The sequence below is a fragment of the Gracilinanus agilis genome, chromosome 1 (genome assembly GCF_016433145.1).
Source record: "Gracilinanus agilis isolate LMUSP501 chromosome 1, AgileGrace, whole genome shotgun sequence".
In the NCBI taxonomy this organism is placed as follows: domain Eukaryota; kingdom Metazoa; phylum Chordata; class Mammalia; order Didelphimorphia; family Didelphidae; genus Gracilinanus; species Gracilinanus agilis.
Window position 1 is genome coordinate 605,645,065 of NC_058130.1, and position 72,089 is coordinate 605,717,153.

Below are 72,089 nucleotides of genomic sequence, written 5' to 3' on the forward strand. Positions count from 1 at the left end.
GAGGACATTGAACTATTCAGGGTAAGAAATTCAGCAATGATGAAGGTGTCAGAGCTCAGATGTGCTAACTTTGGCAGGAGACTAACAGAGACAAACTGGCGACCCAATGGTTGGGATCAATTTACTCCTCTTTTATCCTACCTAGTGCTATTTCCCTATTGTTCTCCAGCAGCACTGACACTATCTGTCTTTCTTTAGTTATTGCCTATGCTCACAAGAACTTTTATAAGACTTGAATGCTCATTCATCACTATAATTCCTTGGCATGTGTTGGATATATTTCAAGCTTTCAAGTCAATAACATTTTGCTCAGCACTAAATCTGAAGTGGTATTATAAGCTTAATTGGAGCTTTTCTATCAATTGTGAATCCATATCAATTATGATCATGGATAATTTCACAGGTGAAAAAATAGTTATAGGATTCACCCCCCTCTTCCCTCCTCACCCCCTGTAGCCATTCTTCTGCTCTGACAAAGGCATCAGGTAAGAGAAGAGTGTGGCCAGTCTTTGGAAGCCAGTGAGACACATGAAATGACATAACCACAGCATTGTTCAAGGACACAGAGAGGGGAACATAAGATAATGGTCTTGTAATGCTTGTGCGTATTTCTCTTTGGCCACTGAACAGAACTACAGACCTATACTGATCCTTTTCCATGAAGCCTGCATCCTTACACTTTCTGGTTTAGAGGAAATTATGAGCTAAAGAAGTGGTAGCTCTAGGAACTAAGAAGGTCCAGAGTACATGGATAGCCAAAACCCAGTTTGAGGAGGAATGAATGTCTAAATTATTGATAAGGAGGATGATGCAGTTGAGTCACCCCAAATCCCAAATTCCTTCAATTACCTGAACATTGAGCCTCCTGAAAGCCATTAGTGGAATAGCATTGGGGAATAGTTGTTCATTTCCATTGGGGATGACTGAATGGGAGATCAAGTGTAAGCACCAACACTATATTTGGAAACTCTTGGTTTTGAGGCATTCCTATAGACCCATTATGTATGGTCTAAGAAAAGCTGCAGATAACTTTACTGTATGGTAATTGTGCTGACATATTCTTTTTTCTTATCTTTTTTGGTTATGAACAATAACAAAAAACCTATATATAGTCATCAAGCCTATGTATTTATCTGCACTATGGGGTACCATAAATGAAATCAAAGTAAGGAATTTCAGAGGGCAGATTCTCCCCAGGGATGGGAGTTCAAGATAAGTTCTGATTGGATAAACCCATACTAACTACATCTTCCTCTTCAAATAAAGTGAGAAGCTATCACAAAATAAAGGGGAAGACTGAGCAGTGGTAACTCAAAGAATCAGGAAAAAAAATATGTCATTCTTCCCAAAGGCCCTGGTGTTAGGTGGGAAACCCAATCATCAATCAAACACTAAGTATTTCTGGTCTGCTGTGTGCTAGGTATTGTACTAGATGCTGGTGTTCTGGAAAAACAAAACAGTCCTTATCCTCTAAGAGCATATAATCTAACCAAGGAAGAGAATATGCACTTATATAGATATAACCTGGGATGTTTTACATGCTGCTTCTCAAGAATTATTGATGGGGATAGCTAGGTGACTCAGTGGACTGAGAGAGCCAGGCCCAGAGATGAGAAGCCCTTGGGCAAGTCACTTAACCTCCATTGCTTAGCCCTTACTGCTTTTCTACCCTGAAACCAATACATAGTATTGCTTCAAAGACAGAAGATAAGGGCTAAAAAAAAAAAAAAAAGAATGATTACAAATTGGTGGAGACAGTGATTACTCTGCCCTACCTGAGGCATGGAGTTGGCATGAGAGTTTGGGAGAGGAAAAACATTCATCTTCGTTCTTTCTTCAAGAGAGACTCACATAATTCTAGATTCTCTTTTTTTATTTTATTTTATTTTTCCAGATGCTTTTTTTTTATAACCCTTACCTTCCATTTTAGAATTAATACTGTGTATTTGTTCCAAGACGGAAGAGTGATAAAGGCTAGGCTATGGGGGTCAAGTGACTTGCCCCAAAATCACACAGCTAGAAAGCATCTGAGGTCAGATTTGAACCCAGGACTTCCTGTTTCTAAGCCTGGCTCTCAATCCACTGAGTTATCCAGCTACCCCCTCCAGATACTCTTTTGAGAAAGACCTATGAAGAAAGAAAAAAAAAAAAAAAAGATTTGGAGAACTGGCAGACATGTAGAGAAGCCAAAACTTCAAGGTGTCTCTGATCAGCTTTGCAGATAGCCTTCCTCCAGACCTTGAGTAATTTCCCCTCAGGTGAGATCAGGGCCATTCTGTTAGTTGAGCTGAGATAACTTCCAGTGAAAGAAATAATTCATTCTATGCATCTTCTGACATATTCTATTTTGTATAACTTCTCTGATTTCTATTTTCTATCTGCTTAGATAAATTTACTACTATTTGTGGTGGTCTTTTGTGTAACTAGTATTTGGTGCGGAGTCAAAACTACAAGTTTAAGTTTAGTTATCCCTTCTCCTTTAGAGGATAATGACCAGGAAAGCAGCTTAAATCTAAAACAAAAAATCATGGCCTTATGCCAGCAATATTTAGGGGGGCAGAAAGATATAATTCTAGACCAATATCATTCTCTCTCAGACACAACTGGAGTCACATGTCTCATAATGTCTTCCTCTGCTTCCCTTCAGGCAGTACTAAGTCTCCCTTTGAAGAGCTATTAGCAGGATTCCACCAGCCACATTTAGACAATCCATGTAATCATGCACATAACCTATGTGGACAGTACACACATCTTACATTGATGGATACACAACTACCAAAGTCAGAATGATATCGTCAGCACCTGGGCCCTCATTCCTAAAAGGACCAGGTCACTAGGCAGAGCACCACCTCATGCACTAAATAAACAAACAAAATGCTAACAACTAGGAATTGACTGCATATATGAGATATCAACTTTCTAGTAAACTTCAAAAACTCTGCAAACCCCTCCCTCATCTTCTAAATGGGGATAACAATATCTACCTTGCAGAATTTTTGTAAGGATCAAATTGATAACTAATGTGACAATGCTTTCGGAAGGATAATTATCAAATATATAAACTCTGTCTGAAAAAGGATTCCTTGAACTCCCGACACAGTACCCTGTGAGGATGAACCTAAAGAAGGGGGAAAAGAGAAGCATAATTTATGAAATGTGTACTTGACTTCCTCTCAGTTCTCTTAACTTGTGTGAACTGATTCTGTTGAATCCTTGGGCATAGGATGGGCTAAATCTGGAAGATGAAACTATGTGACTTTGCTTCTGTATTACAAAATCATAGGATCATAGATTCGGTATTGGCAGGAATGTTAAAGGTAAGTTACATTCAGGCCAACCTCCTCATTTTACAGAGACTCAGAGAAGTTCCCAAGAAAACAAAACAAAACAAACAAACAAACAAAAACCACCCTCTACTCTCTCATGATCTCAGTGTGATTTGGTAATTAGATTCTTCAGGGGAAAAAAAAAATCCCATTTTCTTTCTGCCAGTCAGTCAATAGAAATCCACTTATCCAGGGCTATAGAATGTCTGCCCCCTCTCCACACTCTCTTCCCCAAACAGCCAGATCCATCATTGAAATGTTTTGAATTTGGCTTACTGAAAGCAGTCATTCTGGACTCTGGATAACATTAATGGTTAATTGTGTTATAAAGAAAAATAGATGAAGCTTCAATAAAGGGAGATTTTTCTATTTGTCCCTACCAAATACTTCCATCTAAGAAATACTGGATCTTCTTCATTCTGACCCAGACTGACAGTGCCCCAGAGTGAAACAGTTGTCTTCTGTATCCCAGTCCCAGCTCGGTCTCTAGCTAGCTGTACAGCCTTGGGAAAGTCACTTCTCTGGCTGGGTCTCAGTTCCTTCATTTGTAATGTAAGGGAATTGGAGTAGATCACCCCTAATGTCTCTCCAGACTCTGATTCTCTGATTCGACGGGTCTATGGTTTGACCAATACCTTCCTTATCTCATCTCAGCAGTGTAGGAGGGAGGCTTGGGCTTCCAAATGAATGACTCTTTGGGTATTTTACGTGTGACTTCCTATTGTTCCCAAGAAAGAACTCTTGTGGGAACTCTAGTTAAGCACAACAGCCTAGGCTTGTGTTTCATTTAAGCCATAAAGAGGGTTAAAGACAACTGCCAACTGTTTTTTTTTTCTTTCTTCCTACAATGTAGGCCAATCCCTGGAGAAACGGAGGGCCTTTAATTACTGGGGGTCCTCATCCACCTGACAAAGGTCACCAAATCCCCTAGTAGTTAGCAGTGGTCCCTCTGGGGCTGCTCCATTTGGAACACTAAGATCAAAGCTCTTCTTGATGGAAACTAGCTGGAAAAAAAAAGTCTGTGCTGAAAACAGCTTCCAGAAACTGTGGCAGGATGGACCAGCATACTCAGTATTCATCCAGCACCCTGGCATAGGCTACAAACCAGGGCTTAAATAGTGCTGAGTCCAACCTGCTTGTGGTATTTTTTCCACCACCATGCCCAGCCCCTCATCTCAAGGTTCAATAAGATCATTCTATTATTTCTTATACTACTTGAAAAGCAGTTTGGTGAGGTAGAAAGATTTCTGACATTTATTCAGAATGCCAGACATTGTTCCTGCCCTGGCTGACTGGGCAACTTCAATGTCTCTGAACTTTTCAAATCCGTGTCTGTAAAATGGGAACACTGACTACCCTACTTACTCATTGGGCAATGTAAAAATAAAATGGGAATGTGGATTTAAGTGCTTTGGAAACTAAAGAGTCTTATAAAAGCAAAAGTGATTACCTTCGATGTGCTATTGATTTCTGTTGACCACATAGAGGAAGCATGAGGAGGACTGAAGCTCAAGGACCAGCAGATAAAATAAATTCTCATCATCCTCATTCCAATACTCTATTAAGTCTCTCTGATTGTCAGTCAACAGATATTTATTAATTGCCTACTGTGTGCCAGATACTGTTCTATGTGCCAGGGATAAAAATACAGTCTCCCCTCATTTTGTTATACTTTGAAAATATTGCATTTCTTACAAATTGAATGCTTGTGACAACCCTTCACTAAACAAGTCTATTGGCACCATTTTTCCAACCACATGTGCTCACATCATGTCTACATCATATTTTGATAATTCTCACACTATTTCAAAATTTTTCATTATTCTTATATTTGTGATGCTGATCTATGATCAGCAATCTTTAATGTTACTGTTGTAATTGTTTTGGGACATCATGAACCACACCCATTTAAAATAGCAAACCCAATCAATAAATATTGTATGTTTTCTGACTGTCTCTCAGATGGACTGCTCCCTCAACTCTCTCTGTCTCCTTCAACCTCCCTATTCCCCAAGATACAACTATATTGAAAAATATTACATAAACTTAGTTGATAAAGCATGTAAGAAGCAAGGGTTTGAGAGGATTGACTCCAATTTTGAAAGAAGTTCAACTGTGGGTAAAATAATGTCAAACAGCCTGACATGCTATAGAGAAATCTTTCATGAAAGGAAGCATCAGTTAATATGTCAAACTTCACCATTGTCTTATTTTAAGAAATTGTCACAGCAACCCCAGCCTTCAGAGACCACCACCCTGATCGGTCAGCAGGCAGTAACACGGAGGCAAGACCCTCTACCAGCAAAAAGAGTATATCTTGCTGAAGGCTCAAATAATGATGGAGAGCATTTTTAGCAATAAAGTATCATTTTATAGGTACTGGGAAACCAAGAAATTCATGTGACTTCCTGTATGGCTGTACAAAATAGAGATAGTCCCTACCCTCAAGGATCTTACATTCTTCTAGTAAAAATACAAAAAAAAGTCCCAGATAAATAAATACAGTGTATTTACTAAAATACAAAGTGGTTTAGTAGGTGGACACTTACAACTGGAAGAATCAAGAAAGGTTACTTAAAGGACATAATGTGTACAATGCTTATGTGATACATTGACACTAGTATGCTGTGAATGGCGGGTACCCTCCAAAGATCTACACAACATCTTATGCTTCTCCTTTTACCCATTTCATGGCTTGTCTGTCCTTAAGTCAGTAGAGCACACTCTACTCTTCATTATGCTCTTCTGGGAGGTTGTAATATTCCTCCCTGCTGGCCAACAAGGCTAAAGTATTCCACCACCACCACCCCCCATCCAAACTCTTCCTTCAAGTCCCCCTTCAAAACATCTGGCCTGGATAGCACAGAAACTAGTTCCAGTATCTCAACATCCTAACTCATTATCTCTAATGGAACTTGACTCTCACTCACAGTAAAGCCTAAAAAACAAACAAAGAAACAAACAAAAACCTCTGAGCTCTGTCTCCAATAAAAGAGCTCTTATCTCAAATCTCAAGGTCATGTTTATGCTTTCTATTCTTGGTATATACCAGGGAAAACTCTGCCCTTTTCTATAGACATTACCTGGAGCCTCTGATCTGCTCTCCTGAGTTGCAATCCTATTCTTTCTGATACCTTTGGCTGTCCACCCCACTCCAGAAATGGCCTAATAGCTGAGGGAAGGGTCAAAGTGTAAACCAAAAGAGTGGCATTTGAACTCAGCCTTGTAGGATGTCAGATGTCCCAAGAGGTAGGAGAGAGGTAGGAAGATATCCTGATACCGTGGTAAGAAATGGGATGTTGTATATAGAGAATTTCAACTATGCAGGTTTGACCAAAGTCCTGAGGGTATGAAAAGGAGAAAAGAGTAATCGGTTTGGGGAATGGACTTGGGCCAGATTGTGGAGGCCTTTAAATGATGAAGAATTTTTATTTTATCCTAAAATCAATAGGGAGCCACTGAAGTTTCTTGATCAAGGAAAAAAAAGATTTGTACTTTAGGAATACACATTTGGTGCTTGTGTGGAGGAGGGATCTGACAAGGGAGAGATTGGAAACAGGGAGACCAAATGGCAGTAATTGGACTATTGCAATAGTCTGGAAAAGAATTGATGAAGAGGGGCAGCTAGGTATCTCAGTGGATAGGGAACCAGACCTGGAGTTGGGAGATCCTAATTTCAAAGTTGGTCTCAGACACTTCCTAGCTATGTAATTGTGGGCTTAACTTCAGTTGCCTAGTCCTTGCCACTCTTCTGTCTTAGAACTGATGTAAGCTCAAAGGTAAGGTTTTGGTTTTGGTTTTTTAAAAAAAGGTGATATGTCCCTGAATTAGGATGGTGGTGGTGTAAGTAGAGAAAATGAGCAGATCTAAGAGACCTTGAGAAGGTGGAATCAATAAATCTTGATAATTGATTGAATATGAGGAAGGAATTAAAGGGAAGAGTAAAGGATAATTCCTAGGTTGAGAATCTAAGTGCCTGGAAGAATAGTGTTACCTCAGTAGAAATACAGAAGGTAGAAAGAAGGATGGGACTTGGAGGAAAGAAAATTAATTCTGTTTTGAAGATAAAACAATGGTTCCTGTGCTTCTGACATCTAGGACCCACTAAACTCCCTTGGACTCTGTTTCTGGGATGCAGGGCCATTATGGGAGAGCTTTTATCTTGCTGGGATCCAGATTTCTCCATATAACTAGTTGCCATTCCATATCCCCTTCCCAGGTCCTATTTAATAGCTGTCTTCCCCTCTCCTCATTAAAATGTAAGCTCCTCAAGGGCTCTCTTGTTTTCTTTTATTTATATCCTTAGTACTTAGGCCAGTGTCTGATGTATTTTGTTGTTGTTGAGCATTTCAGTTCTGGCCAACTACTAAGTACTTCATGCCATCATTTGGGATTTTCTTAGAAAAGATACTAGAGTGGTTTTTCATTTCCTTCTTGAACTCATTTTATAAATGAGGAAACCGAGACAAAGGAGCATTAGCAGAGTCACATAGCTAGTAAGTGTCTGAAGCCAGATTTGAATTTAGGAAGATGAGTCTTCCTGATTGCAGGTGTAGTACTCTATATCCACTGCTTCCATCTGGTTATGATAAATATTTAATAAATGTTCTATCCTTCGGTCTATCCACCTATATAGCATCATCATCAACATCTATCTCTGTTTCAATTTGAGATGACTATGGCATCCAGATATAGATGTTCAGCATTCAGTTGAAAGTGTGGGATTGGAGCTCAGAAGAAACATAATATAGAGATCTAAGAGTCACCCCTGTATAAATGAATCCAAATCTAGAATGAATCCATGAGAACTGATGAAATCACCAAGAAGAAGAAGAGTATAGAGAGAGAAAAAAAAAGAGGACTCACCGAAGACCCCTGTGGTATACTCATGCATAGGGTGTATATCGTGGATAATGAACTTAAAAGGAGATAGAGGACAATTGGTCCTAAAGGTAGAAACAACAGAATAGTAGCTCAAGAACCAAGGAAGATCAAGAGAAGAACTACTCAACAGTGCCAAATGCAAGAAGGACAAAGATTGACAAAAGGCCATTATATCAATAAAAAGAACACTGTTGACCTTGAGCATAGCATTTTCAGACTTCTAGGGATCAGAAGCCAGAATGAGATGAATTCAGAAGTGAGTGCAAGATGCAAATATGGAGGCAATAATTTTAAGGACAGAGTGTTAACCCTCAAAAGCAATAAGGTTCCTTTTAGAAAGATGTTCCATGTATAAAGTAGATTATGTATATGTGTATTTATTTCTTCTACCACAAAGCCATGCTTAAAGCACAAAAAACACATAAGCTCACATTGACAAACATTTAAAATACCAAACAATAAGTCAGAACTTCCATTATACTCTGCCAAGATGCAAAGATTCCCTGGAGACTTGTGGGACTGCTGAACAGGCATTCACTCTCATCTTAAATGTCTACCACATACAATCGAACATAACGGACTTCTCTACTAGGAGCAATGTAAGGATCCAGAGCAAGGCTGAGGGACTTATAAGAAAGAAAACCAGCCACATTCAGAGGAAGAACTGTGGGAGTAGAAACATAGAAGAAAAATAACTGCTTGAACACATGGGCTAATGGGGATATTATTGGGGATATAGACACTAAATGATAACTATAGTCCAACTATCAATAATAAGGAATTAGGCCTTGATCAATGATACATGTAAAACCCAGTGGAATTGTGAGTCAGCTAAGGGGAGTTAGGGGGGCTTGGGGGAGAGGGAAAGAACATGAAATATGTAACTAGGGGAAAATATTCAAAATAAAAATTTAAATAATAATTAAAAAATAAAAACAAATAAATGTCTACCACAATTCATTCAAGGCTAAGGTTTTGAATTAGCTTTTGTTTTATCTGTGATATTCACCCAGTGGTGGTCTTCTCCAAGAGGTTACTTGAAAGAAGCCTTATTGCTGGGAAACTAATCTCCAAAGAGTGGGATCTCTCAAACTCATGAAGTTGCCCCCAAGCTAACAAAGCAACAGAGACACCTAGGTCCCTAAAATTCGGTCTCAGGTTCACTTAAACAAGGACATGTTCTTGCTGCCATATGACAGAAACCACCATAGTTACCAAGGGGGAAAAAAGGGATTCCTCTCCATCATCACAAGCTCATCCCATCCTATTCCAGTAAGAGTCCAAAATCCTTGGTAGACAGGAAAAAAGAGAGAGAAAGGGTGACTCAATGGTCAATCCTCTTTAAAATAGCACTTTCCACTCTAGTCATAGTGGCCAAAGGGCAGATCAGGAGTTTTTTTTCTGGTCAAGTATATTAGGGCATGCACAGAGCTTCCCTTTCTGATTCCAGTTGAACTTGCATGCTATCATAGCATTTGAGTACTGTTGGAATCATGAACTCCCTGACCAATCATGGGTACTCAGTGATACAAGACTCAGAGTCTTTCCCTTATTGGCCACACAGAGAGAAGAGTTGAAGTCTTAGTATGCTTTTAAAAGGGAAATGTCCTAGCCAAGAGACAAATGTGTGAGTTTGAGGGATCCAGAGAATCCAGATGAGAAATGGCTATACTTGAAAAGAATTACTGGCAACAAATCCATCACTCTTTGTAAAGATAACAACCATTGGGAAGGTGAACCCAGTTCCTGGCCACGCTCTTTGCCAGAAGACATCTGTCTTGAGGAGGTCAGTGCAGAGCTGAGGTGAAATATAAAATGTTTATTCACTAGTCCCTGACAAATGTTTGTTTTTACAGTTTTAAGTATCAATCTCTTTTGTTGTTGTTCCTTCTTGTTGGGCCCTTCAAGACCCCATGAACAATATCACACCAACACTATCCATGGAGATACTACAGTGGTTTTCCACTTCCTTCTCCAGTGGATTAAGGCAAACAGAGGTTAAATGACTTGGCCAGAGTCACACATCCAATAAGTGTCTGAGGTCAGATCTTAATTCAGGTCTTCCTAACTCCAGGCCCAGAGTTCTCTCCGCTGAGACACCTAGTTGCCTCTAAGCAGAAAATAGATTTTCTGTCAATGTTTGCTTGTGAAAGGCTTTGGGGTCAAACATCTATTTTGTGTGTAGGAAATTAATTCCTGTCCCATAAGTGCTTTACGTTGTACATTGAATACAATTATACTCCCTTCTTCAGGGACACTCTAAATATCAGTCAAAACCCAAGTTTTAAGTAATTTTCTTTGGGACAAGAGAGTAAAAGTGAAATGAGCCAGAGTCGTAGGGAAAAAAAAGAGCCTGACCCTTCTTTTAAGTGGTCATACTCCTCCAGGACTAAATCCAATCTGGATCATGTGCATGGGTCTAGTGATGGAAGAGGTCCTTTAATGGAGAAGGAGAGAATGCCCTGGGATTCTGGGCCTAGCAGCAGTTTTAAACATTAGATATGTATGACTTTCAACAAAATGCCAGAGCATGTTTGGCATCATCCAGAAGTGGTCAGGGTACATGGCTCAGCTACATGGGAAATATCCCAACCAAAACATAGGTGTCATCATAAATTAAAAGGGATCCACTCATGTTCTATATTGCATGGAACAATCCATCCCTAAACTACACCTTTAATGATTTTATCTTGCCACAGAATTTGTTATACATTGGGTACAACATGTTTGTAATAACAATAAGCAATTCCACATGTGTTGAGTTGTGCTTTCTTGACACATTTCCCAGAACAGCAAACTAAGCCTAAAGAAATGAAATTTGAAGGAAAGTGAAAATGGTGATCTTATCAGCCCCTAAATTTCAACTATCATCTCTGCAGATGTCTCCCAAAACTGCATATATAGCCCTAATCCTCCTCCTGAGTTTCGGTCCCAAATTTCCAACTTCCCAATCAATATCTATTTCTGGGTGTTGTATAAGAATTTCAAACACAATACATCTAAAAAAGAATTCATTTTCTCTCTCTTTAAAATTGTCTTCCTTCCTAATTTTCACTATTTCTTTCAAGGGCACCAGCACTCTTCCAACCACCTAGGTTCCCGTCCTTATCTCTTCATTCTCATTTACCCTCTTGCTCAAAGAGCATGTTAGTCTAGGCCATCATCACTTCTCACTCACCTGGGTTATTGCAATAGTCTTCTTTTAATAAATCTTCCTCTCTCAAACCTTTCTCCTTTCTAATCTGTCTTCCATAGAGCTGCTAATTTAATAGTCCTAAAGCATGTGTGACAATGACACTCCACACCCTTTAATTCAAAAGTTTCCCTTTGCCTTTTAGGAAATTTCTCTTTTTGGCATCTAAATCCCTTCACAATTTGGCTCTAGTCTATCTTTCTAAGATGATTATATTCCCTCCACATTCCAGTTCCATTCTCCACTTCCCTTCCTTTGCATAGACTGACCTGTAATGCTCTCCCCCCTTGGGAACCTCTAGCTCCCTTCAAAATTCAGCTCTAGTGCCACCTTCTTCAAGAGCCCATTCCTCCACCAATTTCCCTCTCTCTCTCTCCCTCTGTCTCTCTGTCTCTGTCTCTGTCTCTCTCTCTCTCCATATTCAATTAGCTGTGAAGATACTATCCTCAACCCTGCCCTCATCATCCAGTAAAATTCAAATTTCTTGAGGCCAGGGAATAACATACTTTTACATTTGTATCCTCAGCATCCAGGCTCTACCTGCTTGTTAATTGATTGATTCTTGGCATTTGAAGATGCTCCCTTTGATAATGGTGCTGAACTTTGATCAGTAACTATCTATTTTTTTTTAACTTCTACCTTCTGTCTTAGAATTGAAACTAAGTATTGGCACTAAGGCAGAAAAGTTAAGGGCTAGCAATTTAGGTCATGTGACTTGCCCAGGGTAATACAGCTAGGAAGATTCTGGGGTCACATTTGATCCCAGGACCTCCCTTCTCCAGGCCTGGCTCTCTATCCTTTGAGCCACCTAGCCTCCAGGAACAGTAACTACTTTCACCAACTGCCTTGAACTGGCAATCACCATGAACAATTATGTGTTGAGCAAAGACTATACATATGGTACCACAGTAAGCCAAAGTTAAAAATGAGTGGTGGAAATGCTTTAAGCTGAGCCACAATTCAGTTCTCTCAACACCATTCATCTGGGAAGGTGAAGACTGAAAGCTGCTGAAGCTAATGCCAATTCTATATGATTTCTTCACAATCTTCCTTCACTACAAAGACCAAGATTTTTATAGAAAAGCCTGAAAGAATTTAAGATATTAATCCAATTTTTATTTCCTTAGAAAAGTTACAGGACCAAGTCACCCAAGGAACAAAAGGTTCTTTAATTTATGTCCTCTTCCTGCCTTTTACAAGTTTTACTTGTTTATGAGAATTACAAAACAATAACATCAGACCAGTCGAGTAGGGAAAAATATTTATTTCTAAGGTCAGTTACCTTGACAGGCAAAAAGCATTTCTCAATTTCAATTTCATTCAGAAATACATAAACCATGCATAGACCAATATGGCCTGCCCCAACATATATTTAACATGGTAAATATAAGGAATAAATTGTCTGAATATAAATATCTATAAAAAAATAAGTACATCACAAAATTTAATTCAACCTCCATTAGCCAGTTCCAATAAAGTAAATGATTTTACTGCTCTAAAGTATACCCAATTTTCACCTTTTAACATTTTTCATGAACTCTTTATCAGCAGTTTTACAATAAAGAGGAAACCAAGAGTAGAAGCTAGTTCGATGACTTTTTCTTGTATGCATTAAACGTAGTGGATCATCACCAAAATGTGATTTCTACTATTGATCAAACTGGACTTCCATGAGGCCCAAGTATGGGCTTTATTTGGGAGCGGGTAGAAGGGGGAAGCAGAGAACAATAAGTAAAGGCAACACAAGGTGGTGAAATACTTCTGCAGGAGTGCAATACAGGTGAGGTAGAGTCGTATTCATGAAACACATCCTGTTATACAGTAGTACAATTTCTTTCAGTTTTGCATTTTTATGAATTGAAAAACAGTATCTTTGATTTCTAACTTGGGTGTCTCTCCATGGCATGTGTTTCCAATTTGTGCATTCCTTGCAAAATCTTCTCATGGAGCTTTGGAGTTTCTCCCTGAAATCTGCCAGACTTTTGAGTCAGACACACACTCCCCTTCGGACCCTCTCTTCAGAAGCTCCATCCAAATGTGTTGTCTCCTCTCCTCCTCCTGACAGATGTATCACTAATTAATGTATTACTTAGCCTTTGTTTTCTCCCAGATTGGCCCCTAGTCAGCCATCCATTTACATTCCTGGATGAGGAGGAGCAAAACTTTTCATTGCTAACGGAAGCAAATGAAGATAGATTTTAGGAACTCCTCTACCTTTCTTGGAATGTTTGGAACAAGGATCCCTAGTCCTTTGCCAGTCTGGAACAAAGAATGGTCAAAGCAGGGAAGATGCTGCCATGCTTTGCCAGCCAGAGTACATGAGGATTAACCACGGAGTTCTCTTAACTAAGATGTTGTCTTCAGACTGTCCCAAATGCTTTGCTTTTGATGTGCTCGGTTATGGGTTATTCTCTTTTCTTTGTGGAGCTCAGCTCTCTGCTTTGCAATGTGAAAGGATGTCTTGATGCTATTACTGATAGCTTCCAACCTATTAAGATAAGACAAGAAGAAATTTTGTCAACAAAACACATTGACAGTAAGATCAAGGAAATACATCAAATCATCAAGTAGAGAAAATCAATTGCAATCTTATTCCTGAGCTCTTTTCACCACAAAACTCGAGCTGGATCCTATTCTCCCTCCAAGCCCCCCCCCCCCAAAACCCTCTGAAGGTATCTATAGAAGGCTGTGAAAGTAGGATCCTGATTATGATCAGACCAGAAAAAGAAATCACATCAAATCTCATGGAAATTATGTATTGGGCTTAAAGGAAACTCAGCAGTCTCTTTATTTCTTTTATTCATTTTTCACATGACCCTTTTCATTGGGAAACTTGTGTTTATCTTCTGAAAGGAACTAGTCTTCTCTGGAAAGAAAGCAATAGAAAGCAATAGAATGAAGGAGAATGGATTTGTCTAGGTGAGACTAAAACAGGTTTTGCCAGGCAAAGAAAAGTTTCTGTAGGCCTGATATTTGGGGGACCAGGATTGGATTTTTGCCAAAGGCCTTTTCAGCATCTATTGAGGGGGACCAGGATTGGAAAGGAGAGCTGTTTATAAAATAGTGTAATTTAATGGATAGTGCAGGGCTTGGAAAAAGACCTGTACTCATCATAACTCACATTATATACTCACTAGCTACATTATCCTGGGTGATCTCTCACAAGCACAGTTTTCTCATCTGTGAAATGGGGATAATAACGCTTGCAGTCCTAACCTGTACAAAGGACTTTGCAAAGTTTTAAGCACTATATACATTATTTATTTTTACAAGGCTAGTTTACTGCAGATTAACGCCTTGAAGATTAACAGCTGATGTGATTTAGAGTTGGAATCACAGGGAACATGAGGTCATCCAGTCCAAATCCCTCATTCTACAGATAAGAAAACTGAGAACCGGGAAGGTTAAGATTTTGAGGCACTTTACAAACTGTGTTTCAGTAATCCACTTCACTCAGTGCACAGTCTGATTAGTTTTATTGAAAGGGATAGCTAGATGACTCTGTAAATAAACAGGACTAGGGAGATGAGTTCCTGAGTTCAAATCTAGTCTCAGACACTTCCTTAGCTGTGTAACCCTGGGCAAGTCACTTAACCCCCATTGCCTAGCCCTTACCACTCTTCTGCCTTTGAACCTTAGTATTAATTCTAAGACAGAAGGTAAGGTTTTTTGTTGTTGTTGTTGTTGTTTTTAAACAGAATAGATTAAAGTAAGAGGGGTTAAGTGACTGGTAAAGGCAGCACAAGTTAGTAGTAAACAGCTCAGAAGTCTGACTTCAGACCCAGGCTCAGTACATTCTGACCACAGAACTTCTTGCCACTAAATTTCCAGGAAAAAATCTTTTTGACCTTAATAGGGAAATGTAGAACATGTGACAGATCTAAGGGCAGGTTTCTTCCCCTGGGCACATGAAACCCAAATGTTAGGGGTTTAGAGGTTTCATCATGCTAACAGGGCTCTAATATGATTTTAATGGTGCTGGCTGGTTTAAATCTTCCCTCCACTCCATGCCATGACTAAAAGAGTCAGGGCTAGGGGTGAGGGGAGTGAAGAGCAAACAGATATAGTTTGGACTGACACTGGTTTTCTGCCAGAGTCCCTTATTTAAAAACAAAAACAACTCCCTCCTCCCCAATAACTCAACTCTCCTCACCCTCCTCACACACAAAACGGTATGTTCCAAATCTCACCAACCCTGCCTAATGACCTTATTTTCCTCATGGATGGCCATATGAATAACTACTTCCCTTTCGAAAACTTGGATCCATGAGGCACATGTATGAAATTGGGCTCTCCTTGAAAATGGAATGACTTTCCCTCCCCCCCCCCCCACAAACCAGGGAAAGTGGCAAGATTCCTCACAGGGAACTTGGAAGTAAATTGGGATAGAATCCCAGGGGATAAAAGTATTCTCTACAACCACAAAGGTGTGTGAGGTGGGCAGCAGCCTGCATTTATATTCATCATCCCAAAGTTAAATGTCAAGAATGGCTCTTCTGCCCTATGTTGAGGGGAGTCCCCGCCTTCTAAGGATCTCTTTGTAATATTAGGTTTGCTTAAATGGTACTTTGGCCTTTGAGGAAAGAAGTTTTTGTGCTGCACTGAAAATATTCTCACCTTCTCATTTTCTTCCTGTTCACAAGCTGCTGTTGCATACACTTTAGTCCATGACCAATACACTCTTTTATTTTCTTAGGTTCATTCCAGGCTTTCTTCAAAGTATTTTGGGCCCTGAGAGAGAGAAGGAAAAATGTTAAAGCAATTGCATTATGAACCCTTCCCCTCTGGGGCTATGTTTCAACATAATAAATATATTTTTCCAAGGCCAGAATTGTAATATTAGACTGTGGAAAGGTTTGGGAGTCTAATAAAACTGACTAAAAGTGAAAGGTGTCTTAACCCACCAGAGTTCCTTTCCTGCTTGGCAAAAGACCCAGCATTTCTTGTCTTTTCGGCTGGCACATTGACATCTCTTCCTGGAGTCTGCTGGCTTGGTAAGAGGTGAATCTTCTAAGGACCGCTTGGATCGAGAAGGGCTTCCAAGTCCATATGGAACTGTGTGCCTAGGTTTAAAAGAAGAAAACAAGTTGATGTTAGCATAATTGATTGCCATCAAAATGACATGGTCTTCTGGGGTATATTTATCCCCTTAAATAATACAAAGAGCTCATCTGACCCAATGTTTTGGCAGCATAAAGTTATCATTGCAAAAGGTAGGGCTGTCAGGGGTATGCCAACTGCTGGCTCAGAATGTGTATAATGGGAACAATGCTATTATGCCACTATTCTCAATGTAACTCCATTTTTAACAAGGTTCAAATTCCTCTTGACATAAATGGTATTTTTTTCTGTCCAAAATTATTAGAAGTCAGCACATAAGTGGTTCAGGTGACTGTTTCACATTCTCTCCCTCTGCTAACGCTCTATACAGATCTCTTCCCTCAACACATGGGATTATCAACTTCAGGCTTCAGATTGGGCAGAGCAAACTCCTACTAGAAATGAGCCTGAGTCCCATTTCCTTCCAGTAGAGGAGACTCTCTAACAGTGCCTGGTTTACATCCCTATGTGAGAAGTTCTTGCGGGCCATATTGGTATCAAAGGTCTCCATGAGATGATAGCTACCAGCAGAATGTCTAAGAGCTTCCTATATATGCATTTTGATTCTCTCCTTAGAGATGAAACCATGCCCTTAGGAAATAACTCAGGTAATGCTTATTGGGTTTTTCTAGTCATCTCTAAGCTAAACTGGGGCACTGGGGATATTGTGTGCATTTTTGTTTATAATTGGGAAAAAAAAGAGAATGTGGAGGAAGGGTTCATATTCTTCTAAAATAATTCTTTCCAAATGGAAAGAGTTCAGAGCTGAGAGTCAGGAAACCTGGGTTCTAATCCTTATTCAAAACTTTACTAACTCATTGTGTGACCAATTATTTTTGAATATCTTGGCCTCAGTCATACAATGGAAAGAATTCTGATTTTAGAGGCAAAGGACTTGGGTTCAAATCCCACTTCTCAGGCTTACTACCAATATGATCTCCCTGGGTCTTAGTTTTCTCCGCTTTAATGAGGGAATTTGGCTAAAAAGCTTCTAAGGCCCTTTCAAACTCTGTATCAATGATCTTATAACTAGATGGTTGTCCCAGCTCTCTGTACCAGTAAAATGCTATGATTTTATAATTCTTAATGATCAGTAGTATTTTTACTAAGAATTGATCTTGCCCATAAGGAAAACCAATTGAATCCACCAAGTCCAAATCCTGAGAACTCTTTTCCTAAACCTCTGCTGATATAACACCTTGAAGACTCTCTGTTTGAGACACCAGCATCAAGTTGTTTGTCCTTAAATTGGGGCACGATGTCCCACGCGTATCCAACTCTGCCTATGTATCCTATAACAGATAGTTGAAACAAGTGGTTTATAGAATCCTTTCCATTCTGTTACCAGACTGCCCTGTGGTTGACTTTTTCCCCCTTTTAATGGAAGAATAATGTCACAGAAAGGGATTTAAATCTCCTCAGATGTGTTAACCTCTAGAAACCTCATAAGGAGCTCCCCAGGAACTAGGGCTAGAATAAATGACTAGAGTTACGATGCCCTCTAGAGACTCACTCGGGAGTGTTGATCCAAATGATGTCCAGGTGGCAGAAGTACACGCACTCTTTATCCAGCAAGGACGAGCAGGAGCAGCGTTTAGACCGTCGAGGCCGCCAGGGTGCACTGGGAGGTTGATTGTCCCCACCAGCTTGGGCTTCTGTGCTGAGTTCAGCACCAAAGGCTAAGAGAGAGAGATGAAGAGGAAAGTAGGGTGAGCCTCTGAGCTTGGTCTTAAGAGTCACAGAAACACATGGAATCTTAGCATTCATCCCATACCTGGTTGCTTTGGGTGAAACGCACTGAATAGTCTTTTTTTGGGGGGGAGGGGGGGTTGAAGGGATGAGGGAACTCTTTTTTTCTTCCCTCATCCTAAATGCTTTGCTTAGCCTTTACCCCTTCTGGAATTATCAACCCCTAGAAGGACCTTCAGAAATGTGGAAAAACAAACACCTAAAGGAGCCACTTAATGAAGCCCCTTAGTGCTTGAAAGAAATTCCTGCTGTTAGAAATTTAGGTTTGAGTTTGGCTAATGACCTTTAAATTGCTCCTGATTTTTAAGAAAAGGAATCCTGAATTCCATGTCACTAGTTTCCCTTCATATCTTAGTTCTTATATACAATAAGTAATAAGTAATTCAAATTACTTTATTTTTATAGTTTTTAATGACTAGCCAACACCAACTTTTGTAGAGTAATCGCTGTTATCTCCCCCCTCCCCCCCTCTCCAATCTACTTTCTCCTCTAGTATAGCTGGAGCCTTGGAGGTGAAGGGAGAAGCATTTGGGGAGAGAGAAGATAAGAGCTCCCCAGCATAGATTTCAGAAAGTGTCTAAAAAGCCTTATGAGGTTTCTGACTTTAGCCTAAAATCAAGAGACGTTTTGGGAACTTGACGGAGGCATCAGGGTTCCCAAATTGTTTGGGGAATTATTATGATCTGGTCCTGAGATTGTCCTGAAATGTGCAGCTTGTGAGGGGCACATTCAGAGGCTTTCTGCAGCATTCTCTCTCCCTACTAGCTCTTTTGGCTACAGAAACTGATTTGCCCAGCAGATTTCCAATGATCAGACCATGGCAAGGTTTGAATTCCTTGTCATTCACTCCCTCTGCTCTGGATCACCTAGAGATAGCAAACCAAACACATGCACAAGTATACACTCCCAGTCTTAAAACTTCGTGTAACCTCCATTTATCCTATCTCTCTCCCAAGACAAGTGACTAAAACTGTGAATACATCTCGTGTTGTTCGGAGTGCCAAAAACCTGCCAGAAGGAAACCTAAAGTCAATAATGACAAGATTTGAAGAGAGCATCTGCTCTCACCCTGAAACCACCTGAGGGGGTTTATTCAACAGACCAAACTCTAGGTGATGTTTCTGCTCATGTGCTCATTGAATGAGACTTGAACAAAATTCCATAGCTTCAAGTTGAAACACCCTCTCTAATATCACACATACTGACATGCTAGTATCAGCAGCAGCACTATGAGATGGTAATATTAGACTTCTGTGCATAAAAACACATATATTATACACATGCTCCAGAGGTTAAATTTTGCCCAGCATTTGCAAGTTCTTTAACGCTGGCGAAAAGTGCAATAAAACTTCTTTGCGATAAATCACCCCAGCTGATGTACTGTCATATAATGCATATATGCAACTTAATTATTTATTATTTTTCGCTCCAAGATTTGGTAGCTATAGGCAAAAAAGTCCCAGACTTCTGATTTATGAGCCCCAATAGTAAAGGAAAGGGGGAGGGAGGCAAGCGAGTAAAGCGCTAAAGTGGATAATTAAGTCATTAATACTCAGCAGCTTACAAGCCAGCATGCCTACCTGTGTCTGGTGCTCCTTGGAAAACCACAAACAGCAGGGAGAAAATCATCTGGAAATAATCCATTCTGAAAATCCCTCCTCTGCCAACTAAGCTTAGATTAAAACACTCAAAAACAACTTCAGTTTCACCCTGAACTACTTCTGATATTCAGCCCTCTAAAGTTCTTTCTTCAATATTGGTGTCCGCTGCAAGAAAAAAAGAAAAGCTTCTGCCTCTGCCGGGAGAGAGGGCAGTCCAAAAGGGCTGAAAATGCCCCGATCGTCCAGTGAGCTGCACTAGAAACCCAACGATCTTTTCAGTGACTTCCAGTGCTCCGGCAGAAGCCAGTCTGGCTTGGACAGCTCTCTGCCTCCTTTTTATACTGAACCCCCATAGAGCGAGTAAACAGCTCAGACTTTTTTTTTCTATCCTGAGACAATGTTATTGTGTTATTAGTCACCAAGAGGCAGCAACGTGCGGACCAAGATAAGGCCAGGCTGGAAAGGAAATCACTGCAAACTTCAGAGAGGCAGACGCCGTCTGACAATTCAGGGGCAGGGCTAAGAAAAAGAAAATACCCATTAGAGACCTTTAGTAAACCTGCTGGTGCAGTGTCAGATTCTACTTCCCCTTCACAACGCTGCCAGCTCCAGAGTTCAAGAATCAGACGAGGGAATTAAAAAAAAAAAAAAAAAAGTCATGCGATTGGTATGAAAAGTATGAGCCACAGTTTAAATGGATTGTATTGTTATGTGAAGGCTTTTTTTAAAATTGTTGTTGGTTTTTTTTTCCTTTTTTGTCTTTCCTGATTTTTTAGAACATTTAGGAAAACAGCCGAACCTTCTCTCTCCAGTCCTCCCTGCCCAGGACCAAATTATTTGGATATGGTCATTTTTTTTTTATCCTTCCAGCAGTAATGTCAATTTAACTCCCTCATCCTATCCATTTCTTCAGCCCCTGCTCCATTTTTTTTTTTTTTTTTTTTTTTTTTTTTTTTTTTTTTACAGAGACCTCAGAAGTGATAGGGAGAAGATGTTGAAAGTGGTGGGAAGGAAAGATTTTCTTAAACCTTTTTTTATAGATCAATTCAATATCAGTAAATCAGGAAGACTTGGAGAATATGGGAAGCATAAGAGTGATATGAAGAACAAAAGGAGCTGATATTTTATTGAAAGGCAAGTTGAAGTATTGATTTCAGAATGACAGAAAGTATCAGTATTGGGAAGGGCAGAGAAAGATCAAGTAGACACTACTGCCCTTGACAAAGAAGAAAGGGTGGAGGGTTGTGAATATTCCACCTAAGAGACCTTCCTTAGTTTCTTTTTGGCATCAGTAGATGGGGAGGGAGATTGGGGGGGTGAGGGGTAGGGAACTGGATTTGAGATTTGAGGAGAAGCAAAGTCAGAAGAAAAGACAGGAATTTTCCATGCCTGGGCAGGGGAATGAGATAAGACCTCACACATAAATAAAACTTTCAACTTCTCAAAGGAATATGACATTTATTACCTCAATCATCTCCTGTCGATATGCAATAGATGTAGCTATAGAAGTGGAAGACCATAGATATAGTGCTAAACATTATGAGGAATTTAATCTATTACCAGGCTTTAATCCGAGAAGAAACTAGCTTTAAATGCAATGTGATATGGGGGAAAGGACTATAGTATGAAGTTGGAGGATCTGGACTCAAATCTCAACACTGCCATTTGTTATTTGTCCCTCACCAAAGCACTTTAACTATCTGAGCCTCAGTTTCCACATCTGTAAAATAAGAGGATGGATCTAAATTGCCTCTAAGTTCCCTTGGAGTACTAGGATAAGATCCCAACTAATTTGCCCAGGGTTATGCTAATTAATGGGCCATCAGGTCCTGGCACTTTCTACTAGAGCAGCCAAGGCTAGCTATTGTAAATCCAGGATCCCCTAGTCACCCAATGAAAAATCTACTTATTGGGCATTCCTTCTTAGAAATTAATCTTTTCTTTATTTTACTTCTAAGTGGCTTATATAGGTCACAACTAGTAAAAAAAAAAAAAAGCAGTAAAACAGAATTCAACAACCCCATTCTCCCTAATTTTTCTCCTCTGAAATATTTTCTCTACCACTAGGAGCCAAAGGAGAAAATTATTCCCTCCTCTCAGAGGTAATGGAGCCAGAAATTAAACAGTCTTTTTTTGCTGTCACTGGGTTCTTCAGGGATTCTCCACAAGAGACCTTGCTTTATTTCACTATTTTCAGTAAGAGGAAGAATCAATAGCAATATATTAGTTTTGTATCACAGCTTTTCCTTAGACTTAAACACTGGGGGATTAAATCCTGTTGCCACCTCAGCAAGAAGGAAAGGGAGGTAGAGGAGAGTGGATCTGGGTACCAGATTGGATCAAAAAACAATTTACCCCCACTAGATGCCAGAATAAAAATGAGTCTTCCAAGATAACCAAATAGTGATATTGGACACCATTCTTGCCACATATTCTACCACCTTGCTCAGAATTACCAGAGTAAGGAGGATCTTGAAATTTTTTTAAATGTCTAATGGATTCTCAAACAAAGTGAGATAGTCTTATAGAAAAGACTATCAAACCAAAAGAAAACTTTCCTTCACAAACTTCCTGACAAACTGGGAAATTTTCTTTAACTTTCTCTCATTCCCTCCTCTCTCTCCTCTCTGTCCCTCTCTCTCCAATCCCCAATTACAAAAAGAAGAAGAAATGCCAAAAAGTTCTTCTGCACTCATATTTTTAAAGTGTTTTAACGTTTTCAAAGGAATTTCTTAGGCAGCAAACCTTCAAGGTAGGTGGCATGTCCTAACATAGAGGATCATAGGGCTAATGTTGGAAAGAACCTCATAAGTCACTGAGTGTAATACTAATTTTACAAATGAAGTAAATGAGGCTTTGAGGTATGTCTTGGTCAAGGTCACATGGCTAATGTTAGAACTTAAATCCTTCTGACTCTAACACTCTTTCCACTAAAAGACTTTTCTTTTTTTTAAACAGCAATGGCTTTTTGCCCCAAAGACTCAAGGGATCAAATGATTTAGAACTATAATGGAGGAGACAGAGCCCAGAGAAATTAGATGACTTGCCTAAGGTTACCTGGATTTAAAAAAAAAAAAAAACAACTTGGCATTTATAAGGGGCTTTTAAGTTTATAAAGTGCTTCTTTCTTAGGTATTATTTGATAGGTCGATTTCTGAACCCATTTTACAGTAAAATAAACTGAGGATCACAAAGGTTAAGTGACTTGCCCGTGGACACCGAGGTGGTGTCTGAAACTGTCAGAGGAAGAACTAAAATCTGAGTGTTCCTGACTCTGTTCAACATTCCTTCCCCTGCACCCCAGGTCTATTGACTTCAAAGCCAATGCTCTTTCCCTGACAACCAGGCTATGTGCCAAATCTTCCAGACCCTGCAGGATCCATCCAACACAAGGAGCATAGCTCCCTTTGGGACCAGGTGGGGTCTGTAAGGAAGTTAGTTGTCACTCCACCTCTAGGCAGCAGCAGCAGCAGCAGCAGCAGCAGCAGCAGCAGCAGCAGCAGCAGCAGCAGCAGCAGGAGTTCCTGGCACATTGCCAAGCTTATTCCACCCACCCGGGCAGACCACAAGCAGAGCAGAGATGACCTAAAATTCCCCAGAGTAAACCTCGATGAAACACTCCTAGATAACAAAAGGCTGTCTGTAGAATGCGTTTGGGCAAACACTCCTTTCTTCACCCCCTGGCACTTTCGGTGCAACCTACCCCTTCTCTTTGCGCCCCCCACCTTCAGGGTCTCCTCGGGAACTTCAGCCTCCGCCCACCTTGACTTGGGAGGTGATGAGGAGAGGTGTCTGCTCCCAGTCTCCAACAAGTGTCCCTTGTCTCTTACCCTTCCCCATCTTTATCCCCGGAAAGACCAATAGGACCAAGCTCCCAGGTCCAAAGATGAAGGAAAATGAAACCAGCCCACAGGGCTACCACCTCCCTGGATGTTTGTGTCATCTCGGGCTCCTTATCTCGGCCATAAATAAACCTCTGAGCTAGGCTAGGGACTTGTCCTTTGCAGAGGACTCCCTGGGTCTGGGGGTGCTCTCTATCAGAGTGGAACAAATGCATACACGGCCTCACCAGAACTATATCTTCCCCTCTCGGAAAACACCAGTTCCCCCACCCAGATGAATCCTAACTTTCCATAAGTGGCCCAACCTAGGGTCGGCCCCTCTGTCCAGAGGAAGAACAATCAGCATTCTCCCTCCTCTGTATCCATTGCTCGCTCCCCCTCCCACCGAGAGCCCCTATCTTCAGCTTGCAGAGAACCCCCGCAGAGGACAGAGGCATTGCCAGGCTGGCCGCTGGTGCTGCTGTTCTGGAGAAGAAGGGGTGGGGGGGGGTGTGCTAGATCCCTGTCCAAACGTAAACCTGTTTTACAAGCTAGAAGCTCCCACCCCCTACACCTCCACCTGAGGGAATGCCAGGGACCTGGGGGGGGGGGGTGCGCTGCGAGGGGGGAAGGGGGAGGAGAACAGGGCGGAGGGGGAGGGGAAGAAAAGACGAGCGGGACAAAGGAAAAGACACCAGCTTGTCCTCCCCTTTGGGACGCATTGGGAAATAGCTGCTTCCAGCTTCTTGAAGGGGAGAGGCAAGGATAGGTAAAGAAGGGCATTTTCCCAACAGAAACAATTCACTGTTGCTGTTCTTGCTCTCCCTGTTAAGCTCAGACACTGGAAACTATTTGATAAAGTTGTTTTAAATGTATTTTTCTTTGTATCTCTCTCTCTCTATTTATATTTATAGATATCTATAAATATAGCACCCTGAGCCCCGAAAATAGATACTACAGTAGCAAAGTGTCCAGTTTAGCACTCTTTAGCTTTGCTATTTCTCAACTTTTGCGTAATAAAATTTGCAACTTTATCCAGCGGGTACATCAGTGTGAGATGTTGCATTTAACCCAGGCAACAGCCGTTAGTCTGCCTCAAACACAATGAAGAGAAATGGAGAACCACACTATAGATGGCAAATATGAATGAATATTGAAAACAATTGGCTTATGAATCAAGAACAATTGGCTTATGGATCTGTGTTAATGCAATTAGCAATATGTAGCAATGCCCATCACTGGCAAAAGTCCCAGTCATAGATCTGCTGTATTAAGTTTCTATTTCCATGATACTGGTCTTTCTTTGAAAGGCCCAGATTGTTTTTGTTTTTGTTTTGTTTTGTTTTGTTTTCTCCCAGAAAAGGTTGCTATGGTATTTTATACACCCTCAGGATTCACATACAGTACCAACAAATGTCTCAGAAAGAGGATTGATTTAACACAGCAAGCATTGGTAACTATTAAATAAGACTGATCATCTATGTATTCCATAATCATATATCTATGCAACTCTATTTTCTTTACATATTCATGCATAGTGTTTGACAGAGGAGAAATCTTTAGTTTGAAGGAATATGCTCATCATCTTAAAAACAGCATGCTACTATTTATTCTTCACTTCTTTGGGTCTCAGTTTCCTGATCTGTAAAGTGAGGACATTTATATAATATTGAAGATCCTCTCAGCTCCATTCCTTCTTCTTCCTCCCTATGCCTCACATTAATATTCAGAGTTAACTCCACTCTTAGGAACAGTAGGCACAGATGTGATATGTACCCATGCCTTAAATATAGTCCCAATATTTGGACAGATGAGAGGAGGTGGAAAACATTATACCTGAGGAACCAGAAGAATGGGAGAAAAAAATGACAGTCAAAATAGACCTACTCAAACTCATCTCCCATCCTGGCCTAGATGTCCCATGAAATGCCTGATTCTGTGGCTTCTCATGCCTTATTCTTCCTTTGTGGTTTTTCTTTTTTCTAAATTGAAGGGGAAATAGCACCCCAAAAATCAAGAAGATATTACATAGAATCTCACTGACTGTCATTTTCCTAGGCACCTATATACTATTCTTCTATACCAACTATTATTGTTGGCTCTTCTTTCCTTCTTCCTGCACAGATATTTTCTATGAACATACACTCTAAGTTGAACTACTCAATGAAAGTTACTCATTTGCATCTGCATAATGAAGGTGTTATACTCTTAAGACTCTTTTAGTATCAAATCTATGTCCCTTAAAGAAATTAAAACAGACAGTTAGGTAGCTCGGTGGATTGAGAGACAGGCCTAAAGACAGAAGGTCCTGGATTCAAATGTGTCCTCAGACACTTCCTAGCTCTGTGACCCTGGGCAAGTCACTTAACTCCCATGGCCTAGACCTTACTGCTTTTCTGCCTTGGAAACAACACATGGCATGATTCTAAGATAGAAGAAAAGTATTTTTTTTTTTAATGAAGCTAAAACAAAGCATTCTACCATCATAGAAACAACTAAGGAAACATTTAAAGTGAATTTCTAAGTTACCTACTTCTCTTACCTACATGGAGGTGGAGTGGTTATTTTTGTAATTTCTTTTTATATAACCTCTAGCAAATTTAGTAAATCTCTTCTGCTGAGTTTGGTATGTAATATATAGCTAGACATGGCCCTAGCTTTTAAGGAACTTACATCCTACCACCTGTAGCATCTCTAGTATTGAGAATGTCATAACTTTTGTGTCATAGACATATACACACACTCACATATACACAAATACACACAACCCAAAAGACCTAAGCATTAGTCCATCTCTCATGCTTATGATATTGAAAAGATTTGACAGTTAGAGGCACCATCATAGTTGTTATCTTTTTTCTGTCCTGGTTTCAAGAAGAATCAACAAGAAAAAATGGAACTTCAAGGCAGAAAAACCAAGTGGTCATTTAGGTATTTGAAGTATCAAAGGAATCATTCATCTAAGGTTATTTGAAGTCATTTTAAATAATGACTTCCTTCCAGAGATTAGAATAGGATGGAAAGAGGAACAAGTTCTATAGAACTGGTTTTGAATTCCCTATTTTGGTTCTCTTAGTCATCCTCATGTTTTCAAGGGGAAAAAAAAAAAGGCGAACTACATATATACTTTGGGCAGGGAGAAGTCATTACAATGCAGTTAGAACTCTTTATGTAGTTCTCATTTTCCTGCTGATGGAAAAGCTCATTAAAAACAGAAACAGGAGGTACTGGCCATCACTTGTTTAAGTGACACAGAAACACGATGACTCTATTGCTCAGATTAGAAGGAAGGTGATCTTCCTTTCTCCTAGAATTCAGATAGCTACTTCTTGGTCATTTTGGAGTGGCATTAGCAAACTCAGTTTTCATATGAAATCTAAATTTTAGAGATTCCTATTTTACATGCCTTATTTAATGTTGATAAGTCATTTTCCCAATTTATTTGCTAAGAATGACAGTGCAAAAAGAAGAATAATCTCTTTCTTTAGTTGTTATTTACAGCAGTAGTATCAAAATCAAATAGAAATGGGGGTCACTAAATCTTACAAAAGAATTCTTTAGGGCTTGCGAACTTAATTATAATATCAAGGACAACTGACATTTATATTGTACTTACTATGTGCCATGTATTATACTAAATGTTTTAACCACATGTTAACATAATCTATGTTCTATTGCATTTTTATTTATTTTGTTAAATATTTCTCAAATATATTTTGAACTGGTTGGGTGGGTTAAGTTCAGGATTGTAATATTGACATTTCAAATATACAGAAATCTAGAAGGACTATTGGACAAACACTGTGGTGGGGAAAGCTATGGTATTTATAAGGAATATAATGGGACCCTAGGATTAAAGTTCAGGAAAAAAAAAATCACTGGAATGGAAGGCTACTTGGCAAGGCTTTGAAGGACAAAGGACAATAACTTTTTGGATGGGAAGAAATCTTATGGAAAATTAGAGATGAAAGCCAGAGGCAGTAAATTGATGGTTTTTTTTTTTTTAATTTTCAAAGGACAAAATAATCTGAGAAGTTGACTTGGTGAATTATAAAAATGGGAGCAGGTAAAAGACAGTAAGCCTAGAGGAGAGGAGACAGGAGAGTAATGATAGCAGCCTTCATGGACTTTAAGGACTTTCGCACTAAAAAGGGATTAGCTTTTTTCCCTTGACTCCGGAGGACAGAACAAAGAGCAAAGAGAGGCTACAGAAAGGCATTTTTTTTCCTTCTTAATTTTTTTTCCATGGTTACATGATTCCTGTTCTCTCTCTCCCCACTCTAAGAGCTGACATACAATTTCACAGGGTTGTACATTTATTATATACATATACAATATTTCCTTATTATTCATTTTTGTAAGACAATAGTGTTTTAAAACCAAAACCCCAAATCATATACCCAGATAAATAAGTGATAAATCACATGTTTTCTTCTGGATCTCTACTCCCACAGTTCTTTCTCCAAATGTGGATAGCATTCTTTCTCATAAGTCCCCAGAGAGGCAATTTTTAAAGTCAATATGTGAAAATTTTCTTTAATTTTAGAGAAATCTAGATGTGGAATGGGCTCTCTTCAGAGACATTAGGCTTCTATTCACTGGTGGTCTTTGGGCAAAAGCTGCTTGACTACTTGTTAGGAATCTTATATAGAGACATTACCATTCAAGTTAAAAACAGACTTAAATTTCCTCTCAGACCCTTTCCATTGCTGAGTATCTGTGACACTGATTAGTGTTGGGGAGATGGGAATGAAAAAAGCAATGAGAAGAAACTGTGTCCTTTGTTCACAAGTCAAAAAGGAGAGCCCAAGCTGTAACTAGTTATTTTTGCACCTTAGGGAAGAAGAAAGTTGCCCTCAGCCAGGGATGGAAGGAAAAAAGAGCAATTGCCTGCATAAAACCCAGGGAGTAAGATCCAACTCCTTGAGATCAACTAGTAGCTTCTGTCTCAATCCTACGCACAATCCAAGAAGCAATTATTTATCATTTTGTATATGAAAGGCACAGTACTAGGCAATAGTGATATGAAAACAAAATGAAAATAGTTTTTACCCTCAAAGAAATTACATTTTACTGAACAGATACTACCTTTAAACAGCTAAAACTATGCAAGATAATTTAAGAAGGAAGAAAACATTGACAACTAGAGATATCAGAGGGAGCACATATACTAAATGTTGAAGGAAGCTAGGCATTCTGAGCTTAGAATTAGGAAGCAGTCAGTTGACTCAGTGGATAGCATACTGAGCCTGGAGTTAGGCAGGTCAGAGCTCAAATCCTGCCTTAGATACTTCCTAGCTGTGGGTCTAGACAAGTTATTTAACCTCTGATTGCCTGACAAAAAGATCCACGGGAGAAAGAAATGACAACCAAGAAAATAAAAAATGACAAACCAAAAAAACTTGCCCAGAAAACCCCTTGGATAGTTATGGCCCATGAGGTTATCAAGAGTCAGATATGACTGAAACAATAACAACAAGAAATTCTAAAAGGCAAATAAGGACGCATGAATATCAGACATGGAGGCCACCCTGTACAAAAGCATGGGAGATTCAGAGAGATGAAGTGCTCAGTTCTTGGAAATAGCAGACCTGACCAATTTGATTGGAATGAGAAATTAATAGTTTAGACCTAGACTTAGAAAAGCAATAACAAATGGAATAGTTTGTAATTTTTTTTTCCTCAAGAGGGAACTACTTGAGGAGGAGACTGGCATAATGCATTCAGCCTTCTGTTTTATTTTGGAAGCTGAGTACAGAATGGATTAGAGAGAGTAGACTGGAAGAAGGTGAATTCTGTAGCATTTCTGGGATGGGGGGCAGGAAATAGGACTGGGAAATAAGATAATAGATATGGAAGTGAAGACAAGGCAACAGAGAGAAAAGATGTTGTAGAGACAGAATAAGACCTGATTAGGTATTTGGTGTAAAGGTGACGAAGAGTCAAAAATAAAATTTGGTCTAGTAACTGGAGTGACTGGAAGGATAATGATATACTCAACAGAAGTAGGGAAGTTTAGTGAAAAATGGGGTTTAAGAAGAAAAATATTGAACATTCTGTTTTGAACATGTGCCAATAAGAATATCTAGATTTAATTGTCCAGCAGATGATCAGTAAAAGGCTCTAGTTCAGGAGTATCCTTAGGGCTCCAGATGAAAATGCAGCAAGAGATGATAGCAAAAACCACAGGAGTTATAATAAAATCATTGAGAAATGTTGGAGAGAGAAAAGAAAAGAGGATCCAAGCCAACTGGGGAATGCATGGGTGATTATCCAGCAAAGGAGATAAGAGATATTCAGACAGGTAAAAAGAGAACCAGGAGAGAGCAGGGTCACAAAAGCTGAGAGAGAAGAAAATATCCAGAAGGAAGAAGTGGGCTGGCTGACAGTGTCGAAGTGCTAGAGAAGAGAAGAAGGATGACAACTAAGAAAAAGCTATGGAATTTAGCATTTAAGAAATCTTTAGTAACCTGGGGGAGAGCAGTTTCATTGGAATGGTGAGGTCAGAAATCAGATTACATGGGATTAGAAAGTGAGTGGGAGGAGAGGAAGTGGAGGCAAGCTGTAGATTGTCTTTTTTTAGTAGAACAGAGGAGAGATATTGGTGATAGTTGCCTATTTTAATTATTTTTTAATTATAAATGCTATTTGGATCATGTATAGGAGTCAGGGTATTTTTTTCCTACTTATCCCTTCCCAAATCATCATCCCTGTCCCCATATTTACTTAATCCAAGCATCTCTCTCCTTTTCTTCCTAATGATGATGGATAAGAAGGTTCATCTCTAGGGAGGTAACGACAAAAGACCTAGATCTTCAATGGATTCTCCTGCCTTTGAATTAGGATAAATTGGAGCCTGTACAAGAGGTGGCAGGAGGAAAATCATAGGATCCTATGTGGGGTCCTGCCATATCACTTGTGACCCAGGTATTCATGTCCTCTTCTCTTTCTTTGGAGAGGAACAGCCATAAAGGGAAATGACCAAGACTATCCCAAGCTATGAATGTCTGGGGATTTATGGCAGTGTTATCTTGGAAGGCAAATAGATGCCCCCTCCTACTCTGATCTACTTTCATGATTGTGAAAAGAAGGGGAGAAATAACTGAAGTCACTTGGAGATTGGCTAATTGCATGTTTTTCCCACTCCTTGTACCCAAATACGTAGTACATTTGGAGATTAAAAGACTAGAAGCTGTAACTCCCTCACTTAAGCTCCTGGTCTAAGTTTTCATGGGAAACACCAAAGATGTTAAACCCACCACATCTGGCGAAAAGGGGGATATATAGGATGCAGGCATCCCTAGATACTGGAGAAGGGTAGCTGTGAAGGAACTGCATTTTCCAGAGTAGCCTGAAGTATTGGCATTTCAAATTAATGTCACCTGGAAAAAATGTCCCCACCCATCTTGGTTATAGCTCTGTAAGGAAATATGGGCAGTAGAATAGAAGTTGGTTTAGAAGGAGACACAGACAAGTCAGATAGCTTTGAAACCAATATGTTGAATGTATTATATTCTTGTTTAAAGAAACACAAGCTATGTACAATCTTCATTTTCCATTCTTCTGTTTATATGGAAATACTCATGTTTGGTGATGCTTTTCAAGTACAGCAAAAAAAGTTGCATAAAAAAAACAAAGAGATTGCCATATAATGAGAAGTAGACTATGAGAAAGGATTGAAGCTTAAGGAGAAGACTGAGTCAGGAGGCAAAGGGTTTGCAGTTAACTCAGTTTGAATTTTAACATGGTAGGGATGAACACGAGGAAATGATAAGGAACATAAATGATGCTCAGGAACTATGAAAGAGTGCTGCTTATTACATAAGACCTAATTATTTTGACAGGTCATTGTGTGTGTTTTATCTCTATTAAAGAGTCTGGATTTTTATTTGATTTAGAAAATATTAAGTGAGTTAAAATTTATTCCATATGTTGTGATTCTCATTTCTGAACAAACACAACTAACAATGAAATCTCCTCTAGGAGTGTTGAGGTGTTAAGGGGGAAAAAAACTGGCTCTCTACAAACTTTCCCATCTCTTCCTACCTCTTCAGTAACAATGGCAAATGGCAAGATTTGTTCATGAATCCAAACTCTATTTCCAATTACCCAAGATGTCTCTCTTTGTAAGTATTATTTGATAAGTGTCCAGTTTTTACCAGATAAATGCTCTTTCTAAAAGCATGACCAGGCACTGACAACTTTATTTTTAAAGTATTATTGGTTGTTATTGAAGGGGAAAAAAATTATTATGAGGAAAAGATGAGTTTCTTTTGAAAGGGCATTTGGATTCATTTTAGAATTAAATTGAATTTTCTGCATTTCAGAATATCCTTCGTGTTGGAATTTTACTTTTGCTTTGTTTTGTTTTATGTTTTTTGTTGTTCTAAAACTAATTTTTCTGAAAAGTGGTAAGATGTATATCCAGGAAAATGTTATATGTAATTATAGTTATTTCTAAGAAGCTCAGGAGGTTCTAAAATTAAATATTTACTGTTAATGTCATTTAAAACTGGTAGACTTTTGAAAATGCTTTAAGTATTATATTTAACATAGTTTGTAATGCTGAGTAAAAAAAAGGCAATAGATTTTTTTCTACTCTTAAGAGCAAAGAATAAGACCACTACCACTAAGTTATGAAATTACATTAGTCCCTAGCCAATCCAGAGTAATAAACTTTTTAAGTTGGAGGGGAAAAGACAAATGGAGGAAGAAAAACCCTTAATTGTTGATCTGTTCAAGAGGATGAGAGGAGCTTCTTGCTATTGGCTAGATCTCCTGCCCATAGTCAGGCTTTGGACCAAGCAGAAATTGTTTGCTTCCTTTAAAAAAAAAAAAAAAAAGAAAAAAGAAAAGAAAAAAAAAAAAACTAAGGCATTAGAATGATGGCCCAGTTCCCAGCCCTCCCCCTTCCTGGGATACTGGGGGAGCATGAGTTAGACAATCCTAAAACTGATAACGCTTATATAAAGTACATTATCTTGCTACAAAGTGGGAAAGATTTTGTGAACTGCAAAGTAGCCTGTTTAAAGACTTTTTTCCAAACTTGTTTCAAGACTAGTCCGGGAGCGCTAACATTTTCTAGATAAAGCATTTATACTGCATCGTTTCTTCCTGACTGTCCTTTCTCCCCCAAACTCTGTTCTATTTTTGTCCTCTGACTGGAAGAAACCATCTCCCTGGGTTAATGACCTGGGAGAGTTTGCTGCTGAAACCTGGCCAATTTTCCAACCTACCCATCCCTGTGTTCCAGGAGCAATATTTTCCTACTTCATTCTGAAGACAGGTGAGGGTGGTGGTTCTCAGAAGGAGATTAGCAATCAAGGAAGTCAATTTTGCATATTTCTCTCCATCTTTATCCTGGAACATCTCTGCTGTCTTGTATTGACTATGCTCTGCAGGATTAGATTGGAGACAGCATGGGTTGAGTGTTTTCATCTGATTCTAAGTAGCTTTTGCACAACCTTGAACCATTTCCTATAGCTTTATTTTTATTTTCTTTGTGTGCAAAGTGAGGATAATGTTTGGTCAAAGACTCTGGACACAGAAGCAACAGGTGGGAGAGAGAACAGTACAAAATGTCTAGACATCATCTTCCAAGGGCCTGAGTCCCTTAAAGATTGGAGTACACATAGATACTCCACAACAGGAATCACATAATGGTATCTTGTATTTACATATTATTTTAAGGCTTATGAGGCACTTTAAATATTTTATATAATATGATCTTCACAAAAGTGTTATGATGTCAGTAGTACAAATAATTAGCTCCATTTTACAGAAAAGAGAAGGAGAAAAGGAAACTTATTCACTCAAGATCATACAGGTAATAACATAGAATAGCCAGGTGGCACAATGGATAGAGTTCTAGGGCTGGAGTCAGGAAGATTCTTCTTCCTGAGTTCAAATATGACCGAAGATACTTACTAGCTGTGTGACTCTAGTAAAGTTGCTTAACCCTTTTTGCCTCAGTTTCCTCATCTGTAAAATAAGCTGGAGAAGGAAATGGCAAACCATTCTAGTATCTTTGCCAAGAAAACCCCAAATGGGGTGACAAAGAGTCAGACACAATCGAAAAATGACTGAAAAACATTAAAAACAAACAATGTTTTCTGGAATAAAATGCAATAGTTGCAACCTGGCAATTTAAGAGAAGTTGTAAGGAATTACAAGCTAGGAAAATTAAAGGAGGAAATTCACTAGTGAAAATTCCCCAGTTTCAAATTGGGTCATGACACCAAACATTAAGCACGCCCAATTCTTATGAAAATGAAACTCTGCAACATAGGCTGGACAATTCAAAGGAAGTTGTGTCATTTAACTGAAAGAGTATTTGGAAGTTAGCCCTTGACTATTAACATGGGCAAGTTATTTAGCCTTTCTCTCTGCACTTTCACCTTCTGTAGAATGGGACTAATAATCCAATCTGTCCAGCCCTTCTTATTTCAGTGAAAGTATTCTGAGTTGTACCAAAAAGTCAGAGACATAATAGAAAGTCGAAGAAAAGTTCATATAGAGAGGCAAAGAGATTAGTGTAAAATTCCCTCTTTATCAAGGACCTAGGAAAACAAGAGAAGACCACGAAAGAACTGATGCTAAAGGAAACCCTATAATTATGTAATTTTTTTAAAAAAGAAAAAGAAAAGTAAGCCAAGGAAAGAAACAGTTTGAAATGATCTCTGCAAATGGCTTTTAACTGGAGGAGAGATGCATACTATCATGGAAAGGGAGCTTCAATTCAGAAAGTTGTAAAATTCTTAAGATAAGAGATATTTCAAGTTTCATAGGATTAGACATTCTGCCCTTGTAGGAAACAAGACTGTGGGAATTAGATCTGGAGGGGTGGAGTGTGAGAGTGTGAAATCTTCAAAAATTTATCTGACAGACTCTTTTATTTATCAGAACACTCCAGAATTCTAGAGTTAGAAAGAACCTCAGATACAACCCTTAATACAATCCATGAAAAAATAATGTCCTTTACAACATACCAAAAAGTGATGAACCAGCCTTTGCTTGAAGGTCTCTTGCAAGAGGAAAACCCCAATTACCAGATATGTCATTTAATCATTGGGTAGCTCTAATAGTTAGGAAGTTTTTCTTTTCTCTTTCTTTAAATTAGGTATCTATTTGGCACTTTGTAGATTCTACCCATAACTCCTGGTTCAGTCCTAGGGACCAAGTGAAACAAATTTAATCCCTCTTCCACATTCTTCCACAGTCCTTCAAATACTTGAAGACAGCTATCATGTCCTGCCTATGTCTTCTCTTTTTTAACCTGAGTTTCTTAAATTGTTTCTCATATGTCATCATCTCAAGCCTTTCAAACCAGTGTGGTCTCCCTCATCCAGACATGTTCCAGCTTACTAATGTCATCTCTAAAATGTGGCACTCAGATGGAACACAGTATTCCAGATGTTGTCTGACCAGAGGAAAGTAACATAGCCTAATGTTAGTTTTTTTGACTTCCATTATATATATACTTGTTGATTCATATTGAATTTTTGTTCGACATTTTCATTCTTTTCCAGACACACTGTCCAGTGACTCTTGTTCCATCATGTGCATGGAGGGATAATTTTTGTACTCCAAAAGATGAGCGGGAACATGATTTTATATGACTCTTTTTCAGTCAGGGAAGGAATCACTCATCTACTGAGAGAGGATACAGGCAAAGAACTGGGACTTTGACAAAATTGAAGAACACTAGGAATAGCTTTAAAAATCACCAAGAAATTAATTAAAAGAGGCCACAGAATAGCAGCAAAGACAGTTGAAGTTAGATTACATATCTTTGCAGCTGACCAGGCTTATGCAATTCTGGAACTCTTTTCCCCCCAGGAAAACTATAGTCCTAGCATATACTATAACTCTGATTTCAACAGTGATAAAGAAGTTCAGATAAGAATTAGTCCAGAAAAAGATTTCAGTTGCTTGACACTCATAGTAATTGTGACTTGCTCTGGGTAACACAAGAGGGATTTGAATACAGGTTTTTCTATTGCCAACACAGCACTCTATCCACAATGACACATTGTCTTCAGTCTAGGAGTGGAAAAACTGAATAATGGGGCCCATCCAAGGTTGGGGCTTAGCACAATGGAAAGTTAAGTGGGGGAGGTGGTCATGTTAGCCAGGACTGCATAAAAGTGACTGGCTATGGAGTCCAGCCTAGAAGAAGAATGGGGACAGGGTGACTATGCCAGCTGTTAACCAAAAGAAACTCTTGAACTACTAAAAGCAAAGGATTAGATCAACTGAATATCTCTCTATGAAGATCTTTAGCTTATACTTCCAAACTCTCATCCTCAATTTATTTTTGTCTCTACATCTATCTTTTCTTTTTTTTTTTTTTCTCTTCCCTAGTCTCAGGGAAAAAAAGATGCCTTTACTTCTCTACATGGCTAATACCTCTATCAGAGTTTTAGAATTTTTCACTTCTCTTCCCCTTTATGACTTGGAGCTCCAACTAGTTTTCTACCTTTATTCAGTGTTTTCAGTCTCTTCACCTAAACTGCTTCAGTGGGTTTGGGAGGCAAGAGGCAGGAATCATTTAATGAGGGTATAGTTGAAGAGCAAAAACACCAAATTTAGGGTTTCAAGGTGGACCAATGTCAGCAAAGTCCAAGAATTATGGGTGATAGGAAGTGGAATTAGACAAAGAACTGTCAATTTAGGATGTTTAAATGGTCATCTATAAAGTATTAAAAATATATTTTTTTAAACCCTTATCTTCTGTCAGTACCAATTCTAAGACAGAAGAGTGGCAAGGACTAGGCAACCCAGGTTAAGTGACTTGCCTGGGGTTATACAACTAGGAAGCATCTGAGTTCAGATTTGAATCCAGGTCCTCCTGACTGCAGGCCTGGCAACTCTACTCACTGTACTATCTATCTGTCCCCAAAGTACTGAAAAAACATTTTTTTAAAGCTTCAGAGCAAAGAGGGAAAATAAGGAATCATTTTAAGATGCTAGCCTTTTAAAAGTCAAGGAAGATAGGAACAGCTAGATGGCCTAGAGCAGGGGTCGGCAACATATGGCTCTTTCTTCAGGAGCCATAAAGTCAATTTTTTTCAGGTGCTGTTACAGAAGTGCGCACTGTTACAGGTGAATGCACTGTGAGCACTGTATGCCTCTCACCAAATTACATTTTAAAAAATGTGGCGTTTATGGCTCTCACAGCCAAAAAGGTTGCCAACCCCTGGCCTAGAGGACTGAAAACCAGGCCTAGAGATGGAAGGTCTTGGATTCAAATATGACCTCAGACACTTCCTAGCTGTATAACTGAGGGCAAATCACTTAAACCCCATTTTCTAGCCCTTTTCACTTCTGCTGTGGATCTAAGACAAAAGGAAAGGGTTTTTAAAAAAGCCAATTAAAAAAACTAAGAACAATTGAAAACATTTTGCCAAAAACAAGCAGATAATGAAATCAAAATATTGAAATTACACAAATACTAAAAATGTAGGAAGTGCAAGAGAAAAGGGAAGGTAAGAGCATAAAACCTAGCTCTGGTTTTAGACACATTAGAACATGCCAGGGAAAGAGGGAACATACTAAGACATCATGATATGCAAGTACAAAACATTTTTGAGTAGATCAAAAGAAAGGTAAGAGTTTTTCTTCACTTTAGCTAGGAGAAAAGGGAAAAGGACAAGAAATAGGAAAACTCGAGGTTTTTCCCTAATGTTGCAATATTACTGCTAATTAGGAAGAAGCCAGAATTTAGAGATGAAACTGGCAGCAATGATGTTTATCCACCCCTTCTGGATCTATGAAAGCACTTTACTCATATCTTTTTTCATAATTCATTCTATATTATTATTATGTGTATAATCTCTCTAGGTTTTGAGCTTTAATAAGGCAGGTACCTTGTCTTAAAAAAGCTTTGTTATTCCACCAATATTTAACAATGTGCTAAACTACGTATTTTTCATTTAACTCTATTTCTTATTTCATTTTATTTATTTATATTTGTTATATATTTATTTAAATATAATTATGTATATTTTATTTATTCATTACTTTATTTTTAACATTCACTTTAAAACAGCTAACCCCATATTCTTTCCCTCCTATCTATTCCACCTACATCATTGAGAAGGAATGAAATATATCAGTCATACATGTGAAATTATAAAAGACATATTTCCACATAAGTCATGTTGCAAAAACAAAGCAAAAAAGTAAGAAAAATAAAGTGAAAAAAGGTATTCTTCAATCTGCACTCAGAATTCATCTGTTCTCATTCTCTGAAGGTAGATGGCTTTTTGCATCATGAGTCTTTTGGAATTATATTGGATAATTGTTTTGGTCAGACTAGCAGTCTTTCACATGTTGACCATTGCTATAATATTGCTATAACTGTGTTCAAAGTTCTGCTTCTGCTCACTTCATTTTGCATCAATTCATATGTCTTCCTAAGTTTTTCAGAAACCATCTTGCTCATCATTTCTTATAGCACAATTGTATTCCAACAAAATTATATACAACAACTTCTTTAGCAATTCTCCAATGGATAGGCATTCCCTGAATTTCCAATTGTCTGCCACCACAAAAAAAGCTGCTATGAATGTTTTCGTACAGACCGTCCTTTTCCCTTTTAGTTGTAGTGCTGGATGGAAGGGAATGGACAGTTTTGTACTTTTTTGCATAAACTTTAGATCAGAAAATGAAAACCTCTGTAACATCATCATCCTCACTCATTCATTCTCTCTTTTCCTTTTGCTGATGTCTCTGGATGACTTGGTCCTTCTCTTTGCCAACACTCTCTTCTCAATATTTGAACTAGATCCTTAGTCCCCATTGTTTCTTCTGTGAGCTTCCTTCATTAATCATTTCCAAACTTTCTCTCTCATCTTCAATCTCTTCCTTTCTAATATGTGTTCTTCTCTTCTCCCCCAACCATGCCCACATCTTCCCTAGCCCTCTAAACAAAACAAAACAGAACTTCTCTTTTGCTTCTCATCTTCAAACCATCAATCTCCTTTCACTGACAAATTCCTAAAATTACATCCTATCTTCACTTCACCATTCACTCTCTTTGTAATCACTTGCAATGAAGCTTCTGATCCAAATGATCTATTTGACCCTTCTCTCTCAAGGGTTACCAATGATTCATTAACTGAAATATTTTATAGGCTTTTATCCTTTCCCACCCCATTTTGGCTTTAGAGTTCTTCAAAAAGGCATTTAATTTTAGAGTTAGAGTGATATCAGTCCTTTCATGGAAACTCTCTCTCTTTGATAAATAGTTTACTTTGTATGGCCCAGAAGACTTTACTAATTCCCTCTTTGTTTATTCTACACTCCTTTAGTGAATTGCATTGTGAAACAATCTCTCCCCATGAAGGGGGAGGGACTTGGTTATTAGTGAGAAACAGATTATTATGAATTTTCATGAATATGAAATAAATTATCTCTTAATAAGAACAAATGAAATCATAACCTCTTATAATAAACTATCAAAATAGGAAACCCTTTAAAAATAGGGCTAATTTGTGGCATATTATAGTAGAGATGCTAACTTTTAGTCAATTGATTCATAAAAAAATTTTTATTTCATTTACCAAATCAACAGAAGAGAAAAATCTCTATTTGTTATTAGTTTTACTTAGAAAACCCTTTCTCAGTGACTTTGCACTGCTCATTCTTCATATTAAGTAGAAATGTCACTCTCTGCACTGCCACTTCTTAAAATCTTTGGTATCTTTTAAAACTCCGCTTAAGCTCCAGCTTCTGCATCAAATCCTTCCTGATTCCCTGTCTGTTACTGCTTTCCCCTTGAAAGTTTCTTTTTATTAATTTTCTAAAAAAAATGTATACCAGATAGTTATATATGTTCATCTTATCTCTCACCTCAAACCTACGTAAGAATGTAAGCTCTTTGAGGGCAAAAACTCTTATTTTTTTGTTTCTTTCTATACCCTGACTAAACACAGTTCTTGGTAGGCACTTAATAAAAGCTTATTGATTGATTGATGGACTGAAAATGAAAGGCAAATTACTCAAGAAGAGGTCTCATCACAAAGGAGAGAGTGCTGGACCTAAAAGAAACCAAGAAGACCAAGTTCAAATCTAGCTTCAAACTCTAGTATTGTGAACCTGGTCAAGTCACTTAACCTCTGCCTACTTCTGAATCCTCATCTATAAAATGGGGAAAATAATAGCACCTACCTCCTAGGGTTTTGGGGAGGATCAAATGAAATAATAGTTGCAAAACATTATGTAAACATTAAAGTGCTGTATAAGTGCTAGTCATTTTTCTTCTCCACCTCCTTCTTTTTGTTCTTATTCCTTTTCCTTTTTCATGTTCTTGGTTCTTTTTTTCTTTTTTTCTTCTTTCTTGTTCGTGAAGTTCTTGTTTTTGTTCTTCCTCTTCTTCTTCATGATTATTATGAACCATTCTACTGGTTTTTACTTCAGCTGCCCCCTTAATCCAGCATTCTTTGACATTCTCCTGATTCTTCTGTGAACAATTCTAGCCATTCCTTCTTAGTCTCTTTTGCTGAAGTAACATCTTATTTATCACGAATTATCACAGATCCTATCTGTCTGTGGCTGCCCTCCAAATCTCAGTCCTGGGCCCTCATATCTTCTTTCTATATACTCTCATTGTTGGTGCCTGGAAGGGTAGAATATTATTCCCATGGATTCATTTATCACTTCAATGAAGATAATCCCCATGTCTATATATCCAGCTCTAATCTCTAACCTCACCTGACTGCCAATTGAGAATGTCCACCTCTTCACCAACTTAAATTAATATATTCAAAAAGGAATTCATTCTTTTCCCTTCCTAAACCTAATCCTCTTCCAAATGTTCTTATGTCTTTACTGTCATCCTTCTAGTTATCCAGGTTTATAGCCTCATCATGATTTATGACTTTTTAAAATTCTTTACCCTCTTATGTCCAGGCAATTTACAAGTACTGTGGATTATACCTTGAAAATATTTCTCTTCATCCCCATGACTGCCCCTCTAATCAGAGACTCATCACCTTTCACCACCACCACCACTACTGTAATCACATCCTAATTGGATTCCCATATTCCAGGCTATCCCATTACCAATCCACACTACTTAGCTGGGAAAATAACTTTGCTAAAGCACAGGTTGAATCATGCCCTCCCCAAAACTTCTCAAAATCCACTCAAAAACCTTCACTTACTTCCTAACATCTTTAACATAAATCATAATCTCTTCAGCATAGCTTTTCAGTTCCTTTAAAATCTAGCTCTAACCTATCTTTAGTGCCTCATTTTAAATTTCTTCTCCTTTTTTTCCCTTTTTTATGTTCCAACCAAAAAGGACTACTGCCTATTTCCTACACTTAACATTCCATCTCCCACCTTTTCAGAACCCTCATCTTCCTTCCAAACACAATTCAAATGCCACCTCCTTCATGAAAAATTCCCATTGTCTTTCCTTCTCCCAATTCCAGTTTATAGGAATTGATCAATCAGCAATATTGTTGTTGTTCAGTCATGTCTGACTTTTTATGGCCTCATTTGGGGTTTTCTTGGCAAAAATATTGGGGTGGCTTGCCATTTCCTTCTCCAGCTAATTTTCCAGAAGAAAATTAGGCTAATAGGGTTAAGTGACTTGCCTAAGATCACACAGCTAGGAAGTATCTAAGGCTGGATATGGGCGCACCAAGATCAGTCTTCTTATATCTGGGCCTAGAACTCTATCTGCTGTGTCATCTAGCTATCCAAAGCAGAAATTAATATGTACCAAATACTGTGCTAAGTTCTGGGGGTACAAAGACAAAAAAAAAGCAAGCAAACAAATCTTCAGGTAGATGACTAAAAGAAACTTTTGATTCCTTTCTTTTCTGAAGAGAAGTAAGAAAAGTAGGAGGGAGAATGTGGAAAAAGCATAGGACTTGGAGTTAGGGGAGACCCCAGTTCAAATTCTGTCTGACTCTCATATGAGTAATCATCAGAGTAAGTCACTTAAACTTATTCCCTTATTTCCAGTCTCATGGCCACCATCTTAGTTCAGGCTCTCATTACCTCTTATCTGGACGATTGCAAAGGACAACCTAACTAGACTTTCTGCTTTCTCTCCTCTTTCCTAATCCTTCCTTCATGCACCTGCCAAAATAATCTTCCTACAGCACTATAAAATCTATTTCTTTCTCTTTGGGGAGGAAGGAAGAAGTCATTTTAAGAGAATTATTTGAAGATCTAGAGCCAAGTGGATTGCCTTTCACATAGTAGGCACTAATGCTTGCTGAATTAGGATTGAAAGGACTTAATACATCACATAGAAATCAGCTATTATAATTATCATGGGAGCCAAATGGTTCTTTTTGGCCCGGAATCTTGAGGAGACACAAAACAGCAAGCTATCCTTTCTTATTTTATATACTATGGGTAAGTTATTATGTCAAGCAAGATAGACAAAAATGAATCATGTAAATCTTTTGCTTTTTTTTTTTTCATTCTTATTTGTGGTGAGGTAAGAAAGGAAGGGAATGAGGTGAAACTCAAATATATCCATTTTGCCACTTGTTAGGCATTCTACTTTTAAAAGAATTCTTGGGGAAGGAGTAAGAAACTGGTGTATAAAGTGAGATTTAGAAAATTACAAGTGAACTTAAATTCACAGAGAAGTCAAGTCAACAAGTATTTATGGCAAGCCCTGTGGTAAGCACTAAGGTTGCAAAAAAAGACAAAAGACAAAAACCTAGCACCTGCTCTCAAGGAGCTTACAGTCAAATGGTGGGAAACAACATACAAGCAACTATGCACAAATGAGATATACACAGCATAAATTGTGGGTGGTCTCAGAGAGAAGGCACTAAGCATGAGGAGGATAGGGAAAAGGCTCTTTATGCCAGATTAAAAAGTCTCTGACTCTTGTCACCTATGATCATAGAAGATCTAAAGTTTATTTTAAAATAGAAATTCCTTGTCTACACAAATTACATTTTTCTCCTTCTTCCTTGCTCCAATAGCCCCCCAAAAGATTCACTGTTCAGATCATTTACCTGTTACAAAAGGTTAAGTTCCAGGAGATCATTTCCTTTCCTAGAAAGTGCCCCCAATTGTGCGTCAGCTACCGGGGGTTGGGGAGAGGGGAAGAACATGAAACAAGTAACTATGGGAAAATATTCAAAATTAAAATTAAAAGAAAAAGAAAAAGAAAGAAAAGAAAAGAAAAAAAGAAGAGAAAAGAAAAGAAAAAAAGAAACTGCCCCCAACTTGTCAACTCCATTCCACAATTCATTCCCTGAGTGTATATGGGTTGTCAATAATGTGGGTACTGCTTCCACTGGAGTAAAACTCTATTGGTTTTCTTATGTGGATCTTGACTTTATAGATCGAATCTGTTGACCACAATGGCAACTCCCTTCTAGGTCAGTTACCACTCTGGTAATACCAGGGCAGTCTCTGAGATGTCTATACTTTATTCATTACTATTTTTTTTACCTCCCCTCCTGATTGTTTGTTTCTTTGATTGACTGTGCCATTTTCTGCACCTGAATCATGGTTGGTAGTGTATCACCTACTTATATCCTCCATTAACCTCTCCACTGACCTTCAGGTCACCTGTAATTTTGGTTCTTTGGAGATTGTTTTATCCCAAGATTCAATCATATAACATTAGCAGAAGAATATTTCAGTGTTTAGAAAAATATGGAATCTTGTGGGAAAGAGCAAATTGGAATAGATGAATGCTCTACAAGATGTCCAGTTTCTTCCTTCTTTTGGGCCCTATTCTGGGCTCTATTTATCACCAGTCTTTAGTTCCTATCCAAATTCCTCAAACTGATGGGCTAATCCAACAGGCTGCTCATCAGAATGCAAGCAAAAGAACCAAAAACATGACTCTAGAGATTCCAAGAATACTGTTTCACATTTGGTTCGAGCGATAGAACACTATCATAAACCACAGTCTCTCTCTGTCTCTGTGTCTCTCTCTTTGTCTCTCTCTTATCACACACACACACACACACACACACACACACACACACACACACACACACACAATGCTCTCGCTCAAGCACTGCAAAGATTCCTCTAATTTAATAGCTTAGACAGGAAGTCCCTGCACAGCAGAGCTCCCTGAAAGCAACTAGCCACCTATCCTGCCCAGGACCCTACTACCTTAGGGAACAAGGAGGAGGGGGAAAGAGAAAAGAAATGGAAATTATATATTTGTAAAATGGGTTATCATCTTCATGGTCAGTCGAAGGTTGGGAAATAAAGGAATGTTGGTTACAATATAGTTTTTGAAAACAACAAAAAAAAACCTGACTCTAAAACTGCTGTGTCGAGTGAAATATGTCTATTTTAATCAGACTTTTATAACAAAAGAAATATGTGTAACCAGGCCAAATCTCTCCCTTTAAAGACTTCATGCCAAGACTTCTTCTCCACCCCTATCCCCCCAAACCACCCCACCCCCAGGGAGAAATGGTATCCTAAGCCAAAAATGACTCATCAGGACAAGACTTTCCTTTTCTTCTCAGGGAAGAATACTCTTCTGGGCTCATGCATTTGGTTGCAAAGCATGTGGTGCTGAGGCATTAAAGGCACTAGCTGGCCAAATGAGAGATGCTGCTTGCTGCAAAGCTTGTTTAATTCATTAATTCTCTGAAGGTGTTCTATTGGTGTCTTTTTTCCTGGAGATGCATTCCTTATGGAGTTTTTGTGGCTGAGTAATGTCTTTGTGGACTTTTTAACTGCTGTTCTGAATCTGTGACTTCACTGATGTGGGGAACTTCCAATGATGAAACTTGGCAAGTTTTATCAATACATTCAGGCAACTGTTTTGCAACTGATCGCCTTAGACAGGTGGGTTGGGCCAGAGGGAGGTGAACTGATTTGCCCAAGGTCAAGAAGTCAATATATGTTAGAGATAGGACCTGACCTCTAAATAAGACCTCTCTGCTTACTACATCAGAGTTAAGTCTTTTCATCCATAAGAAGCATTGAATACTTGAACTGAAAGGGTTCCCAGAGAACACTGAAATCCTTTACCAAGTTGCTTTGGGGAGACAGACAGTGGGAAGAAGCAAAGCTTTGATAAGCCTTTATCCTAGATGTAGACATGAACAGTTCCCTTCCTTCCCCACAAAAGACCAGTCACTCCCCACATCGATATCTCAAGCTGTGCCAGATTCCAGTACTAATAAATCCTGTTGGATGTACCTTTCAATAGGCTTTCAATAAGTTATTCAAGGGCCAGATGATTCTGAGGGGAAAAGCAATGGGCTGCAGACCTATTTTCAAGACGAGAAACTCATTCTAATGAAAATAGACTGAAACTTGAAGGCAAATGAACAGCTCCATCTTCCATGCCTGGATGCCAAAAGCATTAAATGCATAAAAAATGTGCCCTCCCCTCACCCTGCTTTTAAAGTTCACTGGTTAGTTACAGCTCCTTCCACTGCAGACTTTCTCACACTTGAAATAATTTTACCCTGACCACAGGGTGAATCCATGCCATTAAATTTTAGATCATTCATTTTCACCCCATTCCTCTCCCAGCCTTTCTCCACTGGGAACCTATCCCCAACAAACACAATTCTCACATACCCATAGCCATGGGCATGAATAATTGAAGTTCATGGGAAACTCATAAATATCACTTGAGGTGTTAGATTCAACCTCAGCCATCCATAGGTTTTGGCAATTCTAGAATCAAGGGTTTTAAAAATTGGGGATCCTTATCCTATAACAAGATAAATTTAAAATGGGTAAATGACTTAAATAAAGGGAATGAAATAATGAATAAATTAGGTGAATATAGAATAATATACCTGTCAGATCTGTGGGAAAAGAAGGAATTTAAGATCAAGCAAGAGATAGAGAACATTACAAAATGTTAAATGAATGATTTTGATTATATCAAATTAAAATGGTTTCGGGTAAACAAAACCAATGTAACCAAAATTAGAAGGAAAGCAACAAACTGGGAAAAATATCTTTATAATAAAACTCTCTGGCAAAGGTTTAATTTCCCAAATATATAAGGGACTAAGTCAAATTTACAAAAAATCAAGCCATTCCCCAACCTACAACTGGTCAAAGGATATAAATAGGCAGTTCTCGGATGAAGAAGTCAAAGCTATCAATAATCACATGAAAAAGTGTTCTAAATCCTTCCTGCTTAGAGAAATGCAAATAAAAACAACTCTGAGGTACCACCTTACACCTATCAGACTAGCCAATAGGGCAGCAAAGGAAAATGATAAATGCTGGAGGGGGTGGGACAAAATTTGGATACTAATGCATTGCTGGTGGAGTTGTGAATTAATCCAATCATTCTGGAGGGCAATTTGGAATTATGTCAAAGGGCATTAAAAGATTGCCTGCCCTTTGATCAAGCCATACCACTGCTGGGTTTGTACTCCCAAAGAGATAATAAGGAAAAAAGACTTGTACAAAAATATATATAGCCATGATCTTTGTGGTGGCAAAAAATTGGAAAATGAGGGAATGTCCTTCAATTGGGGAATGGCTGAACAAACTGTGGTATATGATGGTGATGGAAGGCTATTGTGCTGAAAGGAATGAAGAACTGGAGGATTTCTATGTCAACTGGAAAAACCTCCAGGAATTGATGCAGAGCAAAAGGAGAACATTATACACAGAGACTGATACATTATGGCACAATCTAATGTAATAGACTTTCCTACCAGCAGCAATGCAATGACCCAAGACAATCCAGAGGAACTTATGAGAAAGAATGCTCTCCACATCCAGAGAAAGAACTGTGGGAGCAGAAACACAGAAGAAAAACATATGATCAATCATATGGTTTGATGGGTATATGACTGGGAATTTTGGCTTCAAATGATCACTCTATTGCAAATATTAATAATATGTAAATAGGTTTTGAAGAATGATACATGTATAATCCAGTGGAATTGCTTGTCAGCTCCAGAAGGGGGGGATCATGAATCATGTAATCACATAAAAATATTCTAAATAAATAATTACATTATAACAGAAAAATTGGGGATACCAAGATGCTTTGGGAACTATGCATTTGGCAATTGTACAGTGATTCTAAACTAATATGGGGAGGAAGATCAGAAGCATTTGAAAAATACTTTAGGAGAAGTGAGAATAAAGATCTGGCCTCAGAGTCTAGAAAATTTTGTTTCAAGTTCTGCCCTGATTCATACCTATTACTGGATATATCTTGCCAGTTGACCTCAGAGATCCGGGCAACTCTCTAAAACCATAACAGTTACTAGTCTGCATTAAAAGGACTTCTCTCATGGGTAGCTCCCTATACCAATAAAATCAACAATCAGATCCACAATATCAAAAAAAATAACTGTCTCATATATATACAATTAATTCAAGATTATTCTCATTCTATTTTATTCTTTTCTGTGCCGTCTTGCAAATCCTCCAATAAAGAGCTAACCCAAAACACTGAATGCCTTCTTGTTCTTTTAGTATCTGGGAGGTACCAATATACTTAAACTCTACATTTGCTATCTCTCATTCCCACCTCCTTTTCCAGTTATACCCAGCGTCAATAATGGATTATGCCCTACTTCTCAAAATTAAATTGTCATTGGCAACATGTTTTGTAGCTTGCTTACTCTCAGCATGCATCTTTCCATTTGCCCTTTAGGTTATTTATAATCTAAATTTTATGAGACTTGAGAATTCCACATTTAACAACCATGTAGCATTACTGGCTCCTTCATGGTGTTAAAGGGATGGGGTTTTGCATTAGTTCAGAGTTCGAGAACCCAGACTGTTCCTATACTGATTATCATATAGTTGTAAAATATTATCTTGTTCTCAAAGGGTGCTGGGATATCCCAGAATCCTGAAAGGAAGCATATCCAACTGAAGTCCCAATTAGCACTCCCAAAAGAAGAGACAATCCTGGCTCATACTTTGGGGCCCTGGGTTTACCTTGTTCCACCAGAGAAGAATGAGTAAAAATCAGTTTGGACTCATCATTTGGAGATATGGGTGGAAGAGCATGTAAATAGACACCAACCAATTAGATGTAATTCAAGAGGCTTTGTAGATTGTAAGATTCTTCTTCCTTTCAGTCTCTTCCCAGGAGATGACTAAATAGGCATTGTTTTGAGCCCCGTGGAAATTAAAACTTTGGGAGGATCTTGGAATTTATTGAATTGATCAGGAATCATTTGGAGTTATGCCATATTGGTCTTTCCCCCTGTCCCATTTACCACTGAGGAAGTCCAGCCTCTTTGAAACTGAAGGTTTTTTACATAGAAGAAACTTAAATTTTGCAGGACATAATGAACTTGACTCTGGAGGAGGAAGCAGATCAGGGGAAGTAGGGAATTATTAATACTTTCATATTAGAGTTAAAGATGCTATTATTAATATTGTCGTAATGTTGGCAGAGTGGTAAGCTATTATCTCTGTCATCTTTCACTTCCCTTATCTTCTACTACTCATGATGTTCTTTTTTCTTTTTTTTTTTTAAGCCCTTACTTTCTGTCTTAGTAACAAGAACTGGGCTAATGGAATTAAATGACTTACCCAGGGTCACACAAGTAGGAAGTGTCTAAGGCCAGATAGGAACCCAGATCTTCCAGACCCTAGAACTGGAACTCAATCCATTGTGCCACCTAGCTACCCAACATTCTTTCTGATTGTCTCAGGCAGACAAGTTCCATCAACTTCAAATGATGTTATTGATGCCTTAAAGCACTCTTTTAGGTCACATCCTTTTCCCAGCTCCTCACTTCCAACTGCTTCCACTTCATTCAATTAGAAATTTTTATACCACCTCTTTCACTTCTTTAATTGGGGAAAAGGTAAACATGGCCCTTTGACCTTAGATTTCTAAATATGAGCATTTTTGGATCATTCACTCTTACTCTACCCCTCCAAACCAACCTCCTCTACTCCCACAGACAAAATATCTTATAATATGATCATTTAATGATTATTCAGTTATCTATTTATCTTTAAACCCAATATATTATTAATAGAAGCTACCTTTAAGATGGTTGTGATGATGATGATGGCCATTATAATGATTAGCATTTATATACTTTAAGGTTTACAGACTACATAAAAAATACTATTTAATTTGTTCCTATAAACAACCTGGAAAGACAGAGACAATTTTTTTTTTCCGATGATGAAACTAAAGGTTAAGTGACTTATCTAGGGTCACACAATTAGTGTCTGGTACCTAATTTGAACTCAGGTCTTCTTGACTCCAGGCCCAGATCTCTATCCATGACTCCACCTAGCTATCTCATATACAAACAAATATTGAACTAATGGTTCTCTAAAATTATGGTGATGATATAAGGCTGAACTTGGATTATAGAAGGTTTGGATTTGAATCCTGCCTTGGACATTTACTAGTCTTATAACTCCAGAAAAATTACTTAAAAAGTGGTTAAACTCAGTGACTGCTAACTCTAAGTATGTAATCCCATATTCTCAGTAGGAAAGTGAATGGAAATGTCTTCAGTCAACTATGTAGAAAAGATTCTAATGGTGTAGGGAGAAGGGAAAATCAGGCTATATGTAATAATACAGAACTTACCTGTTTCTCATTGCATGGTAGTGCTTTAGAGTTAGAAGAGCCAGAGTGATCAACTAGCCCCAACTCATTTATTTTATAGATAAAGAAACAGTCCTAGAGAGTCTGACACTTTCATGTCAGTTGCATATCTGGGTCTTGAACCTACATCTTCTTACTACAATAGCCTCCATGGTGGCTCCACAATATAAGGGTCAAGAAATGAAGTCACCCTGAGTCTAGAGGCTTGATGATTGTAGTTGTATACTACCATCACCACCAAAACCACCACCCTCACTACTACTACTACCACCAGCATCACCATCACCATCATTTCCACCACCACCACCACCACCACCACCACCACCACCACTACTACTACTACTACACTACTACTACTACTACAACTACTACTACTACTACTACTACTACTACTACTACTACTTCCTCTAGTACTATCTCCACTATTACTACTATTACTATTATTACTACTTCTACTACTATTATTACTACTAATAATAATAGCAATTAAAACAATAAATGACCTTTATATGGCACTTTATATCTATTTTCTTATTCAATCTTCAGGATGCTCCTATGAGTAAACTATTTGCTATTTGTCTTCTATTAATTTTCTATATCTCTCAAGTTACAACTTGTTGGTACAAATTTCTAAGTCTTTTTTCATTATCAAAAGCTTATGAGTACTAGGTTTAGAAGTGATTATATGAGATCAAAGTGATAAAATTGTATTCTTTTCCTTAACTATAATATAACTAAATTCTCCTTTAGGTTCAAAAGAAATAATTTCAATGATTTCAAACTTTAATTCAAAGAGAACTTTACTGATTGGGTCCTTGCCCTTCTTACTTCCTTTTGGAAGATGGGAATGATTGGTTATGCTTTAAAATTCAAAAGTCTGTTCTCAGTATATCCTTCTGGGTTCTTATTCCTTCTTTTTTAAAACAAAATGTTCAAAGTTGTAGGAAAAAATAATTAGTCTGAAATTTAAAAAAATAGAGAGAGCAAGAAAAGGTGACCTGGAAATGTTAACAGATTATAAACTCTTCTGAAGGATATCTAAAAGAATTCATTTAACTCTCTCATCCAAGATCTAGCTGTGTTTATATAACACTGGCCAAGGATCCATAATGGGTAAGCTGATTTATAGTGATGAAAGGGTTTTTCCATGAAAACCATGATGAAGGAAGTCAAGGAGAGAATATAAAAGAGATAGGGATCTTATTTAGTACTCAAAACAGACTGGACAACGTCAAAGAGATCCCCCTTTCAATAATACATCATACTAGACCAAAACAGCAAAAGTATGTTTTTAACTTCTTAAAATTTGCATCTAATTCTTTCCAACGATTTAGTTTTGTAACTTGTTTTGCCCAAAGAATATTTCTTCTATGTGATTCTTTGCTTTCTATCACTAAGTGGTTTCTTTCATTGGCTTTGTGAGCTTCCTACCTTGCTTTACCAATAAAACCATAGGCTCTGCAGGTATAATTCAGAAACTCTAATGTCTTCATTTGTCATTCCAAGTGGTTGTATAGCTACAATTGGATTCAGGATGTCACTGACTCAATCTCTTTGTTCAATAGAATTAAGCTTTTCACATTCTAATATTTTTTCACTTCTTGCAAATTTAGGGTCACTTTAATAGTTCTGGATTGAAAAAAAAATCAAACATACCCCAAATAGTCTGAATCCCTTTCCTTGAAAGCTATAAGTTTATAAGCTTTACTCCCAGTCTGATATTTATAGACCCAAAATGGAACCTTAGAGAACCTTAGAGAACAAGTCCAATTCTCTCATCTTATAGGTAAGGAAACTGAGGCTAAGAAAGGGTCTGCTTAAGATCACATAGCTAGTTTGGAGTAATATCAGGACTCTGGTTTTCTTCTGATTTCAAGATGACTGCACCTCCTACTCCATTAAATTACTTTTCTCCTTTGTTTCTCTCTCTCATATCCATAAGAACACACAGTTCTACCCTTAAGAATTCAGTAAACAGACTCAAAGTTTACAGTCTCACCTAGATATTTTTAAAAAAACAACATTATTCTCATCAAATTAAACTAAGGTCATTCTAACTTTTTTTTTCCCCTTGTTTCTGCACAACCCATTCTTTCCTCGTTAACACACACTTCTCTTACTCCAATCTAGAAGGTTTTTTTTTTTTTTCCTCTCAGGTCTCTTTCTCTTAGAACACAAAGTCCATTCCTTCAGCTTTGTTCTTTTTTATCACAAACCAAGGCTTTACTAAGTAGGTACCCGGAGCTCCATGGAAGCATAAAACCCTCTCTGAAATCAGCTTTCTTTCTCTCTTGGACACACTGCCAGGCTAAGGCTCCTTGATCCCTTCTAGAGGAAGGATCAATTAGATGGACCCAGACAGGCATGGATAGGCTGAAATCTGTGGTAAATGGAGTACCTACCACAGTAAGATCATATATCTACTGAACTGACACAGTATTAAGGCTTACATCATCTCAAGTTCACGATGGGTTTTTTAAATATTTTTGCTTCTTGTTTCTAGTTTAAACTCAATGACAAAAAAACCAGTGGTCTTCTTGCTGGTAAATCAACTTCAGTTGACCTAAAGCTCAATTGTTCTACAATGCCAAACACTACTTAATGATTTTTAAAATTCACCAATTGCTAGTGCCCAGAGATAGTGTTTGGTTTAGTCAATTAATTGATAAGCATTTATTAAGTGTCTGTTATATGCCAGGCACTGGAATAAGCAGTCCTGGGGACATTGAAGAGTTTAAACTCTAATAGAATGGAACAATGAAGTACAAACAAGCTTTTTAAAGGATAAATTGGAAATAATTGACAAAAGGGCACTAGCTTTAAGTGAGATTTGGAAAGGATTCCTAGGGAAGATGAGATACTGATAAAGTCAATCAATCAATAAACATGCATTAAGTCTTTATCATGTGCCAGACAAGCTTGGACAAAAAAAAAAGAAAGACAATCCCTGCCTTCAAGGAACTTATGATTTAAAAGGGGAAGACAACACACAAAAGAAAGCTGAAAAGTGTCTGTAGAGAACAAGAACTGAGAGGCAACATAATGGAGAAAGTCCAAAGGACTGCTACTGGATGGAACATGAAGACATGCTTAGCTGGACACCCTCCTTAAATGGAAGTTTGGGAAGGAACTTTATGCTTCGCTCTCCAAACCGAGAGGCAGAGAGTGTAAGTACCAAAGCTGATGCAATACTGCAGGATAATGAGGCTCCTGGTAATATGATGGGGGAATCCAAAGGAATACAGTGGTAGAATAGAAAGGGTATTGGTCTGGAATTTAAGGAATAGGATTTAAATCTTGCCTTTGCCATTTATAACCTATATGAATTTGGGCACATCATTTAAACTCTCTAGACTTCAGTTTCCTCATCCATAAAATGAGGAGACTGGACAAAATAATCTCTAAGGTCCTTTACTTCTCTTTTATCTATAACCGTGGGATATATGTTTGTTTCTATGACTGTCATTCTGACCTTTAATGTTCTCCGCAACCAGGGAGGAGTAGCATACAAAGTCATATCTGAATGGGGTCTTCATGACCCCATCTGGGGTTTTCTTGGCAAAGACATTGGAGTATCTTGCCATTTCTTTCTCCAGCTCATTTTATAGATGAGCAAACTGAGGCAAACAGAGTTAAGTGACTTTCTCAGGGTCACAAAGCTAGTTGTGTCTGATTTGAACTAAGGAAGATGAATCTTTCTGACTCCAGGCCACATAGTCTATCCACAGCCACCTAAATTCGCCACTAGCTTCCCTGTCCTGTTGTAGTCTTTCCTTATCATGGTACTAATTAGAGGTTTAACAAAACTGTGACCTGATTAAGGAAGAGAGCAGACTGTAGTCAGTATAGAGGGATTTTGGACTTGGAATCAGCAAATTAGGAATTTCAACTCAGCTGCAAAACCAATCAGCTAGATGATGATGCAACTTTTTTATCTCCCTGAGTCTCAGTTTCCTCATTTATAAGGGAAAGAAAGAAAAGGGTTAAATTAAGCCAGCTCTAATTCTAACATACTATTATCGATTATATAGCATTGTCACAACTCAGACCATTCCCTAATAATAATTCCTACATTAGTGTTTTAAGATTCACCAAGTCCTTTCCTTATAAGAATCCTAGGAAATAAGTACTTCAGGTATTGTTCTCCCAGTTTTATAGATGAGAGGTAGAACCTAGAGTCAATTGTTAATGACTAATCACACTAACGGCTAAATAAGTATCTGAGGCTATACCTAACTCCAAATCTAAAAATTTTCCCACATATTTTTCCATGAAAAATTTAGTGAAAAAAATATTTAATCCTTCAAGAATTATCACAATTCAGGAAGCAGATAGATGCCTCAATGGACTGAGAGTCAGTTTAGAGACAGAAGGTCCTGAGTTCAAGTATGGCCTTAGATACTTCTCAGTTGTGTAACTTTGGGAACATAGTATTGGTTCAAAGGTGGAAGGTAACGGCTTAAAAAAAAATTTATCACAAATCTAAGAAATGAGTCTGAATCAAAATATCTATAAATAATTTAATCATTATTATAAACTTCAAAAATAGAGCTTCTTCAAAATATTATTTTTAAACAAGTAATTAACAAAGACACATTTGAGCACTCAAGACTTTAATTCAATTTATGATCTACTACTTGTTGGTTTGGGGATCTTGAACACATTCTTTTTGAGTTTCAGCTTCCATATCTGTAAAATGGGTATTATAATAATAGAGTATACCTCATAGGATTGTCATGAAGAAAATTCTTTATAAATTTAACACTGAACTTATAGCCATAGTACCTGAGTTTAAATCTCAATTTGGATACTTTCTACCTCTGTCAACTTGGACAAGTACCATAACCTCTTTAGGCATACTTTTCTCTCATTTGTAAATAAAGAGATTAGACTAGATGTCCTTTTAGATTCATAATCCTATATGACATAATCAAGTAAGTATGAGACAGGGCATAATCAGGGCAAATAAGTGAGCCAGACAGATTGCTATAACAAATTTGAAGAGATCTTTCTCCTTTTCTCTTTTTAAATAAAAATTCTTTGTTAGAAGGGATGGCTCTCTGAGAGGAGAGTACAACTTCAGGGGAAATCTGAGGTGTTAGAGATATCAGTAAAATTCTAAAAGATTTTTAAAAATAAGAGGAAAAAAAAGAAACTTTAAAACAAAGCAAGATAATTTTGATCTAGGAGAATCGGGTCTGTTTAATTGAAGAGGTGGCCCTAGAACTAAATCTTGAAACAAAAGATTTCAATGAATAGAAGTATGGATGAAGAGATTATAGGCAGAGGAATGGGAAAAGGCATGCAAAAAGAACCTAATGTGTTCTGTTTTCCTTGAGAGACCCTCCTTAGTCACCTCAAGGATAACTTCAAACCGAACAAAAAAAGACAGAGACCTATGGGAATCTCAAATATTGAGGGCTTAGTTAATATAATCCACATGGAGCCAGGTCTTAAGAGACTGATATTGAAGGATCAGCTCAAACAGAATTCCATTCTAGGTCCAAGGTTCCTTTTATCTCCACCTTTAAATGACTGATTCTAAATCAGCTCCTTGGTGAAGTGGAATCTGAGGGATCTGTGATAAATGAAGCAAACTAGAAGAACCTCGAAAATACATGGCCCAATTAAATTCCAGCAAGCATTTATTTATAATAGCAAGAAGTATTAGAGCTACAAAGGTCAACGGAAAGCAACACCTGCCCTTAAGAAGGTGGCTATTGTTTTTATTCTTCATTCTCAGAGGAGCAATGACTAGGAAGACATCATACTTATTTAGAGTTAGCAACAACAACAACACATGAAGTAGATATCACTAATAATGAGATAAATGCAATTCAAATCATCTACTATAGTTTTACAGGTAAGGAAACTGAGGCTTCTGAAGATTAAATGACTTGTCTCAAGTCACACAAATAGCAAGCATCAAGATTGGATTTGAACTCAAGTCCTCAGACTCTAGAGTTTGTGTTCTTTCTTTCTCCCTACCATGTTGCTTTGGGGACATCCTAAATTAGCGTGGGGCAGAGAAAGAAGAAACACTAGAAGGTGGGGGACCAGAAAAAACCATATTTGAGGGCTATTTGCTAATATGTAATTTTAATGAAACAGAAGTTACATGTTCAAAGATTTAGATAGTTGCCATAACTTCTATGCCTAGTTAGTGTTATCAAGTTTTCCTATATTATATGTTTGAAATCTCTGTAATGGCAGTCAACTTCTCCAGAATCACAGGATCTTAGTTCTGGAACTGGAAGTTACCTCAGAATCTATGTGGTTTTACTCCCTTCTTTTGTAGTTGAGGCCATTGAAATTCAGGGATGTTGCAACTTGCCCCAGGTCATAAAGGTAGTGAATGGCAAAGAAGAATTCAAATCCAGGTATTCCAAGGCCAGATTTGAACCCACTATCTCTCTCCCTCCAGACCTGATTCTCTATCCTCAGAGCCATCCAACTGCCCCCAAATCCAGGTATTCTGAATGTAGATCCAGGGCTCTTTCCATGCCACCATGTTGTGTCCTAGCCTTATTTCATCCATAAAAGAGGCACAGCCTTATCTAAAAATGGCAGGGACCTTAGAGGTCATTTTGTTCAACCTTTTTATTTTTACAGGTAAGGAAACTGAGGCTCAGGAGCGGGTTAAAAGTCCAACATCACACACAGGGAGAGTATCAAAGGTAGGATTTAAACTCAGGTCCTCTGACTCTAGCATAATTTTTCTTTCCACCATGTCACGTTGTTTTCAAGGCTTGCTAAGATGATACTTAGAATACAACTTTCTGTCATAAGATTAGACATGGGAGTTAGGGGTAGTTGAAGTACTAGTATTAATGCATATTTCACACCTTGCTTTTGTTGGCAGACACAAGAATCTAACCACTATGTGTAACTTTATTTCTATGGGGAAAATCTATTCAGAGTTTCAAACAACCAATTTACAAGTGAGATTTTAGAACAAAATCCTCTCCTTGAGGGAAGGGATAGTTTAGCTTTTGTTTTGCTATTCTCAATCCCTAGCACAGTGCTAGGTACATAGAGAAAGGCTTTTAAAAATACTTGTAAAATTTAATGGAGTTGAATGCATTTTTTTTTTTTAAAGTCAAGCACTACCTTTGTTTCTAGGGCTATGAGTCCGGTTTCACCTCCATGGAGGACCAAGGTAAAAGAAGGATTTGAACTTGGTCAGAAGTTCTAGCAACCCAGAAGAAATAAATTTTTTTTGAGGAGAAATGATTACTAGGAGGTGACTAAGAGAGATTAGAGAATCATGTCTCTTTCCAAAGTAAATCTTAATGAATAGCAAGAAATGAGAGTCATAGAAATGATCTTATTCTTTCTGTTGGCATCAGAAGATTTTTGAATATTCCAAAGAAATCAATTGTTGTCTGTTTTATTTTCCTCTTGTCACTATGTGTCTTAAGACACAAGGGTGGAGGTGGGGGAAGAAGAGGCAGCAAGGCTTGGGTGCCCCATTGTATCTAGTTAACACTCAACACACGAATGTCCTCACCCAACTCTGTGCTCAACTCTAGTTTGCCACAAATATCACTTAGCACTTTTTTCCTCTTTGATATGACAAAAGAACTGATGACTACTACCCCAGATTATTCTTAGAGGGCAGCTGGGTTTCCCTTCCTTCCTCTTGAGATGAGGAAACCCAGCCCTATCTCACTGCTGCTACTGTGGGAGTGACAGTAAGGGTGGAATGATGGCAACAACAACAACAAAATATATTACAACAGTTGTAGAGAATTCTAATGAAGGAACCACTGTTCTCAGTCTCTTTCTTTGGAACTAGCTCAGAATTTCCAGACATTGCAAATGCCCAGATGACTAGATTAAGGGTTATGAATAAGAAGAGTTCTTCAGGCAAGTACCCTGCCTTGTAGATAAAGGCTCCAAATCAGTCACTCTACACTTCTAATACTTTCAGCAGTATTAACTGGGGAGAGGGATCCAAATCAAAAATCTTAGGTCATTATTATGCAAAATGTGTTCTACAGGGATCACTTGTAACAAAGGTGACTTTCAGACATCCTTTCCCTGGAAGCTTTAGAATCTCCTCTTCTGGGCTGGGATCTGGATCAGAGGTCATGGATGAGGTGAGAAATTATAGTTAAAAAGAGGAAAATCCAGGAATATAAGACAACGTTGGAGGTAATAATGTTATAGTCTGTTGTGCTGAAAATAATCTAGAAAATAATTATGCAGACTACCCAGGTGTATGAATAAAAGGTACATAATTTTTTTTTTATAAATGCAAATACGATTATGACCGTCCCATGACCCCTGAGGAAAACTCAATGGGAACCACAGGTGTACATAATCCCAACAGACACAATAGTGTCTAGAGAGTGAGAGAGAGAGAGGGGTGGATTTTGAATTACCCAGGAGTCAGCCCAGGTAGGGTTGTAGAGATTATAATCTGCATATTGGATTGTTTGCCTTTGTTACAACATGCAATGAAATATATATGACAAATACTCACACGCTTACGCAATTTTGAGGAAAACTCCAAATTTACCATCCCTTGCTAAACTTTTGACCAGTTCGCCTTCCCCCAGGAGGCATATAAGTAATAAATACATGAAACCAACCCTCTTTACTACTTCTCAGTACCAGCCATGACTCACCCTAGTTGAGCAGGTGAGCGGCTATTTGCAAAGTTATTCCAATGCCAGTCTCAGGTCAAGGTGTCCTCTCTCACCTGGCATAGGATCATAGATTTAAAGCTAACTAGAAGTCATCTGGTTCAGTTTTCTCATTTTTACATATGTACTAACTGAGGTCCAGAAAAGTTAAGGGTCTTCTTGTCCAAGGTCACAAAATGAGTTAATGAAGGGTATAGCTAGGATTTGAACTGAGGTTTTCTGATTCTAAATAATGAGAGATTGGCAGGGTTGTACTAGATTATTTCTAATGTCTCTTCTAGCTTTAAATATATGGTCCTTTCATTTATGATCCTATGAATCAAACTCTGTCTTCTTTCTTTCTCTCTCACTTTCTTTCTCCCTTCCTTCCTTCTTTCCTTTCTTTTTTCTCTCTTTCTTCTTTCCTTCTTTCTTACCCTCTTTCTTTTTTTTTTTAAACCCTTACCTTCTGTCTTAGAGTTGATACTAGGTGTCAGTTCCAAGGCAGAAGAGCAGACAGGGCTAGGCAATTGGATTTAAAGAAACCTCTTATTCTATGCCTATCTCCTCTTGTAAACAGATTTTTCTAGTTCCACAAATAATATCCTCATGTAGAGCTCACTAGCATTTTTCTACTCTACCTCAGTTTACTTGATAGACTTAAGAACTGTTAGAAACAAGAATAAGTATTTATTGCAAATAACTTCAGAATCATTGCTCTGATATAAAGTTGAAGGTCTATTCATGTGGCTAGCAGAGAACACTATACACTAATTAGTTAATGTATAGCTCCACTAGACATTATTCTGTTAGGTGCATAAGCAACCCTAACCCATTGTCTTATACAGTTTTATGTAACCACACCAAAATAGTCAATAGGCAAAGTCAGTAAAATATGCAGGCTCAGCAGTTCCTGAATAAATCTTCTCTAGTTCTCTTCAGAACTGGCATCCAGGGGTCTGATAGCTACTCGCTCTTGCCCTTCCAGCTTTCTTGGCTAGTTGTGCACTCATAATGACAATTACACTATTTCTACAGGTCCACATTTCAGAGAAACTACCTGGGTGGGAGTATGCCTGTTAGATGGGGGCAGGGAAGAGGGAGGAAGGAAACCATGGTTACTAATCCTGAGTGCTACTAACAGAGTCCAGCCTCTACAAGAAATCTTGTAAAACCCCTGCCTTGCTCATAACACTGGGCGTTTACTGTTGCCAGTGTTTGATTTGACACAGATTTGAGATCTCCCAGACAACCAAGAGTTCTAGCACCAATGGCTGTGGGTGCCCAGTGTTCGCGTTAATGGAAACACATTATCAAGTGAAGTAGACAAGGCATTCCAGAGATGTGTGTTAAACCACCTGCAACAGTGACTGCAAACCAAAATATATGTATATTCAATACAATGACAGTCAGTGAGCCAGAAAGCTTCCTGGCATTGTCGATAGCCAGCAAGTCCAGAAAATTTTCTTACATTCATCTAGCTCCATATAGATCATATTATACAATACCTCAAACAAAAGAAAGAATCGCTGCTGGACGTTGCCTTATACAAGTATAATCTGCACTTTAGATCACCATTTATTATTGACATTAGCCAGACTTGTACAGAGCCTTTCTTCCAAAGTACTCTTCAGCTTTTTGGCATTTATGACTCCAAAGCTGGAAATAGCAGCAACAGCCAGAGAGGGAACAAGATTGGAGAAAGCCAAAGGCATTTGTCTAAAAAGGAAAGCAGAGAGGTGGTATAATCAGCCAGTAGTTGATTTAGTATTTAATCCCAATAAATTAACCCTGACGCCAAAGTTGGCCCACTAGTTCTCACAAAGAACAGGGTCATGCATTCCACTTGTAAATGCTTGCCCCAAATATTGTTACCTAGTTTCACAGAGACTCACGGGAGAGGGAATTTTAACCTGATTAATGCTCTTGGCATAGTATGATGCTGCCATTGCTTATTATGGGCAGAAACTTGCCCGAGAAAAAGAGTTTCCCACCCAAACTTTTTTTTTTCTATAGAAAGAGTTGATTGTATCTATATAGCTGGTAGTCCCATTATCTCTCTCTTACTACATTCTCACAGAGGTGTGCAAACGAATATGCACAAATGGCAAGATAACTTGGTACGGAAATATGCATGGCAGCTACAATATTGAAAGTGACATTTACATTGGGCTTTCAAAGTTTGCAAAAGTCCTTATGTCCATTATCTCATTTTAGTCTCACAATAAAACTATGGGGTGGGTACTAAAAAATAGTAGTATCCCCATTTTTTCAAAGAGGAAAATGACCCTCGAAGAGGTTAGATACCACATCAAGGTCACACGTACCACACCATCAGTGGTGAGATTCACTCATGTCTTCCACACTCCAAGTCCAGTATTTCCACTACTCTGGATTTCCACTAGCCTTAGATGTAAATCTAAGATAACCCAATAATTTTCTAAACAAATTTTGTCATCCCTATAAAAATAGCAGAAAACCTACAGGAAAAGGTAGGAAAAAAGAAAGGGAAGAATATTGAGGAAGAAAGGAAAGGAAGAATATCTAAAGTAACTTAATATCAACAACCACCGACTATTGCTCTTCTCTACCTACTGTTTGAGTTATATGTGTTTCTTTAAGAATCTTCCCCTGACTACATGAGGTAAAATATGGGTCACACAAATACTGGGGTTGTTATGGCAATTACTCACCAGTGACACGAAGAGAAGATTCAGTTACCTGTAAAAGGCTAGTAAATACTAGTATGAACTCTAAAAAAACTCCTTTTGCTTCAACACCATCGTAGGATCACATTTCCTCTGTCCTTCCCTCATCAACCCTGCCCCCACCTTCCACAGCTTGCATGCAGAACCTCCACATGCTATTCAGATCTACTCCAAAAAAGGCCAGTCTGTCCCAAGCTCCTCAGGGAGGTATGCCTTACCCTTTCACATAATCAAAGTCACTGTATGTATTATTTTCCTTGCTCTGCTTACTTCACCAGACATCAGTTCATAAAAGTCTTCTAGAGAAACAAAAAGAGAAAGATCTTATCTGCACCATCAAGGTGAGAATTGAAGGAGTGGAGAGATGATTATCTAATTGAGATTTTTAAACTCAAGAGGTAAGGTGGAGGGGTCTCTCTTCTCCATGAAAGTACCTCATCACAGTGAAATAAGTCAGAAAAATTCACAAAAGACACAATTTCCCTACAAGGTTTCGCCTCTTTTAGAAATCTCACTCTGAGGATTTCCAGAATCCATGGGCTGAACTCCTATCTGCCTTTCTGATTAAAATTAAATATCTTCCCTAAAATTTAAAGGACAAATTGCAAAGGAAAATACTGGGTTGGGATGTATACTGCCTCTGCTTCCCCCAGAGATTTTGGGCAAATCACTTACTTTTCTTAGACCCTAGTTTCTTCATCTGACAATTGTAAAGATTTTTGTGTCATCTAACATATGAGGATGTTGAGGGTCTAAAAATGAGGAAATAATTATGAAAAGACTTTTGAGGGAAAAGGTTTGAGACTGTGGGAAAAATATCAGCATCATTTCTATGATTCACACATTTAAAAATAAAATGTTCAGTTTACTGGAATTGTAGTAAAGTGGACAGTCTGCATCTTTCATATTCGTTTTGAAACATTCACAGACTTTTTACACATATATGTACACATACATATGAGAGGGGAGAGAGAGAGAGAGAGAGAGAGAGCACAGGTTTTCTGATTGTTTGACTTTGGAATTCTTCAAAATGACATTTAATTTTAGAATTAGACTGATATCACTTCTTTCATGGAGACTCTTTGATAAGTAGCTTACTATGTATGGTCCCAAAGAGATTTATTAATTCGCTCTCGGTTTATCTTACACTCCTTTAGTGAATTGCATTGCAAAACAATCTCTTTACATGAAGGAAGAGAGACTTGGTTATTAGTGAGAAATAAGTTATCATGAATTTTTATCAATATTAAATAAATTATCTCTTACTAAGAATAAATTCAATCATAAGCTCTTTTAATAAACTTTATTAAAGTAGGAAGCACTTTAAAAATAGAGCTAATTTATGGCATATTGTAGTAGGGATGCTAACTTTCAGCCAATTGACTCATAAAAGGTTATTATTTCATTTACAAAATCAGCAGAAGAGAAAAATTTCCATTTGTTATTAGCTTTACTTAGAAAAAAAAACCTTTCTCAATGACTGCACTGGTCATCCCGTATATTAAGTAAAAATGTTTTCTCTCTGCACTGCCACCTCTTAAAATCTTTGTTATCTTTCAAGAGTTAGCTCAGACTCTCACATCTCCATCAAGTCCTTCCTGATTCCCTGCCTGCTACTGCTTTCCCCTTGAAAGTTTCCCTCAATTAATTTTGTATATTCATATACCATATGCTTATGTATGTTCATCTTGTCACTCATCTCAAACCCATATAAGAATGTAAGCTCTTTGAGGGCAAAGACTCTTAATTTTTTGTTTCTTTCTATGCTCTGTCTGAACACAGTTCCTGGTGTATAGTAGGCACTTAATAAAAGCTTAATGATTGAATGATGAACTGAAAATGAAAGGCAAATTACTCAAGAACCCATATCTAATTTTTTCCCTTTCATTCTACCTTCTCAGAATACCTAGAACAGTGGGTTTTTTTTGCACATAGGGGAAATTCTATGGATGCTATTGACAGATTAACCTTGTCTTATAGAGTTATTAGACCAACCCCTTAAGCAAATTATTTGATCAATCTAGTCATAACCTTATGTGAATGCACACATGTGTATGTAGGGTGGGATAAGATTCCATTGGCTTATTTAGATATTGTTAAAGAAGACTCAGTATAGAGAAATTCTCTCCTAGTTCCCTTTATCCTTGGTAGCATCAGTATTCCATAGATGAAAAAAGAATGAAAGTAGATGGTTGACAAACAGTTCACCTTTGAAGTGACTTGCTGCTCTACCCCATTTTATCCTTTGCTACATCACTATGTGTATGGTACTCAGAAGATCCTAGCATAATATCTGGGTTTTTAAAACCTTTCTTAATCAATTAAGCTCTGAGCATATATTTTCTTCCCTCAAAGATAATTTTCCTCCACTGAAATAATCCATAGGTTTACCCCATCCAAGAATCAGATTGCAGCCAACATTAGCATCTAGGCACATCTGTGATGATTTTCATGTTAGCATGCTTGATGATTAGTAATACCTTGGGCATCAAAGTGGCAGCGGGAGGTGACAACTAAAAATGGCATCACTAAAGAAAGCTTTCAGTTAACTTGATTCGGGCATCCTTACCTTCACTCCTGCGTCTAACTCACTCCCTTGGGGCAGTGAAAGAAGTTTCAGTGTAGTGAGAAACATGCCATTCAGGAAAATTGGTCAAAGCTGAAGCCTTTCCTTCCTCATTCCAGATAAATGATATTAATGCATATCCTATTACCTAATGGAAATGAAGTTGTGGTTTCTTCCTCTCCTTATATGGAAAAGGGGTAATGAGGGAGGCAGCCCACATATACTATCCATTGTGACACTTACTATTTCAGTAGAAATGTCCCCTATTTCAGCCCCACCTCAATCCTAGATAGTTTCTTTACTTTAAAATTGTATTTCACAGGTTTAAGAAATGTTCAAAGTTGCATATGTATTATCTACACTATGGCAAGCCACCGGAACAATGGTTGTCCCTAAAGAAGAACCTAGCATGCTGAATAATATCTTAGAAAAATGAAAAGAAGAAAACTCATGTTAAATTACCAAATATTGAAATTATTTCCTTCTTGTTCCTGAAGTGCAGAAATGGACAATATTCTCCCATGGGGATAATTGTCAATATTTCAACCAGCAATAAACCGATGTATTATTCCATCTGATGAAAGCCAAGCCTCAAAACAACTTGCATTTGTGTGTGCATTTGTGTATATATGTAATTCAATCTATCTGGAATAGCATTTTCAAGATCATCCATTTGTAAAATTCTTCCATGCCCTGAATGTCCATCTTTTAAGAAACTATAAGATATTTCCAGTCCCCTCTACTAGGATCATCCCCTCCTGCCTATACTCACAACTTTTTGCTGCTCTAGATATAACTATCTAACTTGGCTAAGAATTTGTATACGAATGTGCTTAAGGCAGATAATCAAATTTCCCTCTGAGGCACATTTCCAGGAAAATTAAACCGAAGGAAATAGAGAAGAGCCGTAAATTCAGTTTCTTTTTGGACCATGGTTTCATTTTCTTTAAGGCTAAAGCCTGGTTTTCAGTAGTCTCTGAAAATCTGGGCATTTAACTCATTTTTGTGGCTATGTTAACTAGAGGTGACTAGCATTTGTTTCAATCCTCTTTGGATGAGATGATTTTCTCACCATGCCTAATCAGATAACACTGAGATCCTTGTAGTAGAAACATTAATGCATGAAGAATTCCACTAGAAGTTTGGGTCCCACAGGATAGTAGGCCATATATCATTGTCATAAAAATAAAAATGAAGACTGCAACTTGGCCATAGAGCAGCAAGTTATATCATATGATTCCAAGCTGAAAATCTCAAGGCTCAGATACTCTATGATGATGACCAAGAAATATCATTTTTTTTTTTTTTACCACTTGAGGCCTGATTAGTTCACAACCCAGAGATAATGCTGCCTAATTTGGTAAGAGAAAAGAACTTGCTGATACTAGAACTTTGTTTCAAAGGAAACTCTGATTTTCTTTTTTTCTCGATGTCACTTTCCAAACTTGTCAAATGTATTGATACAGCCCTCTCCAAGGAACCACCCACATATTTATCAGGAACATTTTCTTTCTAACCTTCAAATCCAGGCTAGCTATTTTTTTCTTAGTGCTGTAACCTACCTGAAAGTCTACTTACATTTTAAAAAGCTAAAAAGGTTTTATTCGAGGATCACAGGATAATGCTATTTACTATCTAGTCAAGTTAAAGAAATGATAATTAACTAAGTACCTACAAGGATTGTTTGAGCTCATCTAATGTAAAAACACCATAAGCAATACAATCAAGATATTACTGATTTATATTTATTTTTATTGGATTTATGTTATGGTTTTTTATTGGTTTTTTTCATCCTATGTGTCAGATAGTCCAGCAAAGCATCCCTTTATAATTGTCTACTCTTATGTCAGTCATCTATGTTTAAAGCTGACCTCTCCAAGGTTATAAATGACAACTATTAAATTACCTGGCCTTTTCCCAGTCCTCATCTTTAAATTTAATTCAATTAAACAAGTGTTGAGTAAGTATCTAGTGTCTGCTACACATTGCATCTGATCCATTTGTCCATTTTTCACATGCTTACCCATTTCAATCCCTTGCATATTCTCTCCTCTTCTATCTAACTTGACCGTGTGCTTTCCTGGTTCATCTAACCATTCTCCATTCTTTAATCTCCACCACTTGTTTATCATCTATTCCCATGCCTGCTTCTCCCCCCCCCAAAAAAAAAACTTGAGTGTCTCCCAATTCTCTGTTCTCATCTCCTCTCTAAAATAATAATTCTTAAACAAGGGTCCATGGAAAGGGTTCATGGTTAGATATCAGGAGGATCATGAACTGTGTCACAGTTTGTTTTTTAATTTATAACCATTTTCTAATATAATTAATTTTCTTTGTACGATTTACTTAACCAACCCTAATCTCTTTTCAGATTCCCATGCCCTCAAAACCAACTATTTGCCAGCTATCCATCCTGCCAATACATCAAACACAACTGAACTCATTAACTTTCCTTTAAGCCTTCTCTTCTTCTAACCCCCCACTTATTTCTGTTGAAATCCTCCCTTTACCTAAATTCACATTCTGTGTGACCTAGAATCTTTTATTTCCCTTGCCCTCTATGTCCATAAATATCTCTCATATACATGTTTCCCTCGCTATTTCTCTCTCTCTTTTTAAAGCTTTACATTCTGCTTTGAACTGATACTAAGTAACGGCTCTAAGGCTGAAGAGCAATAAGGGTTGGGCAATTGGCATTAAGTGACTTGCCCAAAGTCACACTGCTAGGAAGTATCCAAAACCAGATTTGAATGCATGACCTCCTGTCTCTAGGCATGACTGAGTCTCTATCCACTGAGCCACCTAGCAGTCCCCCTGTATATCTCTTGCAACCTTATCCCCTACTCTCAACTCACAAAACCATCATTCCCACCTAGTTCGGCCCTCATCAAGTCTCCTGTACCAGTGGTTCCCAGTGTTTCTCATTCCTCTACTGGCTTTCAAAAACAATAACAACAGATATCTTTTTGAAGCACCTAGATAATATAATATACTAAATATAATATCTATTCATAATACTCTACAACTATTTACTGTTTAAATTAAAGTTTAGTATTTTTTAGCCCTTATTCAATATCGAGAACCATATATCCATTACACTAGCCCTAAACTGATATCTCTTTTAATAATGTCCGTTAAGTATACTCCCTTCCCCTATCCAATCCAATCCATCCTCTTTGTGGTAAACAAAGTAATCTTCCTAAGATACAAGTCAGACCAAGGCACTTCTCTACTCAAAAATCTTCTCTGCCTCCTTTCTAGAGAAAGTCAAATATAGACTCTTCAGCCTAACACTTAAAGTTCTCCAAAATCAAGTTCCAAATTACTTTCCCAGTTTTATTCCACTTCAGGTGCTCTACATTCTTTTTTAAAAATAAATTTTATTTGATTAATTAATTTAGAATATTTTTCCTTGGTTACAAGATTCATGTTCTTTCCTCTCCTCCCCCAACTCCCTCCCATAGCCAACACGCAATTCCACTGGATATTACATAAGTCATTGATCAGGAACTATTTCCATATTATTGATATTTGAACTACGGTGATCGTTTAGAGTTAATATCCCCAAACATATCCCCATCAACCCATGTGATCAAACACTTATTTTTCTTCTGTGTTTCCACTCCCACAGTTCTTCCTCTGAATGTGCACATTGTTCTTTCGCCTAAGTCCCTCAGAATTGTTCTGGATCATTGCATTGCTGCTAGTAGAGAAGTCCGCTATGTTTGATGGTACCACAGTGTATCTCTGTGTACAATGTTCTCCTGGTTCTGCTCCTTTCACTCTGCATCAATTCCTGGAGGTCTTTCCAGTTCACATGGAATTCCTCCAGTTCATTATTCCTTTGAGGTGCTCTACATTCTAACCAAATTGGTCTACCAGTTATGTCCCAAACTCAACATGCCTTCCCCAGCTTCATTCTTTTTAATCAGCTGTCCTCAATGCTATGTGCCTTAACTCTAGTTCTTGAAATCTTTATCTAACCTTTACCTCCCTAGCCACCAGATTCATCCCCATTTGTTAGTCTTTCTTTCTCTTTCTTTTAATTATCTCCTATTTTCTTATCCACAGTTGTATTGTAGCTATCTACCCCTCAATAGAATGCAAGTTGCTTAAAAGATCACTCCTTTGTTTGCTTTTTAATGCCACAATTATTGCAGAAATACAATAGGAGTTTCATAAACATTTGTTGAATTAAATTGAATAGAATGACTGAATCTAATGTCTGTGCTAATCACAGCATTTTTAAAAACTATCATTATAATTAGATGAACATTTTCGTTCTCATTATTAAATAGGCCATCTAGAGATCAATCATAGACATGGCTCTTCCTAGCTACATCAGATGAACTTAGAACTTTCCTCAGGGTAGAAAGTCCAAACTGATATGAATATCTCAGGTATCTCTAAGATAGACTTCATAAAGACTTACTTCAAGGAGAAAGTCCTGTTGCTTTTTCGTAATTCTACTGTGGTGTACAAATTAACTGGCTCATAGTAAAACAGTTACATTTAATTACATATAATAAAACTTACAACTGTTTATGTCTTTTGTTTTATTTTGTTTACATCTTTTTAAAAATGTTTCATATGCACCGTATCCTCTTTTTGCTACAATAACTTATTTTATGTGATTTAACATTTAGTATAGCAGGAATTTTTTCACATATTTTTTAAAATTTTAAAATTTTTATTTAGAATATTTTTCCATGGTTACATGATTCATAATCCCCCCTCCCTTGCTCTCTCCTCCCTTCTTCCAATGCTGACAAGCAGTTCCAGTAGACTTTTAACATCAAAACCTTAATAACATCCTTATCAAACTACGTGATGGAGCATATATTTTTCTAATGCATTTCTGCTCCCACAGTTCTTTCTCTGGATGTGTGTAGCATTCTTTCTCACAAGTTTTTCTGGATTGTCCTGGATCAGGGGTCGGCAACATATGGCTCTAGAGCCATATCTGGTTCTTTTGAGGGCCAGATATGGCTCTTTCTGCAGGAGCCATAAAGTCCATTTTTTTTCAGGCGCTGTTACAGGAGCGCACACTGTGAGCACTGTACGGCACTCATGAAATTACATTTTAAAAAATGTGACGTTTATGGCTCTCACGGCCAAAAAGGTTGCCGACCCCTGTCCTGGATCATTGCATTACTGCTGGTAGAAAAGTCCATTACATTTTATTGTGCCATAGTATACCAGTCTCTGTGTATAATGTTCTCCTGGTTCTGCTCCTCACATATTTTTAAATTAATTATAATGAAATAAAACTTATCTGATTCAGTATCTTTAGTGCCTTTGTTAGTTGCCCTCCTATGCTGAGAATGTTCTCTTTCCTCATATCTCTCTCTTGGTTTTCCTGACTTCCTTGAACACACAACTGTCTTCTCAAATGGGAGGAGGTAAGGGAGTTACCTGGATATTTTAATGTAACAAACAAATTATTTCTTTTTAAAAGACTCAATTGACATTGTACTATCTCTGAAAGACCTTTTTCCATCTATCTCTCCTGAGCCATTGAAAATCTCCTTGTCTAGGATAACTTTCTAACTTTTCTTAAGGTATGGCACTGCAATATTCCATCTCAGTAAGGGAATTTTTGTAATCTTAAAACACTTCAGCATCTTGCTATATAAATATATTTTTCAGAATTCACCATTCCTTCCATAGGGACAAAATTTTCTGGTCTACTGGAAGTAAAAAAATTTTTTTTTTCTGAGATGAATGTTTTACAGTCTAATGAAGATGTTCTGATGTAATAGATTTGCCTATACTTCTTCTGACAATAATTTTGGTATAACCTTAAATTAAAAAGTGAACTTTATCATTAAAATTTGCCTTTCCCCAATATTTGGTACTCTAATATTTATATTCTCTTGCCCAGGAAAATTTTCTTTTCTTTCATAGCAAAAGTTGGTTTTTGTTTGTTTGTTCTCTGGGCTTTCTTTTTATCTATCTTAACAACTCATCCAGCTGCCAAATATCCTTTGAAGGTCTTCACTAATTTTCTGAGAACTAATTAGATTGTTTCACAGCAATAGTTTGTCAGTTCTTGGTGTTATTTCTCATTTTCAAGCACACTTGCCTTCACACTTAGTTGTGACTGATGATGTATGATTGTTGGTTTGAATGATCCTTGAAATATTTGATTTTTCAACACTAACAGCCTTTCCAATATTTCTAACAAATTATTGAAATAAGCTTTTTAAAGGTCATACTTCCATGCTTCCCTAAAGTAATACACATTTTTAAAAATAAACAAATTAAAAGCACAACAGAAGGAGAAATGAAATAGATATGGAAGCAGGCAAATATACTACTAAATTAACAGAAAGCTAACCAAAGTTTGGATTACCAGATCAATCTGGTATCATGAGATCAAGATCAAATATCCTTGACTCTCCTTAGTATCAGTAGCACACACACATAGCGCTGTCACAAAATGAAGGCATACTAAAATTCTTTCTTATCTATATTTATAAGAAATTGGAAATAGATTGGCCTTTTACGTCTCCAGATAAAGATAATCCCGTTATGTCTGGCTTATCTGCAGTTATAATTTGAGGAATGTGATTTAAATTATATAGCATAACCAAATATGAATAACAAGTCATGTTATAAAAAGTGTTCTATTCTACAAGCAACAGAGAAAAAATTTAAATAAAAATATTAGGAAATAGACTGTGAGTGGAACAACAATCATTAGGTTCTCAGCATTTACATTGTCTTTTCAAATCTAATATACATCTTTCTTAGTCTCTCAGCTTTCATTTATTTTACTTTACTATCTTTTTAACTTATTGGGGAAAGAAAATATGAACATCAGTTTATCCTTTGGGATGAAATGAAATTCTAAGCATCAAACCTATTTCTTCATCCTTTGTAATATACAAGCTTTTTGCTACCACCACTTCAAAACAGGTTGTGTAGCACCTCTAGTGGTTGAGATTAAGAATGAAATAAGCAGAACCAGCAGAATAATTTATGCAATAACAACACTGTAAAAAAAAAGAGAAAAAAATGACTTTGGAAGCTGTAAAAACTCTAATCTACACAACAACTGTCTATGAGTCCTGAGGGTCCATGATGAAACATGCTACCCACCTCCATGACTAATGAATTCAGGGTGCAGAATAAGACGTTCAATGTGGAATTTTATTTTGCTTTATTATACACATTTATTATGAAGAATTTGGGGGATTTTTTCCTCTCATTGAAGGAACAGAATAGATTTTTGCTCACTAAAATTTTTAATTTAATAAAGAGACTAGGAAAGAAGTGTGAACAGGAATGACCAAGGAGAAAAAGAGCAAAGTTTACCTAAAACATATTTTCTTTATGTCTGTTTTTGTCTACAATAGTTTTGTAGACTTTAGAATGGGAAAGAATTTATAAATAAGATTACTCAGCCCATTCACTTAACAGATAAGGAGACTGAGGTTCCTGGAAATTAATTGACTTGTCCAGAGAAACATAGGCAATGTTAATTGGCTAAGTTGCTATTAACCAAAATCTCTCTCTTTCTGAGATATTGAAAAGGTTCAGCACTTTCTTTTAATGTCATTTTACTAATATTTATATTATTCCTCTAACAGTTTGTTAGTACCATGACTCCATGGAGCAGTATTATTGCATTATCATAAAATAATCTTTTTTTTTTTTAAAGTAAAGGTTGGATTTGTATTTTCTGTTGTTTCTGTGGGAAACTCTGAGATGAGGAAAGCATCTCTACCAATAATTGCTGTGACTTATAGTCTTAGAGAATTGTCTGGGACACTGAAAGGATAAGTGATTTGCCCAGGGTCATAGGCTATACGGATCAGATCTAGGATTTGTCTCCTGGTCTTCCTGGCTCCTAGGAAAATATACACCCACCCATCCAACCACAAAAACACCTCTCTTTGGGTTTTCTTAGATTTAAAATTCAGATACTGTTAAGATTCAGATACTGGGTTTCTTCTGGCTGTTGGCTGAAACCTGAGTGGCTGAAGAAACTCTGGACGAGAACCAACTGGTGGAGTAGATTCATCCTGGAGTGGATCTAAGGAGCTGATAGCCATACAAGAATTTTATCACTACAGGCTCAGGTTTTCCTGACCAGGAGGAATCCTGGGTTCTAGAGCAGTATGGAAGTGTTCTAGAAAGTTCCATTTCAGCTTAGGGAGTTGAGAGCCCACTCTCCAAGACAGCCGCAGACCCTACTAAGGGACCTGGCCTTTATCTGACGCCAGAAGAATTAGATATTAGAAACTGCAATCAACAATGGCAGTTTACTGGCTTTTACCCAAACTATATTGGAGGCTTCTTGAATCCACCTACAGGGAACGCTGGAAAACAGGGTGCAGGTAGGTACTTGGCTTTTTATCATCCTTGAGTTCCTCATTAACAACAGAGAGAATACAGAATTTCTGTTCCAAATCTTCCAACTGCAGTAAGACTATCTAGCCACAAGGTGGTGCTTTCCTCTAAATTTTGATTTCAGAAGTCTACTGTAGGGGGAAAAAAATCTAAAAGGAATCATGCAGAATTCAATCTTTGACCTTCCTTCCACCTTGTATAACAGTTCAAATGGGCCCTGTACCCTACCCTCTCTGACTGATGACAGAAGAGAGCAAGATGTCAACAAGGCAGCTGCAACCCTTCATTGGGGAGGGGTGGGAGAAAGGAGGATTGGGGAGAGAGGAGGTGCAGAGATGCTGAAATTTTTGTTATTGTTTCTTTTCCTGTTGACCTCTCAATTTAGCCTATAGAGTTCCCTCTAGTTAGCCAGCTTTTACCAAGTAGGGGAACAACATATAAGTAGGAGAAGATATACTGAGAAAAGGATAGGAAAGGTAGGTTATGCTCTGGATTTGACTGCAAAGTCTCTAATCTCTCCTTTCTGCACATAGCCTGGTTTTCCATAGATTTAGATGACTCTGGAATTCTCTTCACTATGAAAGGAAGGAAGCAAGGAAGGAGGGAAGGAAAG

At 37.9% G+C, this 72,089-nt stretch overlaps 1 protein-coding gene across 1 annotated transcript; it reads right to left on the reverse strand.

The window, feature by feature from the left end:
* Positions 1-12,497: 12,497 nt before the first annotated feature.
* Positions 12,498-20,144, reverse strand: EDN1 (endothelin 1). Its single transcript, XM_044658145.1, has 5 exons — positions 19,833-20,144; positions 18,017-18,182; positions 16,308-16,466; positions 16,021-16,134; positions 12,498-13,891 (listed from the first exon to the last, which is right to left on the reverse strand). The coding sequence occupies exons 1-5, from the start codon at positions 19,894-19,896 to the stop codon at positions 13,750-13,752; spliced, it is 645 nt and encodes a 214-aa protein (XP_044514080.1). The 5' UTR covers positions 19,897-20,144; the 3' UTR covers positions 12,498-13,749.
* Between the last annotated feature and the right edge of the window lie 51,945 nt (positions 20,145-72,089).

Bases quoted from the DNA above. Each gene is read 5' to 3' on its own strand.
- EDN1 (XM_044658145.1), bottom strand. From the start codon at position 19,896: ATGGATTATTTCCAGATGATTTTCTCCCTGCTGTTTGTGGTTTTCCAA. The intron at 18,183-19,832 runs GTAGGCATGCTG...TCTCTCTCTTAG, and splicing joins CCAAGGAGCACCAGACACAG to CCTTTGGTGCTGAACTCAGC. The intron at 13,892-16,020 runs GTGAGAATATTT...TTATCTTAATAG, and splicing joins AACAGGAAGAAAATGAGAAG to GTTGGAAGCTATCAGTAATA.